Raw genomic sequence first — 72,089 nt, forward strand, 5'->3', positions numbered from 1 at the left:
TGTTGCGTAAATACACAAATGTGGCCCAAGTGGGACAGGCCCTTTAGTGTTTTTTAGAGATTAATTGGGGATGGGGAACACATCTTTAGCTAATGAAAAATCCATTCAAAAGTTGTTTTTAATCTGGTATTACATTTTTCAAGATTTTAAAAAATCTTTTTGCTTCTTAATTCTACATCTCTATTTCTAAATCCCAAGATGCCATTTTTATTCAGCTCTCTCTCAAATGACCTATCACCTTCCAGTTTTAGATAACAAATTTGAGTATCCCTGTCCCTGTGCCCACTTTGAATTGTCCCATTTAGTTTTATGTTGCCTCTCTTCATTCCTCTAGCATGCCAGTGCTGTCCTGCCACCTATCATTATATTGCTCGCTGTGTACCATACTTCTGATTTCTGTGCCCTCTGCAAATTCATGTTTAACCGTAAATTATTATAACAGTCTCAGAATAGTTGGAGAAAGAACGGCAGATGCTGGAACTGCAGATCCCATGGTTACTGGACTACACTTCTTCCCACCCTGCTTCCTGTAAGGAACTCTATCCCCTACTCCCAATTCCTCCGTATACGCCGCATTCTGCACACCCAGATGAGGTGTTCCACACCAGTGCCATCGGAGATGTTCCTCATTCTTTCTTTAGGGAACGGCGGGTTACCCTTTCTTCTTACTATAGATGAGGCTCTCACCCAGGGTCTCCTTCAATCCCGTAGCTCGTCACTCCCATCCCCCCCACCCCCCGCTCGTACCAAGGACAAGTCCCCCTTGTCCCTCACCTTCCACCCTACCAGCCGTCACACTACAACAGATTACATCCTCCCGAACATTTTCGCCACCCTCCAACGAGATTCCCATCCACTTGGCCACATCTTCCCGATCTCCTCCCCTCTTCCACTTTCCGCAGGAGACCGATTCCCTCCGTCACTCCCTGGTCAATTGTCCCCTTCCCACCAAACCACCCCCTCCCCTGGTACTTTCCCTTGCAACGCAGGAAATGCTACACTTGTCGCTTTACCTCCCCCTTGACTCCATCCAAGGAGCCCAAGCAGTCTTTCCAGGTGCGGCAGAGGTTCACCTGCACCTCCTCCAACCTCATCTATTGCATCCGCTGCTCCAGGTGTCCAACTGCTCTACATCGGTGGACAAGCGCAGGCTTGGGCGATCGCTTCGCCCAACACCTCCGCTCAGTTCGCAATAACCAACCTGATCTCCCGGATGGCCTCAGCACTTCAACTCCCCCTCCCATTCCGAATCCGACCTTTCTGTCTTGGGCCTCCGCCATTGCCAGAGTGAGGCCCAGCGCAAATTGAAGGAGCAGCAACTCATATTTCGCTTGGGTAGTTTACACCCCAGCGGTATGAACATAGACTTCTCCAATTGCAGGTAGTCTTGCTTTCTCCTTCCTTCCCCTCCACTTCACAGCTCTCTCACAGCCTACTGTCTCCGCCTCTTCCTTTCTTTTTCCACCCCCCCACTGACATCAGTCTGAAGAAGGGTCTCGACCCGAGACATCAGCTATTCCTTCGCTCCGTAGATGTTGCCTCACCTGCTGAGTTTCTCCAGCTTTTTTGTCTACGTTAGTACCTGCACTGATGTAAAGTACTTTGGTCAACAAGAGTTGTTTTTAAAATGTGCTATAGAAATAAAATTGACTTGACTTGACTACCAGGGATTGTTGGCGTTCAGTTTTATTTTAGAACATTTATTTTAAAAGATGACCATCTAGGTTCACAAACACTGGCTAGTTGTGAATGTTTTATACTTTAACATTTTTTTTCTCATGACATGGAGAGGCCAGTTGGCTCCTTGTGTCCATGCTAACTCCCAGCAGAGCAATCCCATTGGTTCCATACCGCCTCTCCTTTTTTCCCTCTTTTGTCACATGCTCACAGAGAAAGTGAAAGATGTTTGTTACAAATTGACAACTTAAATCCCAATTGTGCCACATAGCAGAAGTATAAATTACTAAAAATCTACATTTAAAGATCTTAACGTTGGGTGGTGTTTTCCAATGTTTTCAGTTCCCATATATGGTAGATATGTTACAAAACTTACCTTTAGCGGCGCTGCAGTTCTGCCACTGGCCGTGTGCGCACCTTTGAGAAGGGGCGGGATTAAAATGCCCGTTTTCTCCTGCCTGTCGGAGTTCGATCTTTCTCAGCCTGTTCAGCTTGCTGAAGAAAATCGATCCGACATCCGTTCTCTGAAGTTTTTTTTTAAACATCGTCTGGCAATTTAGTGGCTGGAGTAAAATAAAAATCGACTTCTAACGCCGTCAACGCCGACAACGGGACGGACTCCGTACGGGACAAATAAAGGTAAGCGTTTATTTACATATAAACTTGCTTCTTAGGATTACTTTAATCCAATTTTTACGTTGCCAAAAGGTGATTTAGGCCCATACGAACCGGCAGTGTTTTTCCTGCCTATATGGGGGTTTAAATTCACCAGCAAACCGGCAACGTTCCAAATCATCGCGTTTCCACAAAGCCCACTCTCCAAGATGATTTAAAGGCCATTAATTTTACGGGGAATTTAAACACCTAATCCATCATTTGGCCTCATAAATTGCATGACAAATGAGATTTTAAAAAAAATCATGTTAGATTGTGGAATTCTTTGTGTGAACATGTTATTTGGACACTTAGGCTATTTAAAAATGTTAATCTTTTCTCTAAGAAATGGATCGATGCTTAGATCTAGTAATTGAATTTTGGACTAGCTACAATAGGTAACTAACTATCATATGCTTTAATTTCAGGTGACCAAGTAAGATTGTTTCATATTTGTTTCAGAATGCTTCAATCTATAATAACTGAAAATGTCATTCAGTTCTTTAATTTTTAAGAAAGTTATGGGCTTTTCACAGTCCTTGATCACAGCTTTTGAGTTAAGTCAATGGAAAAGCAATAGGGAACAAGATGCTAATTTCCGAGTATGAAAATGACCATAACTTTTTTTAACTGAAGATATGAAAGTGAATTAGGTGTCAAATTAAACTTCTTTTTATGCTTTATCTGATGGGATAAATGCAGACTTGATTTTTAAAATCTAAACATTTTGTAACGTTGCTAGGATATGGAGTCGGGTGAAAAGATAGGAATTGGCTTTGATTTTATTGACAGGTATCGGCTGTGATAGAAATGGGCTCTGATTTTACTGAGATTAGAGCAGGTTTTTAAAATCTCAACATTTTGTAACATTGCTACATATGGTGCTAACAGGACTATTGGCCAGCAAAACTTATCCAATAGTCCTGTGGTGCCACCTGGTGGTGTAGATGAGTTCCTCAGCACTGGGTGAAGTGCACACATCAAGCTAACCCATTTCAAACATTCATCATCATTTCTAGTCTGCCTTAAGGATAAAAAGAGAGCGGGTTGCAGAATTTGTGTGTCAGTAGCACTTAGAATTGCTCCATAATTACTCTCTCCCCCTCAGCATTCTCCAGAGAAGATGGTGCAGTTCTCCAGGCAACCAAGCCAAATTTAGTGTCCCACATTAGTGCTCATAATGTGGTCGGTCTTCTTTGGGGAAACCAAACGAGAGTTGTGGAGTACCTGCATTCATTCACACGGCAGGTATCAACCTGAGCATTCTATTGCCTTCCACCTTAACTCTCTGGATGTTTCGCAGCTTGCTGGACTCCACTTCGAATTCTCTAAGTTCTGGAAATCTTTCCCTATCGGTCGGAATTGGCCATTTCTGCTCTAAATCATCCATCTGTGACATCGAGTCAAAGAGCTGTACAGTGGCCTTTTTCCCAGGGTGGAAATCTCAAAGACCTGAGTGCTTTCCCATCGTCATGGAATAACCCTTCCATTACTGAATCATCTGGTGATTCTCAGTCAATGTGTGAAAATCAATTGGAGACTGTAAACAGGTGCTCAAAAACTTATGGTTACCTCCTAACTCCTGGCAGCCCTTGGTTTGGTTTTCCTTCTCCATGAGCTGCCTCTGATCTACTATTTGCAGCACATCACACTTCTTTGTCATCTAATTGCCCCATTAACACCATTTCTGCGTAGCAACCTTGGCCTTACCTTGTAAGAGCTGTTCCTATCTAAACCTCCACCCGTTTTTTCCCTCTCATTTCCAATTCTGACAAAGTGTTTTCTACCTGAAACATTAATTGTTTTTCTCTCCTGAGAGACCTGACAATTCCCTGTGGTACTATTGGGATACAGTTTCAAGAGAAGGACACTTTCCCTTCTCCCTCCACCTCCCATTTCCTTTCCCTGACCCATATTCACCCCTCACTCATTTTATTTGGAGCAGATTATCTGATCATTGTGTTTCTTTGTGGGAACTTGCTGTATGTAAATTGGTCGTTGTGTTTCAAATATTAACTGAGGACTTCAATAGACATAAAAGTTCTCTACACTGGGAGTTTGCAGATGCTAGATCACCAGGGTTATTAGAAGATAGATAACGTATATAATAATAATATGGATGGGATTTATATAGCGCCCTTTCTAATACTCAAGGCGCTTTACATCGCATTATTCATTCACTCCTCAGTCACACTCGGTGGTGGTAAGCTACTTTCTGTAGCCACAGCTGCCCTGGGGCAGACTGACGGAAGCGTGGCTGCCAATCTGCGCCTACGGCCCCTCCGACCACCACCAATCACTCACACACATTCACACACAGGCAAAGGTGGGTGAAGTGTCTTGCCCAAGGACCAACAACAGTATGCACCCCAAGCGGGATTCGAAATATAGATTATTCAAGAGGAAGTTTTTTTTTAACAATTTAGGAATAAGGCTTAGGTGAGCCATAGTGGGTGGGGCTTGAGGGCCTACTCGTGCTCCCTTTTCTTGCGTTCTTGGGAGATCCTGAAAGATAGAAACATAGAAAATAGGTGCAGGAGGCCATTCGGCCCTTAGAGCCAGCACCGCCATTCATTGTGATCATGGCTGATCATCCCCAACCAATAACCTGTGCCTGCCTCCTTCTCCCCATATCCCTTGATTCCACTAGCCCATAGAGCTCTATCTGACTCTCTTAAATCCATCCAGTGACTGGCCTTCACTGCCCTCTGTGAACCTACGCTGCACTGCCTCAATCACAAGGATGCCCTTCCTCAAATTAGGAGACCAAACTGTACACAATACTCCAGATGTGGTCTCACCAAGCCCTATACAACTGCAGAAGAACCTCTTAATCCTATACTGAAATCCTCTTGTTATGAAGGCCAACTTCCAATGAGCGTTCCTTCACTGCCGCTGTAACCTGCACGCCAACTTTCAGTGACCGGTGGTAGCAAGGACGCCCAGGCTCGCGCAAGCACCTCCCGCCTTACCTAACCTAACCCCATGTGGAGATAAGTATCTGCCCCCTTTCTTTGCCTTGGGCCGCCATAAAGTGGATAACCTCACATTATCGATATATACTGGGGCATCTGCCACGCGTCTGCCCACGTCACCTCAACCTGTCAAGGGCACCCGGCAACCTCCGAACATCCTCTTCACAGTTCACACTGCCACCCAGCTTTGTGTCATCCGCAAACTTGCGGATAATTTGGAAATACAAATATTGCTCTTGTTGGGAATCCATTAGAGTGGTGGAGGGGGAATTTCTGGGGGAAAGGCGTTTGAAAACTAAGCTCAAATATCAGTTAGACAAAAATGCTGGAGAAACTCAGCGGGTGAAGCAGCATCTATGGAGCGAAGGAAATAGGCGACGTTTCGGGCCGAAACCCTTCTTCAGACCCGAAATATCAGTAAGAATGTATGCAAAAAAAAAAAATAATAAAGTGGTGGGGGAATTTAGTGGATTCTTTGCTCAAGATTACAGCATTTGCAATCTTTTGCATGGCGGTGAGATTGTAGCCGGATCCAATACAGTTCGATGCGCGGACATTGGCATCAAAGGTTCAATAAACTCCTCGCTTGCAGAATTGACACTCTCGCGGGAAGTGGATGGCATTTTTGCTTTGAATTGCAGGTGGGTTAGTTAGTTCAGCAGTGGGGGTGAGGACGGTCTGGGTCCCGCTTTCCCCGGGCGGTGGGTGTCCGGCTGCGGGCGATGCTACTGTGCGCTGCCGCCGGCTCCTCACTCACACGGGCCGCGCTGGCCTCACGGGCTCGATGCACTGCAGCCGGCAGCGGCCACGGGCAACAGCGAGCAGGTGGGTGAGTCTGCGGGGAAATACACAGAAACACCTCTTCTTGCACCGCCCGCCTCTGCTGGGCTTCATGCCTGGACCTACCGGCTTCCTTGCAGCCAGGTTCAGGCTGTCGGGCGGAAAAACGACAGCATCTGTGGTGGCGGAGAGATCGTCACTGGTATTGGAACTGTACCGAGAGGTGGAGAAACTTTGTTTTGAGGCCTAGCCAGTCAAATTATACTATACACATGTACAACGGGTAGTGCAAAAGAAAAGAAATACTAGCGGGCAAATACAGATTAGAAAATGTGCAGGAGTCGCAGTGGGGTGATCGGAAAACACCCTTAAAGTTTATGACTAGTCTGATGTTAGTTAGTCTGATGCTAGTGGGGACATGCTTGAGCTTTGGTATCTTCTGCCTGACAGGAGTGGGGAGTAGAGAGACGATATTTGATTATTTTGACAGATTGGAATCGATTGGGGGAGTGGGAGTATGGGGGAGACTGGGCTTGTGATGGACTAGGTGACATCCAAAACTCTCTGCAATTTCTTGTCAGCTTGAGCAGAGCAATTGCCATACCAAGTTGTGTCCGGGTGGGTTGCTCTTCCCATGCATCTGCTAAGTCATTGCAGACATGCCGAACTTCACCATCCTTGTCTTTCTTCCTCTCTGGAACATGCCAAACTGAATTCTGACCACCTGGTCTTAAATGGCTCCCAGATGTCAGATGTGGATTTACCCAATAACAGTTGCTCCCAATGTACTCTCATCAGCTCCTTCCAAATAATGTTGTTATTTGCCTCTGGCCTGTTGTCACTATACTGCAGTGTAAAATGTTACAGCGGCTTTAATTTGAAATACTTTCTTCCAACTTAGTCCAGTAGGATTTGTTTTCATTTAAAATATGTAAAAGTAATTTCTGGCCCTTGTTGAATATAACTTAAAGGTAGATAATGCATGTCGTAAATGCTTCTTTGTTTTCCAGATGGAAAGAGCAATGTAATCACTGGGAAGTCTGGGTCAATTTTGACTATTGGGATCAACAGGCCAGAGGCAAGGAATGCTATAAACAGGACCACGGCTCTACAATTATTGGAAGCATTCACCACTTTTGAGAGTGACAGGACTTTCACAGCAGCTGTATTATATGGGAGAGGTTTGTATATTATCCACAATGTCATTGCTCACAATTTGTCCAGGACTCAGGTTGTTTACTGGTACCAATCATGTATTTATTGCAACCCAATACAATAGCTTTTCATTCCCCTATGACACAAAATGCTGGGATAGGCAGGTGGCTATTTCTTCCCACTGGAAAGACAAAAACTAGATGACGCAATAAATGAAAGTTAAGAACATTGGAGACGTTGGAAATCTGGCACGGAAGCAGAAAACGCAGGAAAGAGCATCAGCAGATCAGGCACCATCTGTGAAAGAGAAACGGGATTAACCTTTTGAGACAAAGATTATTTTTTAACTAAACTGAACTGAGAATGTACGTGTTCAATTCCACGTTCCATCCCGCCCCAAACATCCCAGGAAACCATTGTCTATTGAAAAGCAAACCAAAGATAGAGATTTTATACATGCAGACTTGGCTGGTGCACACAGGTATGTGCTGTTGATGATGCCCAGTAAGCCTATTAGTTTAGAGATACAGCATGGAAACTGGCCTTAGACCCACCGTCCACTCTAACCATTGATCATCTGTTTACACACAGTTCTATGTTATCCCACTTTTGGAATTTACAGAAGCACGTTAATCTACAAACCTGCTTTGTCTTTGAGATGTTGGAGAAAACTGGAGCGCCCAGAGGAAAGCCCATACGGTCACAGAAGAACGCTCAAACACCACACAGACAGCACCCATGGTCTGGATCAAACCTGGGCCTCTGGCACTGTGAGGCAGCTGCTCTACCAGCTGAGCTACTGTGCCACCCTATTCTTGAGTATGGAGAGATTAAAGGCACTTCTGAAGCTTCATTGAAACAATGAACAGCCGTCTCACTCCAGAGCTGACCACTTTGGGTCTCTGGATAACTTTGCAATGGAGGTTTAGGAAACATGGCTAGAAACATAGAAAAATAGGTGCAGGAGGAGGCCATTCGGCCCTTCGAGCCAGCACCGCCATTCAATATGATCATGGCTGATCATCTAAAATCAATACCCCGTTCCTGCTTTTTCCCCATATCCCTTGACTCGAGGGTCTGAGCTATATCCCTTGACTCGAGGGTCTGAGCTATAGGGAGAGGTTGAGCACGCTGGAACACTATTCCCTGGAGAGCAGATGATCTTATAGAGGTGTATAAAATCATGAGAGGATAGATCGGGTAGATGCACAGAGTCTCTTGCCTTAGTAGGAGAATCAAAAACCAGAGGACATAGGTTTAAGGAGAAAGGGGGAAAGATTTTACAGGAATCTGGGGGTAACTTTTTCACACAAAGTGTGGTGGGTGTATGGAACGAGCTGCCTGAGCAGGTAGTTGAGGCAGGAGCTATCACAACGTTTAAGAAGCAATTATAGAGCCTTTTCTGTGCTGCTCCGGCACTCTGGAACACCTTGCCGCTGCACATCAGACAGGCCCCTCACTGCCCACCTTCAAATCCTCCCTAAAAACACATTTTTATTCTTTGGCTTTCGACACTGGCTGAGGCATTGCTCCTGTTTTTAGTGCTTTTAATGTCTTTTAATTTTAGTGTGTTTTTATAGTCCTCTTCGTTTTACGGTTTTTAATGGTTTTTAATTGTTTGTAATAGCTTTTTGTTCATGAGTTCTCATGTACAGCACTTTGTGGCAACTGTAGTTGTTTAAAGTGCTTTATAAATAAAGTTATATTATTATTATTATACATGTACATTAATAGGACGGGTTAAAGGAATATGGGTCAATGCACGCAAGTGGTCTAGTGTAGATGGGACATGTTGGTTGGTGGGGCAAGTTGGCTGAAGGGCCTGTTTCCACAGTGTACACTCCATGACTAAAGCACAATTAGAAATCAAATCCAAGGTAGTGCAAGAGCTGGTCCGTGGTGTCCGTATTGCCCAGATAGCATTAGGGTTGAGCTGGTTGGTTCGAGAACTATGTGTTGTAACTATGGCTGTTAGAGCTCAATGGCTTTCAAATTTCAGATGAGAACCAGAGGCAGCAATGTTGTTCAGGTTTGTTATTGGATAAGACTATTGGCCATTTAGTCTTTAGTAATCATGAAACCCTGGTAGAAAATTGCTTAATGGAGGGGTGAAAGGGCGTGAAACTAAGAGATGAGTAGCTGAATTTCTTGGAACTTACCAGTCATGTGGTATTGTCATTCAGAAGTGTAAATGGGATTGATGGTAGGTATGAACTCAATGGGCAAAAGGTACTGTTTCCAGGCTCCAAAACACCAGCACCACAGCTGGCAAATGTATCACGTTGTTGAACATGGAAACTTACTGGGAATAGTTTGGCTGTTTCATTCCGCCATCACAACTGCAACTGCCTTCAGAGCTTCTTCAATTTTTGCAAAGTGATCTGGGATATCGTGAATGGCTCCATAGAAATACAATACTTTTTTAACCCCCCTTTAGAATTCCCCTTTGATACAATGACGCGTGCCTTTCAGTGACCCAGTGCTGACATCCTCTCCCTGGATTTTTGCGGAGGCAACTTCTCTGCTGGGTATGACTTGAAGGAGTTGGCTCAAGATGCTGCTACTGCTAAGTATGAACAAGATGTCACCAAAGATCCAGGTCCTTTGGTATGTATCATCAAGCACCACGAGGAAGACGCTCATCCACTATATGTTGAAGACTAGCATGATGCACTGAAGTGCTTCGGCAACAACATGCATTTGTGTAAAATTTCTAACATTGGGAAATGTCCAGAATGCAAGGGGCGGAAAACCTTGGGGGGGGGCAGAGGGACACGTTCCCCCCCATGTTTTGAGAGGTGGGGGACATCCCCCCCAGTTTTGTGATCCCGATTTTAAAAATCTCCGCTTTCCGCAAAGCAGTGGGGGTGGGGACTGATGATCGAGGGCGCGATGATTGTGAGGAGGGAGGAGTGGGGGGACCTGAGGATAGAGTGCGGCGATTGTAGGATGGAGACGTAGCACAGACTGCGCCTCATCCGCAGGCAGGATCGATCCCGGCGTGTCCTCGGCGCTGTCCCGAGTGGCCCCCCCCCCCCCCCCACCCACGGGTGGCCAGAGAGGTCGGCAGTCAGACTCTGCCTGTCCCGCCAGGTTAACCTCCCTGAACCTGCGGGAAATATGGCCAGCGTGAGAAGCAGCGCTGGTTATCCCGTCAGCCCAGACAGGGCTGTAGTTAACCCGGTGGAGACAGGCACAGTTGCGCATGCGCGCGCGGCCATCAAAAATTGTGTCCCCCCTCCCCTCCATGTTTTGATAGCGAGTTCGCTTGCAGGAATGATATCAGGCTTAATTCCACAATTGTCCACAGAAAAAAGGATAACTGCTTAGGTAAGGAAGCCCTGGAGCCTCAGGTGAATTGACAATGGAAGGCTTGCCATGGATTACGATGGAGATCCAGGCTTTTACGGAGGGAGTTCCAGGAATTACAGAGGGAGCTACAATTGTTATGGGGAGGGAGTCCCAGAGGTTAGGGACGGAGATCCAGAGGTTAGGGAGGGAGTTCCATGGGGTTTTTTTTGCGGGGAGGGGGAGTTCCAGACACTAGGGAGGAGTTGGAGGGTTTGGGGCCTTGTCAATTGAAGGCACAGTCACCAATAATAAAGTGGTGGAAAACAGAATTGGAAGAACATTGAGATCTAGGGGGTTTAAAGTTGTGGAGGTTTACAGAGATAAGGCTGGGATTGGGGAAAGAAGCCAAGCATAGACTATTAGTTCTGTCTCTGGAACACCTGGGTGTTGGGAATGGGATGAAAAATAAGGAACTAGTCCTTGATTAATACTAAATTCTAGTGGTTACTTGGAAGAGAAAATATATCTTTGATGTTTTAGACTCTCACATTTATGATTTTATTCTTTAAACAATATGTTTGCTCTCATTCAGAAAAGATTAAGTAGGGAAGAGGATTTCAGTTCCAAAGGTTAGAGTGGAGAAGCCAGGTTTGTTCTGGGAATAAAGAACATTGAGAGGGAATTTACGGGAGCTGGCCAAGATTGAGTCTGGTTTTGGGAAATGGAAGGAACTTGTTCCAATTAACAGATGGTGCAAGAACAAGGGATACACATTTAAAACTTGAAACGGAAAGCATGAAATACAAAAGAGGATTGAAGCAAAATGTTTTTTTTACAGAAGTAATGGTTATGATCTGGAATTCTCTTCTGATTGAAACAGAAACAGTTGGTGCCATCAAAAGGAATTGGACAGGAAAGAGTAGGAGAATGGGAATGACAGGATTTCTCTGCAACGATCCCGTCTGGATTGACAGACTCTCTATTCAATGACAATTCCATGATTCCGTGGTTGAAAGGAAAATTGTGGTTGAACAGTAGGAAAGGCCAATGAAATGGAAAGTGTGTGCAGAGTTGGAGAAAATCATGGGACAGAAAGAGGTTCTTGGTTCACTGTGAATGCAGCCCTCTGTCAGTGTTTAGAATCCACAAATGCCTCTACCAACTCACTGTGCATTGTTCTGATCAATATTCTTGCACAAAGATGACTGTTCCTTTGCTATTCTTGTCAAAGAGACCTATATAGCACAGAACTAGGACCTTCATCCCACCAAGCCCAGGCTGACCACCACCAATCCATTTAAACACTAATACCATATTAATCCAATTTTTAACCTGTCCTTATTCTCATCAACCTTCCCCTCCCACTCAGATTCTACCCCTCATCCACGCGATGTATAGCAGCCTATTAACCGACCGACCCACATGTCTTTGCGATGTGAGACGAAACCCATGCAATCACTGGGATAAGGTACAAACCTCCATGTAGACAGTGCCTGAAGGCAGGTTTGAAACCGGGTCTTTGGCGATATACTGTCCTACCACCCGAGTAATTGATAAAACATGTACTGCACCCAGTAAATTGGTACAGAGAAAATTCAGGAAATAAAATCATAGACATAGCACACAGAACAATGCCCACACATCTACGCTGATCAAGAAACCCATTGGACCCATTTAATCGCATTTGTCCCATACCCCTCCAAATCTTTCCTATCCATGCACCTGTCCAAATGTATTTAAAATGTTGCCATCGAGCCATAAACCCACTACCCCCTGTGAAAAGGTTTCCCTTCAGGTTTCTGCTAAATCCATCTCCTCTCACCTGAAACATGGGCTCCCTAGTATTTGATTCCCCAACCCTGGGAAAAAGACTGCATGCATTCACCCTCGTTATTCCCCTCGTGATTTCTAAACCTCTTCAAGATCACCCCTCCGTCTCTCACTGAGTGGGAATGTAGAGAGAGAATAGAAAGTGTTGAACTCAGGGTGATCATCCACATCTGAAACATTTAGCTTGCTCTCTGGTCCACATGCTGATTAGTGATTAACTAATCTACTGTTTCTACCATTTTCTCGAGCTCGGGGAGGTTTACTTCCAATTCTATCACCTGTACTTTAGCAGTTAAAAATTATTTGTTTGCCCTTTTTAAATGATATTCAGGTGAATTGAACCAAGGCAAGTTAAATTTGGTTAGAGACAGGTAGATGAGCATCCTCGAGGTACGGATCAGCCAATATATTTCTACATTCACAAAGCAAACTACTGGGGGCAGCTTGGTGGCGCACCGGTAGAGTTGCTGTCTTACAGCGCCAGGGTCCCAGGTTCGATCTGACTACGGGTGTTGTCTGTATGGAGTTGTATGTTTTCCATGCGTCCACGTGGTTTCTCCAGGAGCACTGGTTTCCTCCCACACTCCAAAGACACACAGGTTTGTAGGTTAATTGGCTGCAATTAAAAATTATAAATTGTTCCTAATGTGTAGTTTAGTGCTAGAGTACAGGGGATCTTTGGTCGATGCGGGCTCGGTGGGGCCGAAGGGCCTGATCCAGCGCAGTATCTCTAAACTAAACCAACCAAAACTAAACTACTAGATCCTGTCATGGCTACAAAAGGAACTTACATAAAGTCATCAAGAGGTGTCCTCGATTTATTTGGACCTGTTGAATGGAGATGTGAAAATACATTGGGCGACAGATGGCACAATGGGCTAAGTGTTCGGCTGGCAACCTGAAGGTGGCCGGTTCGAATCCTGCTTGGAGTGTGTACTGTCGTTGTGTCCTTGGGCAAGACACTTCACCTACCTTTGCCTGGGACTAGAGACGGAAATTAGCTACTAATTGGCTACAATCTCGCATATTTACATGCAAATGTTCATTAATATGCACTGTCCCTATAAACAAACATTATTATTATTATAGTCATTGTTTATTGTCACGTGCACCGAGGTACAGTGAAAAGCTTTTTATTTCATGCTAAACTAGTCAGCGGAAAGACTATACATGATTACAATTGAGCTGTGTACAGGGCAAGGTGAAGTCTAAATAAAGATAGTCTGAGGTTCTCCAATGAGATAGATGGTAGCTCAGGACCGCTCTCTAGTGGTTGATAGGGTGATTCAGTTGCTTGATAACAGCTGGAGGTACGCGATTTCACACTTCTGTACCTCTTGCCTGATAGGAAAGGGGATGAGACTTGTCCATGATTATGCAGGTGGTCTTGCTGAGGCAGCGTGAGGTGTAGATTGAGTCAATGGAAGAGAGGTTGGTTGTGTGATGGTCTGGGCTGAGACCGTAATTCTCTGCAATTTCTTGTGGCCTTGGATGGGCGGATTTTGGTTTGGATGGGTTCTGATGTGGAAAATATAGGTTTCTGTGCCAGGCATTGTCTTTGTTGAAAGTTCCTGATTTAGTCTTTTCTCAGCTGCCAAAGGCCTGGTGTGCATTTACAGCACTTTTTGTTCTCTCTCCATGATTCTGACTGTTTGCAAGTTTCCCGTCTTGATCTGTAGAGGCGCATGTGAATATATTAGAAAGCTTGGAATGAAAACAAAAAAGCATGAAAACTGAACGTGAAGTTTTGCTATTTGGTGTGGTGTCTTTTTTTTAGTGTATCCACGGTATGTGGACATTACTGGCATGGCCAGTGTTGGTTGTTTAAATTCCTGCTGAATGTGCATGCCGGGCCACTTTAAAATACAGTAAGAGTCAACCATGTTGGTGAGTCTGGAGTTGTACATGGACCAAACTTGGAAGGATGGCAGAGTCCCTTCCCTGAAGTATATTTCTAAGCCGGGAGAGTGCTTAATTCAATCACTTTACAGAGACTTTTTGTTTTTTCCAGCTTTATGGCAGCTGCCTGGCACAGTGGCACAGCTAGTAGATCCGTCAGCTCACAGGTCCAAATCAACCCCGGACTCTGATGTGTAGCGTTGAAAGACTCCAGGGTGGTTATCTCCGGTTTGCTTCCAGTTCCTTGTGCTGGTGAGGCAGGACAGGGAGAAGGGGGATCTGAATGTGTGGCTGAGGAGCTGGTGCGGGAAGCAGGGATTTAAATTCTTAGACCACTGGGATCTGATTTGGGGTAAGGGTGAATAGTACAAAAGGACGGGTTGCACCTTACAAGCGGGGGACCAGCATTCTGGCAGGCAGGTTTGCCACTGCTACACGGGTTGGTTTAAATTAAATAGTAGGGGGGGGGGGGAGAGGAGACAAACTGGAAATAAAAGGATGGAGTTAAAGGGAAAGAGAGTATAGGAAAGTGAAGATAGACACCAGAATTAACGGGGCATAAAGCTCAGGAAATGATAGGAGAGTATGGCCAAGTGAAATAGGAATCGATGTGAACGGTGAGGCGAGTAATGGATTAAAAGTATGATATATGAATGCACGAAGTATAAGAAATAAAGTGGATGAGCTTGAGGCTCAGTTAGAGATTGGCAAGTATGATGTTGTGGGAATTACAGACATGGCGGCAAGATGACCAGGGCTGGGAACTAAAATTCAGGGGTATACCTCCCATCGAAAAGGCAGAGGTAGCTCTGTTGGTGAGGAATTAAATTCAGTCCCTTGGGAGGGGTGACATTGAATCAGGAGATGTAGAGTCAGTATGGATAGAACTGAGGAATTGTAAGGGAAAAAACCCCTAATGGGAGATATCCCCAGGCCCCCAAACAGTAGCCTGGATATAAGGTGCAAGTTGAATCAAGAGTTCAAAATTGGCATGTCGCAAAGGTAATGCTATAGTTGTTATGGGAGATTTCAACACGCAGGTAGACTGGGAAAATCAGGTTGATACTGGACCCCAAGAAAGAAAGTTTGTGGAGTGCCTCTGGGATGGATTCTTAGAGCAGCGTGTACTGGAGCCAACCAGGGAGAAGGCAATTTTGGATTTAGTGTTGTGTAATGAACCGGATCTGATAAGGGAACTCGAGGTAAAGGAGCCATTAGGAGGTAGTTACCATTATATGATAAGTTTTAATCTACAACTAGACTAAGTGCGACGGGTCCCAGGCACTCGGGAGGCCTGGTCCCCCCAACGCAACCCATTCCCCAACGCAATATCCCACCACTTACCTGTTCCCCTAACGCAACCCGTTCCCCCAAAGCAATATTCCACCACTCACTCATAGCCCCTAACTGCGCAGGCGCGGCTCACTTCCCCTCATTCCCTTAATAGGCTGTACAATAGCCTTAGCAACGATACCCGGCTCCTGAAATATACAAAGCAAAATTGTCTTGGAGTTAGGTCCTGGTGTGAAGTGTGGTCATCTCTAAGTGTAACGGTAGCTGTGCAAAGAGGGCAGAACTCACTGACCCAACTACTCACACTGAACTCCACAAAAAACAATCTAACCTGCCCCGAGGGACATTGGCCTCTGCAGATGAACAAAACCCCCAACCCTGGTACCATTCCAGTAAATGTTCTCTGCAGAGTTGTTCTATGTAGAGTTGTTCTGATTTTCTTCCACAGCTCCACAGTTGGTAACAGACCCTTCAACAACCAGGATGTGCAGTTCTTTTCAAAGATTTTCTGTCCGCCTTTCTCTCTTGGAAAAGTCCCTGTAAAAGTCCCTGTAAAGTCCCTGTAAGTCCATAGCTGAGTACACAGCCACTTGCTTTACCTAACTTACTTCCCATTTCCTGCTTTATGATGGACATTTTGTGATATGCACTACCTTAGATCATCAAGGCGAGGTGTTCTATATAAATGCAATGACACACTCAACAGTTCAATGGTTCTTTACTATCACATGTACCAAGGTGCAGTGATATATATTTTTTGCACTCAGATCTGTAAGATTATTGTATAATGCTCGATTTAATGCATAGAAATAGCCCACTGAGCCAATCAAAGGGCCGAATGGCCTACTCCTGCACCTATTTTCTATGTATTTTCTATGTTTCTATATACAAGTGTATATACGTGTCACCAGGTTTTGGCAACACTTTCAAAGTCCTGGCTGCAACTGGCCATAAAGGCCGATTTCAGCTATCACCTCCATCCGGATCACCAGGCAATGCCCAGTTGGGATCGGCCATGTCATAAATTCATAGGTTATAGGAACAGAATTATCCTATTCGGCCCATTAAGTCTACTCCGCCATTCAATCACGGCTGATCTATCATTCCCTCTCAACCCCATTCTCCTCCCTTCTCCCAATAACCCCCTGGCACCCGTTCTAATCAAGAATCTATCAATCTCTGCCTTAAAAATATCCATTGACTTGGCCTCCACAGCCTTTGTCAGGTTGGATGTGGATTAGCCTGTGGATAAAAAAAACCCACAAAGTGCTAGAGTGACTCAGCGGGTCAGGCAACACCCCTGGAGAACGTGGATAGGTGATGTTTCAACCTTTCTTCAGACATTGTTGGTGTTCACACACCTGTGTTCGTGCACTACAGGGATTTGTATGTGTTCGAACCAGCAGTGATTATCTTGAATTTATCTTTTTATTCCTTTCCTGCTGGACATATACAGGAAGAGATGTATCAGCAGAGCCATCTCCATCATCAAAGACCCCTACCACCCATCGCATCACATCTTCTCCATCCTGCCATCTGGGAAGAGGTACAGGAGCATTAGCTGCAAAACCAGCAGGATGCTCCTCAGCTTCTTCCCGCAGGCTATAAGACTGATAAATGGACTTTGCCCCCTGCCAAAGTATCGCGCACCAACCACCAACCTGGACACACTGCAGCAGAGCCACTGTCGTGCCGCTGCCGATCGGAACGCCTGTTGATGTTTAGTAGAGAGTAGAGTGTTTAATTTGTTCATGATATATGTATTTTTATTTCTATTTATTTTTTACTGCACACAGAATGGACACTGGTTGAGCAATGTTTTTTTGTTTCCTCTGGGTATGTGAGTACTCAGGAAAATGACAATAAAGATATACTACTATACTATACTATATTCCAGGTGTGATAGAAAAAATAGGTTCAAGAGTAGGCCATTTGGCCCTTCGAGCCAGCACCGTCATCCAATATGGTCATGGCTGATCATCTAAAATCAGTACCCAGTTCCTGCTTTTTCCCCTTATCCCTTGATTCCTTTAGCCCTAAGAGCTAAATCTAATTCCCTCTTGTAAACACAGTGAATTGGCCTCCACTGCCTTCTGTGAGAGAGAATTTCACAACTCTCTGGGTGAAAACGTTTTCCCTCATCTCAGTCCTAAATGGCCTACCACTTATTCTTAAACTGTGACCCCTGGTTCTGGACTCCCCCAACATCGGGAACATTTTTCCTGCATCTAGCCTGTCCAATTGTTTAAGAATTCTATATGTTTCTACAAGATATCCTCTCATCCTTCTAAATACCAGTGAATACCAGCCCAGTCGACCCATTCTTTCACCACAAGTCACCCGCCATCATGTCATTCACCTGTCTCTGACTCTAAGGGACATACATTTATCATCACTAATCTTTTTCTTTTTACATATCTAAAGAAGCTTTTCAGTCAGTTTTTATATTCCCCGCAAGCTTCCTTTCATGCTCTTTTCCCCCTTTTTTAATTAACCCCTTTGTCCTCCTCTGTTGAGTTCTAAATTTCTCCCAGTCCTCTGGTTTGCTGCCTCCTCTGGCCAATTTATATGCCTCGTCCTTGGATTTAACACTATCCTTGATTTCCCTCGTTAGCCACGGTTGAGCCGCCTTCCAGGTTTTATTTTTTCGCCAGACAGGGATGAACAATTTTTGGAGTTCATCAATGGGGTCGTTTTTTTCTTTCTGTAGGGCCCATCCCGGATGCAGTTTTCAAAACCAGTGGTTGCTGCGGTGAGTGGCTATGCAGTCGCTGGTGGATTAGAACTCTCCTTGTTAGCTGACCTGCGTGTAATGGAGGAAAACGCTGTCATGGGAGTCTTCTGCAGACGATTTGGTAATTATATATAATGAGCAGAAGCCTGTAACTTGTTGCATTTGCAAGAGTCCTGAAGCTGTACAAAACGGTGCCTGCATTTGTTTCCTAGGTGTTCCACTCATCGACGGAGGCACAGTAAGACTACCAAAGCTGATTGGCTTATCCAGGGCATTGGACCTAATACTGACTGGTCGTCCCATTAGTGCACAAGAAGCCCACGAGTTTGGCCTTGCCAATCGAGTCGTCCCAGACGGTCAAGGTTTGTGCAGCTCTTGATTTTCAGCTAATATTTTATGTTCCTGTATTTCATTTGGATTTAAAATATAAACCATGTCTCGTGCAAGTTAAATTATAACGGGAAGGTGGAAAGTAGAGGAACAACTTTGTCCGCAAAGTTTGAAAATCCAGGACCAACAGAAACACTGATGGTGCCGAATGGTCAGAGTTTTAGTGTAGATTCAATACTGCAGCAGTGGGCAGGACAAAAGATGTTGCATGGACATGGCCACAGGTCCTGGATGTTGTTGTGCAGCCCCACTTCACTATGTTAGCTCTTTGGGAAGGAAACAGTTTAAGGCCTTGCAGACAGTCCACTTCTATCCCGTCCCCACCCACACAGGAAGTCGGCCTTGTACCCACATTGACTATCTGGGGTCCATGAGACACACTTGCTGCAACTGCTCATGTAGGGGGTAGAATCATGGTGGATAATTTTGGCCGTCTGCAGCTCTCCAGAAACCTGAAGGGCCTGTTCCGATGGGAATGTTCCAGCAATTGATATTCAATAGCTTATGGCAGTCAGTGGCGGTTCTGCAGCTGTCGTTCAGTGGTTTGGACACAACAGCCACAGCAGTGGAAATGCACTTAGAGCTGTGACAGGGATAGATGGGGCAGAGTATGGGTGTGCTGGAATTGGAGGGCAAAGATGGAGGGTTTGTGCCCAGTCTGATAACCCCCCCCCCCCCTCCCAGGGTGGAGAATGCGGTGATTTACATGGTGAGTCCAAACAATCTCTCTCACTCTCACTCTCTCACACTCACTCATTCTCCCTGTCTCACTCACTTTCTCTCACTGTTCCACTCTCTTTGTCTCTGTTGCTCTCTCACACTGTCGCTCTCACTCTCTCTCTTTCTGTCTGCGTTTCTATCTCTGTTTCTGTCTGTGTCTCTCTCATTCTGTCTCGGTTTTACTTTTTCAGTCTGTCTGTTTCACTCGCACTCTCTAACTCACTTTCGTTCTCTCAGTTTTACTCTCACTCTGTCTTACTCTATGTCTCTGTTTCTTTCACTCTCTGTCTTGCTCTCACTCTGTCTGACTCTCTGTCTCACTCTCTAGCTCTCTCACTCTGTCTCACTCATTCTCTGTCTCACTCTATCTCTGTCACTCTCTGTCTCACTGTATCTCTGTCACTCTCTGTCTCACTATCTCTGTCGCTCTCTGTCTGTCTCACTCTCTCACTGTCCCTCTATGTTAGCATAAGCCTGTAACACTGGGTTATTTTCCCATGATGTAACACATCAGAAATGCTCCGTAATGATGGCATTGTTTATGTTATATGTACTTAAGTGATTCTCAAATTTGGCAAAGACGTTTCTGTGTATGTGAATAAAAATTGCTGATGCGTAACCGTTGCAGAAGTCATAGGTTCAAGATCCACTCCAGGGACTTGAGCAACAGAATTATCGTTGACACTCCAGTGGTCTTTTGGTTTAGATTTAAATCCTAAAGCTCCATCTGCTCTGCGTGGTAGATGTAAAACAATTCCATAACTCTTTTGAAGAATAGATGATTCTCCGTGATATCCTCGTCATTATTTATGCCTTGGGCAACATCACTAACCGACTATCAGGTCATTATCCTAGCCATGCTTTTTGATAGCTTGCTATGCACAAAGTGACGTTGTTATACCAGACACTGCAGTTTAATTGCTACCTTCAATAAGAGATGTTCTGTTTATACCTGTGCTTACGTATATTTGCTAATGCAATCGGCAAAGCCGGACTCCACTCTGGCGTGGAGTTTGGTATATTTCTATGTTAGCGTATAGCAGAACTGTGATTCAGTGTAAATGGAGTTCTCTAAGTAGGGCAGTGGTATTGCAGGCAAGGGGCATGTAGGAGTGTTCGGCAACATTGTCCCTGTGCAAGGAAAGTGTTGAAATGCTCTTGAGGGTGAACAATATCGTTACCATAAGGATAGGACACAGAGCAGAGAAACGCATCCTTATGCTAGAAGAAGATAAATGGTGGAGCCAGCGACACAGGATGCCACGAACAGCAAACAAGGTCTCACATTAAGTCATGGTGAAAATTCGGAAGGGACATTTTATTCTGGGAAATGTTGAGCTGCAGATTTGGCAGTACAACCTGTGACAAGAGAGAACAGTTACTGAAGATATAAGGCAATTGCAGTTACTGTATGGAAACTGTTACTCTGTATGCTTCAAGTGAACAAGGAATTTCATTGCACCCTGGTGTATATGACAGAGAAATATCTATATTTGAATCTGAATCTTGGGCTGTAAAGAAGTCCCAGCATGTAAATGAATGACCTTCTCCAGGGGAGGTATGATAGGAGATTGGCCAAAACATGGAAGAAAATCATTTCACAAGGATCCAAGAGCTACGTTGAAATCGATGGTAGTGAAAGGAATGGGATATATCTGAAGAAGGGTTTCGGCCCGAAACATTGCCTATTTCCTTCGCTCCATAGATGCTGCCGCACCCGCTGAGTTTCTCCAGCACTTTTGTCTACCTGGGATATTTCCAGGAATAGGTTTGCAATGAGAATGGATACCAGGGATGTATTCAGAAATGCATTCAGAAAAGTAAAGACCAACATGAACTCATTCTTTGAAAGTCGCGAATTTGCACTGACAACTGTTTGGTTGTCCACAATTAGAGGCTGGCCATGTGTTGACTGCGAGTGACCAAGTAAACCAGGTATTGTGTGGAAGATGGCAAAATATGAAGACAGAAGGTATCCATGGAAAAAAGGCAAAGAGTTTGGGAAACGGACTCTCAAAAGTCACAAGCAGGTCAGAGAATTAGTCCAGCTGAGGTGCCAGGGGCAAAATTTTCAAGTCCAGGGCAGGAAGATGATAGTCCATTATAAGTAGTCCTAGTCAATAGCATCAGCATCTTGGCTGTGTTAGAACAATGGGCCATTCTTGGACCACAAAGGCAGGTGGCTTAGAGGAAAAATCTATTCAAACACTACAGAAGGCTCAGGGTAAAACGGCAACAGCTGTGGCATTGCAAGAGTCCACAAGGCAGGGAACAAAGAGCACAGCATAAGGTGCTGCAGTGAGCTGATACTGATCTCATCCAGCAAAATAAAGCAATAAAATGGAGATGTTGAAAGTGCAAATTCTTGGGAAGAGTTCAGAGTCTATAAGACTCTTGATGTTTACAGACTTGTGAGTGGACCAAGTATAGGTTGAGGTGAGACACAAATAACTGCAGATGCTGGAATTTTGAGCAAAAAACAGTGCGAGAGGGACTCAGCAGGTCGGGCATCATCTGTATCTTTGGCCAGCTTTTTCAGTCTGCGGAAGGGTTCTGATCCAAAGCATCGTCCGTCCATTCCTTCCACAGATGTTTCCTTATCCACATAGTTCCTCCAGCACTTTGTTTTATGCTGTAGGTTGTTAGGGGCAGCATTGCAACGTGAATGCTTGGAAATTATCCATTAGGGATAAAGTCAATTGCCATGAATGCAAAGGGACAGCACAAGAGAGGAATGGTTTTTATTGGCAGGGAATCAAAAAAGGAGTCCGGATGCGATAGCAAATATGTACTGAAAGACTGGATAGACTCGGCTTGTACTCGCTAGAATTTAGGAGATTGAGGGGGGATCTTATAGAAACTTACAAAATTCTTAAGGGGTTGGACAGGCTAGATGCAGGAAGATTGTTCCCGATGTTGGGGAAGTCCAGGACAAGGGGTCACAGCTTAAGGATAGAGGGGAAATCCTTTAGGACCGAGATGAGAAAAACATTTTTCACACAGAGAGTGGTGAATCTCTGGAACTCTCTGCCACAGAAGGTAGTTGAGGCCAGTTCATTGGCTATATTTAAGAGGGAGTTAGATGTGGCCCTTGTGGCTAAAGGGATCAGGGGGTATGGAGAGAAGGCAGGTACGAGATACTGAGTTGGATGATCAGCCATGATCATATTGAATGGCAGTGCAGGCTCGAAGGGCCGAATGGCCTACTCCTGCACCTATTTTCTATGTTTCTATGTTACTATGTAAAGATGGAGAGTTTTGAAAAGCGATCAGCGTAGATTGTTCATGGCATCCAGTAAAGTACAGAATGCAATCTTTAACTGCAGGCAAGGTCATTTGCTAAACATGGTCATGGGAATCGTGCTTCTATTCACCCAGAGTTATTATTGTGCCATTTTTTTTACATTCCCACTGCAGTTTGTGGTCGCAGTCACATAGCGTTTGACCTGCTGACCTCTCCAGCATTTTGCTGCGACTTTTGCTTCTCCACAGAGGGACCTTCTTACACTGCCAATATTTGACTCGGCTGGGAAGGAATGTTTCAGCTTCACAATAGTTTGTAATAATAAAAAAAGCTTTAGTCCCTGCATTACAATCATTGACCTTGAAATTACTCGGTGAACATTATGAATGCTTAATAGATTCTGCAGAAATTGCATCTCCCTGGTATTCCCAGTGCCCTCCATAATGTTTGGGACAAAGACCCATCCCTTATTTATTTGCCTCTGTAATCCACAATTTGAGATTCGAAACAGAAAAAAAATCACATGAGGTTAAAGTGCACATTGTCAGATTTTATTAAAGGGTATTTTTATACATTTTGGTTTCATCATGTAGAAATTACAGCTGTGTTTATACATAGTCCCCCCCATTTCAAAGCACCATAATGTTTGGGACACGTGGCTTCACAGGTGTTTGTAATTGCTCGGGTGTGTTTAAATGCCTCCTTAATGCAGGTATAAGGGAGCTCTCAGCACCTAGTCTTTCCAACACCTTTTATTGCTGTTTATCAACACGAGGACCAAAGTTGTGACAATGAAAGTCAAAGAAGCCATTATGACACTGAGAACCAAGAATAAAACTGTTAGAGACATCATTAAGAAGAAATCTGATCAGTCTGAAGAAAGGTTTCGGCCTGAAACGTTGCCTATTTCCTTCGCTCCATAGATGCTGCCTCACCCGCTGAGTTTCTCCAGCACTTTTGTCTACTATTAAGAAGAAAGAGAGCACTGGTGAGCTTACTAATCGCAAAGGGACTAGCAGACCAAGGAAGACCTCCACAGCTGATGACAGAAGAATTCTCTTATAATAAAGAAAAATCCCCAAACACGTGTCCGACAGATCAGAAACACTTTCCAGAAGTCAGGTGTGGATTTGTCAATGACCACTGTCTGCAGAAGATTTCATGAAAAGAAATACAGAGCCTACACTGCGAGATGCAAACCACTGGTTAGCCGCAAAAATAGGATTGTCAGGTTACAGTTTGCTAAGAAGTACTTAAAAGAGCAACCACAGTTCTGGAAAAAGGTCTTGTGGACAGATGAGATGAAGATTAACTTATATCAGAGAGATGGCAAGAGCAAAGTATGGAGGAGAGAAGGAACTGCCCAAGATCCAAAGCTTACCACCATCTCTTTGGTGAAACACAGTGGTGGGGGTGTTATGGCCTGGGCATGTATGACTGCTTCTTCTTCTTGCGTATGGCGTGCACAGCCTAAAGTTGTGTCAACTTGTTCTGTTTGATCTTCTGTTTGTGCACGCCAGGTTGATTGCATTCGTCGAAACAGGGTGAAGGTTGCAATCTCCCACCCCATGTATAACTGCTGAAAGCAAAGACGGATACCGCTGTCAAAACATGGAGGGGACCGGGGGACAGGGGAGACACAATATCTTGGCGGCCGCGCGCGCATGCGCACACACACACACACACTCACACACACACACACTCACACACACACACACACACGTGAGGCATCGGAAGCTTCAGCCGTGCGCCCTGTGAACGGTAATTATCTCGGGATTCTTCCAGTTTCCAGCCCCGCCACGTGGACGCTTCTACTACAGGGCCGTTACCGTTAGAATGCGTCAATTACTGCAGATCTGTACCACAGATTTAAAAAACACTGGACAACATAATATAGGACTGGACACTTTCAAGCAGCTTGTCCTGTCCTGTATTATGCTGTCCACTGTCCAGCATGATGCCCAGTGTTTTTTAATTCTGTGGTAGCTGTAGTATGGAAACTGCGCAGATTAGGTCGCCCAAGTGGGACAGGGGCTTCAGCAACACTAGTCGGGAGAACAGAAGTCTCCAAGACAACGATTGAGGAATAGTGTGTCACCTAAAGATCAATATGAAACGGCTGAGAACCAGCAAAGTGGTTAAATGCTGACCACTGGAAAAGGCAGCGAGCCACCAGCTTTTCACTGCTATTAATTCTCAAGTCCATTTGTCCCAACGCGAGCTAAGAAAACCGGGGCCAAACTGCTTTGCACAACCCGATTGTTTCTGGTTCAGTTAGTTTTTGTCCAGTTTTGTTTAATTCTGTCACTTGTTGCGTGTTAACTACTCGATCCCCCATCGATTTAACCCGGTTTTGCTCCAAACTTTATTACGCAGCCCACCAAAGACAACCACACATCATTGCCCGAGTAATGGAGAGCGATCCAAAAATCAGCGACCCCCGCTCTACCATATGTTGCTGGCTCCACAATAATAGGGAGAGCCGATAGTTAACAAATCACCTCAGTACAATTTATATTTTAAGACGGAGAAGATGAATTGTGGGAACTGATATCCTCGAGTTGTTTCAAAACGGGCTGCACAAATAAGCCTTATTATAAAGATATTTAGTAAAACCATACTTAGACTTTCCTTTGTGTCACTTTGTTCACCATTGGAACTTTCCGCCCACGTTCTGTCCTCGCATTTACATCAATATTTACAAGTGTGAATCGTTAGTTTACGATTGTGTCTGTGTTTAAATTGTCATGTTAACTTTTTTTTCCCCCAAAATTATTACAGAGGCGAATAAAAATACATTGGAAGACCTGAACATAATAGTTGCGCTTTCACGCCAATTTTAAATTTAGTCAGCTATAGCTCGACTTCTTTAGAACATCGATATTGCAGTTAGAAGTTAAAACTGGAAAGTTTGTGTTTAAAAGCTGGTTACATTACAAAGTTCAAATTGTTAAATCATTGAAAATTTGCCAGAAGTTAAGTTTCAATTAGTAAATATGATTTCTGTTATTTTTATGACAAGTTTATCTAATGCACTTAAAACGCCGAAGGGAACTTTGACCCTAAAATGTACATTGGAATGAAGTTTGTTTCCTATCATTAATTGCAAACTGTAGAGCCGATGAACGTCGCAAGCCTCCCGAGCCCATCTGTAATGATATAAGTGCAAGTCCCGGGTAAAGTATATGATTAAGTAGCATTCTTTCATGGATGGTATCACTGAATAAGAACGGGCTGCTCGCACATAATATGGTAGATTTTCTGCAGTTTCTTCCATGCAATAATATTCATACAAAATATTAAAAAGTGAAATGAGAAAAGATAGGTAGTTGATCAGCACTTAAAATATACCTTTTGGAAAGTGGTACCCGCATGAAAAATGAACGCAGTGTTCTTTGTCTCTCCTTTTGAGATGAAGTATTGTCTGGATGCCTTCTCTTCAAACATCTCCGCATTGGACGGTCAGACATTTCGATGTTCACAAAGGGTCTGAAGAAGGGCCTCGACCCGAAACGTCGCCTATTCCTTCTCTACGTAAATCAGCCTCCAAAGTTCAAATGATAATTGTGCCCACGCCTCCCGTTAATTTTATTCAAAGGAACGCATCATACTTGGAGCAAGGTCAGTTCACACAATTATATTATGAGGATTAATTAATGGATTTCGATGCAGCAATTAACAGTGACAGTTAACGCATCGTTTTCGTGAACTGGCCTTGCTTCAAGTATTTGGCGTTCCTTTAAATAAAATTAACGGGAGATAGACAATAGACAATGTCATTAAAACTCAGATGCGTCGAGGCATTTAACACTCCATTCCATTCCTCTGACTCACAAAAACAATGTGTGACACAATTATAATAATTAAAGGATGCAGGAATGGGATATTGATAGCAGTTACAGTCACATAGACGGTTACCACATCGTTTTAGTGAGTCAGAGAATGCAGTGATGAACGAACGGCTCGAATCAAACGCCTCGACTCGAAACGAACGACTACATATTAAACCCGACATACCTTACAAAGCTTGTAATGTGAGGGGGACCGTCCCCCACCTCTGAAAACATGGAGGGGCCACATCCCCCCTGCCCCCCCGGGTTTTCCCGCCAATGGCTGAAAGTACTGGCTCACTTATCTTCATTGATGATACAACTGCTGATGGTAGCAGCATAATGAATTCTGAAGTGTATAGAAACATCGTATCTACTCAAGTTCAAACAAATGCCTCAAACCTCATTGGCCAGCGGTTCATTCTGCAGTGTCAATGTTCCCAAACATACTGCTAAAGCAACAAAGGAGTTTTTCAAAGCTAAATATGGTAAATTCTTGAGTGGCCAAGTCAATCACCCGATCTGAAGCCAACTGAGCATGCCTTTTATATGCTGAAGAGAAAACTGATGGGGACTAGCCCCCAAAACAAGCATAAGCTAAAGATGGCTGCAATATGGCCTGGCAGAGCATCACCAGAGAAGACACCCGGCAACTGGTGATGTCCATGAATCACAGACTTCAAACAGTCATTGCATACAAAGGATATGCGACAAAATACTAAATATGACATTGCTGTGTCCCAAACATTATGGTGCCCTGAAATGGTGGAACTATGTATAAACACTGCTGTAATTTCTACATGGTGAAACCAAAATGTATAAAAATGGCCTCTATTAAAATCTGACAATGTGCACTTTAACCACATATGACTTTTTCTATTACAAATCTCAAATTGTGGAGTACAGAGGCAAATAAATAAATGATGGGTCTTTGTCCCAAACGTTATGGAGAGGAACTGTAAATGCAGAGAGTAAGAAGCTTAAAATAATAGGTAAATATCACAACTAAAATGACAGACATGAATATTTGCAACAAATAGAGGAAGCGTCTTTATATCCATATTAATGAAGCATAGTGTGAAGCCAGTGCATCATTTTTATTTCCTCGGTCAATCTAAAACAAACAAACTAATTTCATCAAACATTCACAGAAGTGGGCATCACGCTAGGGACAATATTCATTCCCCTTGAACGGAGTGATTTTAGTGGGAAGTTATGTGCAATGGCTTTACTGTGGACTGGTGTTGCACAGACAAGACTGGATAAGATCAACAGGTTTCCATCGCTGAAGTGCAGCAGTGATCAAGATATCTTTTTAGCGCAATCCACCCGTCTCATAGTCACCCACAGGGCATTCATTCCTCTTTGGCTGTGACCTGGTATAAAGGGGAAAGAACAACTAGCTTACACGACTTAATTCTTTGTTAGTTTCCTGAATCCCCTTTGGAAATTCCAAGGACAAGGAAATAACAGACTCTGCACTGAGTAATCCCATTGTGATTATTGCATGGTGTCATTCATTGAATCACAATACTGATACCAGCTCCTTATTTCACAATCAATCCATGTTACTTTAGTTTCCTATGTACATTTATCAGCTGCTTTGTTGGGATATGAGCTCGGCTCTCTGAGTTACCAGTCCAAGACATCAACAGGTATGCCGGAAGCTCTTATGTTTCCTCTGAGCAGCCTGACCACTGCCATGGATCCTTTAGACTTTTAGAGCAACAGGCCCTTCAGGCCGCTGACCAACGATGACCCCATGCACAAGCACTATCCTACATACTAGGGACAATAACAAATTTGATTTGGCAGACTGCTGCCAACCATTGCCCATTTAAACAGCAGTGCTTTTGCTTTTTCTGCCTGCACATTGTTCGGTGTTGAAATAAATATGGACTCGAAGTTTGACATTGTCCAGCATTACACTGTGGGAGTCCACTCGTAGATTGGGCACCAGATCACACTGGGGGCAGGGTCCCAAACCCCATCAATTTCAAAGAGGCGATGCACAAATTAAGGGATAGGGTAATAACTTATTAGTTATTCTACTTTAGTGTAATGGCTTTAATTATTTATATATGCTTTTAATAGTTTATAGTTAAAATTTTCACATATGTTTGTCATAGTTTTCGGTGTTTTGGCATCACAGAGCACACAAGGATAATCCTCTGGCCCACCATTCTGAATACCAAGCACCAAAAGGATGAGGGGGTGATCTTTTTTAGTTTAATTTAGTTTATATAAAGCTTTTTATTGCATGTTATTCAGTCAGTGAAAAGACTATACATGATCACAATCAAGCCGTCAGCAGTGTACAGATAGATACAGGATCAAGGGTAGAACATTTAGTGTAAGATAAAGTCCAGAAGTCTCATTAAAGATAGTTCAAAAGGTGGGGTGGGGGGGGGGGGGGGGGGGGGGGGATGGGGGGTCAGGACCACTCTCTAGTTGGTGAGAGGATGGTTCAGTTACCTGATAGTGGCTGTGAAGAAACTACCCATAATCTGTAGGTATGCGTTCCCAAACTTCTGTACCTCTTGCCACATGGGAGAGGAGAGAAGAGGGAGTAACCGGAGTGAGACTGGCTCTTGATTATGCTGGTGGACTTGCTGAGGCAATGTGAAGTGTAGATTGAGTCAATGGAAGGGGGATTTGGTTTGTGTGATAGTCTGGGCTACGTCCAGAATTCTCCACAATTTCTTGGGGTCCTGGATGGAGCTGTACCATACCATGCTGTGAAGCATCCCAGGTAAAATGCTCTCTATAGAAGCATCTGTAGAACGTGATGAAGATTGCTGTGGACATGCCAAACCCCCTATGCCTTCTAAGGAGGTACAGGTAATGGTGTGCTTTCTTGGTCATTGCTTCGATGTGTTCTTTTGGTTAATTATAGGAAGGATGTCAACAAAATAGAGAGAGTACAGAGGAGATTTATTAGAATGTTGCCTGGGTTTCAGCAACTAAGTTACAGTGAAAGGTTGAACAAGTTAGGTCTTTATTCTTTGGAGCGCAGAAGGTTAAGGGGGGACGATAGAGGTCTTTAAAATGATGAGAGGGATAGACAGAGTTGACGTGGATAAGCTTTTCCCATTGAGAGTAGGGAAGATTCAAACAAGAGTACATGACTTGAGAATTAAGGGACAGAAGTTTAGGGGTAACATGAGGGGGATCTTCTTTACTCAGAGAGTGGTAGCTGTGTGGAATGAGCTTCCAGTAGAAGTGGTGGAGGCAGGTTCGATTTTATCATTTAAAAATAAATTGGATAGGTATATGGACGGGAAAGGAATGGAGGGTTATGGTCTGAGTGCAGGTATATGGGACTAGGGAAAAATAAGTATTCGGCACGGACTAGAAGGGCCGAGATGGCCTGTTTTCCATGCTGTATTTGTTATATGGTTATATATGATGTGGCTGGTCCAGGATAAATTGCTGGTATCATTTATTCCTAAGAACTGGAAGCTTTCATCCATCTCTACTTCAGTGCCATCATAGTATACTAGGGCATGTGTTCCGCTTCGTTTCCTGAAGTCGATCACAACCTCCTTCGTCTTGCTGACATTGAGGGAGAGGTTGTTGTCTTGGCACCAGGCCTCCTCCCCGTACTCCCTCTCGTCATTATTTGATATCCAGCCCATTTCGGTGGTGTCTTCTGCAAATTTGTGAATTGAGTTGGATTGGTATTTGGCTGCTCATTCATGAGTGAATATGAGTGAATGTCTACAGAGGGGGCTGAGGGGCATCCTTGTGAGGCACCAGTATTCAGGATTATCGTAGAGGATGATTTGTCCCCTATCCTCACTGATTGGCATCTGTTGGTCTGGAAGTCGAGGATCCAGTTGCAGAGGTGAGTGCTGAGTCTAAGTTTGGAGATGAGCTTGTGAGCTTGGCTGTAATAATGGTATTGAAATCAAAGCTGGAGTACATGTCCTTATGCAGTTGTCCCAGGGGTGAGTGTAGGTGCCAGGAAGATGGCATCATCTGTGGATCTGTTGTGGCAGTAGGCAATCTGTAGTGGATCATGGTTGCTTGGTAGGCTGGATTTGATATGTTCCATAACCAGCCTCTCAAAGCACTTATTGATGGTGAAGTCAAGGCCACTGGATGGTTGTCATTAAGGCATAAGATATAGAGGTATATAAGATCGTGATGGGACTAGATTGGGTAGATCCACAGAGTCTTTTACCCAGTAGGGGAATCTACTTAAGTTGAGAGGGGAATATTTTCTAGGAACCTGCGGGACAACTTTTTCACGCAGAAGGAGTGGGTAGATGGAAGGAGCTGCTAGAGGTGGTAATTAGGCAGGTAGTTAAGGTTAACAACATTTAAAATACATTTAAACTGGTTTGGAGGGATAGGGCTTATCACAGGCAGGTCCGACTAGTGTAGAGGGGCATTTGGGTTAGAATGGGAAAATTGGGCAGTAGGGCCTGTTTCCATGCTGTGTGACTATAACACCCATTGATACTAATCCTACACAAATCCCACAAAATGTCTTGAGGTATCTCTGAATATCAATCTCATAAATGGTATAAGCCTCAAGAGAAGTCAGGACTTTGAGAACATCTTTCCATTGTTTCCTCAGTCCTCCTGGGAGTCTTTAGCTGCGACAGAGCTTGGCGTAGCTTCCTTACTCATTGGTGTTAGGATTGTTAATTATATTGCATGCACATCAGAACTGACGGGTGTCACTAGTGCTTCAACGCCAAGTATATTGACCTGGGAGAGGATGCTGACAAAAATGTGATCGCAGATGCCGAAAATCTGAGCAAAAAACAAAGTACCTGTACTGTTTGAATTCAGCAGGTCAAACAGCATCTGTGAACAAATGGAACAATGATATTTCAGGAGGGAACCTTCTTCAGACTGATGGAGCAGTGCGGAGATAGTTGGTTAAAAAGCAGTGAGGGGAGGAGGTGGGGCAAGGACTGGCAAGTAATAAGTCAAATCAGGTGAGGGTGTTGGTTTGCTTATCCTACCAATGGATTTGAAGGATTTTTTGCAGAGAAAGTGTTCATGGCATCTCTCCATTGATAAAAAATGTGACAAGCGTGAGTAGTAGTACATGCCTCCAAAGTGTGCAGGAGGGATGGGACCACTGCTGCTTGATAGACCATGAGTTTAATGCTGGATTTGAGGCCATGATCTTTTTAGCTGAGACAAATGCTGTGTTGGTGCACTGGCATGTTGGCCTTCATAACAAGAGGAGTTGAGTATAGGAGCAAAGAGGTCCTTCTGCAGTTGTACAGGGCCCTAGTGTGACCACACCTGTACAGTATTGTGTACAGTTTTGATCCCCTAATTTGAGGAGGGACATTCTTGCTATTGAGGGAGTGTTGAGTAGGTTTACAAGGTTAATTCCCAGGATGGCGGGACTGTCAAATGTTGATAGAATGGAGCGGCTGGGCTTGTACACCCTAGGGTTTAGAAGGATGAGTGGAGATCTTATTGAAACATGTAAGATTATTAAGGGTTTTGACACGCAAGAGGCAGGAAACATGTTCCCGATGTTGGGGGAGTCCAGAACCAGTAAAGAATAAGGGATAAACCATTTAAAACGGAGATGAGGAAACACTTTTTTCACCCAGAGAGTCTGTGGAATTCTCTGCCTCAGAGGGCGGTGGAGTTCTCTGGATACATTCAAGAGAGAGCTAGATAGGGCTTTTAAAGATAGCGGAGTCAGGGGATATGGGGAGATGGGCACAGGAACGGGGTACTGATTGGGGATGATCAGCATTAAATCACATTGAATGGTGGTGCTGGCTTGAAGGGCCGAATGGCCTACTCCTGCACCTATTGTCTATTGCACTGGGGGTAATGGGGAATTTGGCTGGGACATGAACAAGATCCATCTCCTCAGCTCAACGAATTAGCAGTGATTTGGGTTCAACCTCCAAACATATACAGGTACAAGCTTAGGTTGTACATTTAGGTTGGAGTGACCATCATTCTGCAAATTGAATATTGCCCTCTAGATTATCTCCAATCCAGCCAAAGCTTATTTGAGGAAAGGTGTAGTAAGAGATATTGAGGAAAGTGTGGGGGTGATGACATCAATCTGCATATCAGTGGGTCTGCTGTGATCCAACTGGTGAGATTATCATGCATTTATGGTCTTGATGTATATTGATACCTTTAACTCTGGCCTTTTGTTTAAAACTCAACAAGGATATGGGTGGCACTGTTGGTGACAGACCCTTCAAACAACCATGATATGCAGTTCTTCTCAAAGGTTTTCTGTCGCCTTTCCCTCTATGAAAAGTCCATGTAAAACTTCCCTTGGAGAATACCCTTGGCGGTCCCATGGGCATTAGGGTGGCGCAGTGGTAGAGCTGCTCCAGAGACCTGGATTCAATCCGGAGGACTACAGGTGCTGTCTGTGCGTAGTTTGCACGTTCTCCCTGTGACCGCGTGGGTTTTCTCTGGGTGCACCGGTTTTCTCCCACATTCCAAAGACGTAAAGGTTTGTCGGTCAACAAACTTAAAGTTTAACGACATACTTAAAATAATAAAAACAGAGCAGGGACAAGACAGACTGCTGGCGAGGCGGCCATTGCGGGCACCACCCAATGGTGTTCTCTCAGCTCTTGGGTTATTACCCTTTGTCGAGCAATAATAGTGCAAAGACGCTCTGAAAAGCAACACTAGTATGTAACTAAATGTGTAGGAAGGAACTGCAGATGCTGGTTCATACCGAAGATAGATACAAAGTGCTGGAGTAACTCAGCAGGTCAGGCAGCATCTCTGGGGGGAAAGGATGGGTGACGTTTTGGATTGGAACCCTTTAAGAAGGTCCTGAAACATCACACATCCTTTTTCTCCAGAGATGCTGCCTGACCCGCTGAGTTACTCCAGCACTTTGTGTCTAACACAAGCATGCAACATCAGCTTGCCAAGTGGGCAGATTGTAGTGTATAGACTACAGAGTCACATCATTCTTCCGTCTTGGTGATCTGGTTTGTGTAGTTGCTGAGCTGAAAATGGGAAACCTTACAGTCTAAATGTGGCTGCATATCATTTCTTCTTCTTCTTTCGTGTGGCGTGCACAACCTAAAGTTGTTGGACAACTTGTTCTATTTGATCTTCCGTTTGTGCACGTCGAGTTGATTGCATTAGTCGAAACAGGGCGGACCACGTGCAGGTTGCAATCTTCCACCCCTGCATATCATTTCACGATGAGAGAATCGATGATGTGTTTCCCAGCTCATCTCCGACACATTGGAGGAATTCTCTGACAAAGTAGTCATCCACATGCAGGGAGGGGGGACAACCAATATTAATAAGATGTGGAATCGTATAATGACACCATCAAGAACAGAGGAAGTTGCCTTTGGATGCAAGAATGTTGTAACCCACGACATTTTGTGGTCACTGAGATCCACTGGTATCTTGTACTTATGGAGCCTCTCCCACGCAATCTGTTTGCTTACGATTTGGACTTGTAACATGAGTACACGTGAAGTTATGTAGACACAGCTCCACGCCAGTTCCCAGGCTTATTCACTCTCCAACCTGACTTACAATTTGTTGACAAACTTGGTGTCAGTTTTTATTTTTCGAAGTCTTTGGTTTATTTTAATGTCGCCAAGATCCTCTCACACCCTGTTTAGGAAAACAGGGTTCATGTAAATTAGTCAATATTGGCTTCCAGTGCCAGAGCTGGCAGCAATTCAAATTAGTCAACAGGAATGGTCATCGGGGTGATTTAAAGGTTGCTGTCTGGGGACCCGGAGTGTAAAAATAAAGCTTAAATGTCCTGAAGTGGAACACAACCACAAACATAGACCAAGTCTATGTACCATTTTCCCTACTTACTTCTGCAGGCCCTCGTGAATATTTGTTGATGGATTAACTATGGAGAAGTCTGGTTTAGAAACCCAGTGGTTAAAATGCCCAAATATTAATATCAGACCTTGAGATAAACACATCTCTTCATGGGAAATTGTGAGGCATTCTGACTTACAAATCAAATATTCCACAACTTAAATAAACCAAGTGTAGAGGTGGTGCCTCTGTCGTGCAAGTCCACCATGGTTTTTGTAGGCCAAGAAACCATTTCCCAGATGTACTAAGATAAAACTTGGTTTTGGTCTCTTCCTTCACGGGGGATGCGACCTTTTCTTGTCGTATCCCCCGTCTCCGTCTGCGCTGAGGCCTATCGCGGAGCTGGCGGCCTCCAACTGGGACCGACCCCGAGGCTCCGGAGGCAGAGCCAGGACTTACCAACATCACCTTGGGGCTGGCCGACTTCGGGGCTGTGGTGGTGTTGCGGCGGCGGCGACCCGACTTCGGAGGCTTGGCCGCGGGCCCAGTGGACGACATCGTCGGGAGCTCGCAGGTCCCAGGTCGGTGACCGGTTCTCCGGAGCTCCCGCAACAACAGCCTCGTCCGCTGGACTGGAGTGTGGCAGCTTCGTCCGCCCCGGGCCGCGGAGTTTGAACCGGCCTGTTCACGGAGCTCGGATTCGGCCGTGGGACTTACCATCGCCCGGCAGGATCACAACATCGGAAGACTGGATCGCCTCAACGCAGAGGGAGAACAAGGACTCTAAGACTTTTGCCTTCCATCGCAGTGAGGAGGTGCCTGGTGGATGTTAAATCTGTGTTTATTGTGTGTTTTGTTATTTTATTCTGTGTTATGGCTGCAGGGTTCGTAATTTTGTTCAGACTGAAGGGTCTGAATGACAATAAAGGATACTTTGACTTTGACTCCGTGAAATGGAAGGAGATCAGCATCGATCGACTGGGCTTATATTCACTTAAATTTAGAAGGATGAGAGGTCATCTTGTAGAAACATGTAAAATTCTTAACGGATTGGACAGGCTAGATGCAGGAAACACTTTCCCGATTTTGGGGGGAGTCCAGAACCAGGGGGTCACAGATTAAGAATAAGGGGTAGGCCATTTCGGACTGAGATGAGGAAATGCGTTTTCACCCAGAGAGTTATGAATCTGTGGAATTCTCTGCCACAGAAGGCAGTGGAGGCCAATTCACTGGATGTATTCAAGAGAGAGTTAGATATAGCTATTAGGGCTAACGGAATCAAGGGATAGGGGGGTGAAAGCAGGAACGGGGTACTGATTTTGGATGATCAAATATGATCATATTGAATGGCGGTGCTGCACCTACTCCTGCACCTATTTCCTATGTTTCTATCCCTGCGTGGCCTTGCATGTATGTGGCTCCAGGCTCACCAGTTGATTGATTGTGGCATTTCAGACGGCAACCTGAGATGTCCAACTAACATTGGTCTTGTCATCCACATCCACACCCCATAAATAAAAAATAAATCCTTGTAAGACAAACTAATTTGATATGGATCACGCAGCACTGCAGTCTTTCAGACTTCAGCAGGACTCTATTGTGAGGCAAACCTGTGCTGACTCAAGCAGCTGAAATGTGTTCTACATTCCAGAAATAGGTTGGTGTGTGTGTGTGGTTTGTGGCCAGTGAATGGAGCTCATGAGCTGGACCAGGAAAGTGTGCATGTGTCATCTGTCATTGCTTTAAAGGGCAGCTGTGACCTTTCGCGACTCTCCCTGAAGTGTTTCCCAGACCAAGGTGGGGTGGAATGAAGCCACGGGTGACGGCTGCCAGGAAAGCAACCATCAGTGTGCAGGATGTGGCGGCAGTGGCATGAAACGACCCACTCACCCAATGACTGGTATCTTTCCCTATTGGATGGGACCGACGAAGAGACGGGCAATGACTAAACCATTTTCCAGAAGGGAATGAGTTCCCTGTGTCCTGCCAAGCAGATGGAAAAGCCGTGTTATTGGTCTTGTTTGCTGTGGTCAACATCCTATTAAGCATTTAACAGGATTACAAGTCATGCTGGGTGGTGCGGCACCTAGCCCACAATTTGGCTAGTAGTAGAAACAAGGAACTGCCGATGCTGGTTTATACCATAGACACAAATTGCTGGAGTAACTCAGCGGGTCAGGCAGCATCTCTGGAGAAAAAAGATGGGTGACGTTTTGGGTCGGGTCCCTACTTCAGACTGGAAATGGGAGGGGGGGGGGGGGGACTGGTAAAACGACCAGGGTGGAAGAAGGGGGAAAGGGAGAATGGGGAAGTGGAGGGGAGTGCACGTACAAATTACTTAAAATTAGAGAATTCATTGTTCATACCGTTGGGGTGTAAGCTACCCAAGCAAAATATGAGGTGATGTTCCTCCAATTTGCGTGTGGCCTCACCCCGGCAATAGAGGAGGCCCAGGACAGAAAGGTTGGTATGAGGATGGGAAGAAGAGTAGAAATTATTGGGAACCGGGAGATCAAGTAGACCAAGCATAAGTGTTCATCAAAACAGTCGCCGAGTCTACGTTTGGTCTCGCTGATGTACAGGAGCCCACATCGAGAACATCAGATGCAGTAGGTGAGCTTAGTACACTTTGCCCACGGTGCCTCCTGCACCAGCACAATTCCGGATGTGGAGGGTCAAATAAACTGATCACACCTACTGCCCCCCCCCCCCCCCCCCCCCCCCCCCCCCCCCCCCCCCTCCCCCCCCACCAACATCCACTTACACTTAACAGGCCTCTGGTGAAGTGATGCAATGAGTAGGATCCACAATAAATATCATTGAGGCCCCATCCCAGAAACCCCGAATTGACAAAGTGTTTTGAATTGTTTTCATGTGTTTCTGATAGTGATGTATGAAAATATCTGTCCTTTTCTGCATTAAAAAGTGAAAATAACTTAATTTACAATATGTTAGTCAAACATATTAATCAAAATATTAAATGAAATAAATCTGCACACACCTTTTCCCACTGATAGACCAGATGTGAAGTGCGCTCAGCCAGTCTTCTCAACACGATAGTGCTTCACTGCTGGGCTCCATGGTGAATGCAGACAAATATCCAGAGATGAGATTCTCCGACATCTTATGTAAGAAACATGAGCGATAGAGACAGGAATTGGCCATTCAACCCTTCATTTCTGCTCTGCCACACAGTAAGAGGGAAGCCACTTTCTTGTACCAAACATGCCCGCAATTTGCTTCATATCTAAAAATGTAGCAATTTCTGTCTTGTATATACTCCCTGATTGAATCTTAAAAGCCTTCTTGGGTAGTGATTCGTTACCCTCTGGGTGAAGTCATTTCTTTGCACTTCAGTCCAGAATGATGACACCCAGGTTCTGGCCGTCTCAACCAGGGGAAATATCCTCCCTGTATCTACCTACCTGTATCTGGAGGATATTCATTGAGATCACCTCTCATTCCTCTAAACCTTAGAACATCTATACCCAGGCAGAACATAGAAAATAGAACAATACAGCACAAGTACATGCCCTTCAGCCCACAATGTCTTTAGACTTGACTACACCTTACACTTGGATAGGCTGGGTGAGTGGGCAAATGTTTGGCAGATGCAGTATAATGTGGATAAATGTGAGGTTATCCATTTTGGTGGCAAAACCAGGAAAGCAGACTATTATCTAAATGGTGGCCGACTAGGAAAAGGGGAGATGCAGCGAGACCTGGGTGTCATGGTACACCAGTCATTGAAAGTGGGCATGCAGGTGCAGCAGGCAGTGAAGAAAGCGAATGGTATGTTAGCTTTCATAGCAAAAGGATTTGAGTATAGGAGCAGGGAGGTTCTACTGCAGTTGTACAGGGTCTTGGTGGTAAGGCAAGAGGAGGGGGACTGGCTGTGTATGTGAACAGATCATGGTGCCAGGATGCTGTGGTGATTTCCACTTACTGCTCACCCCATGTAGAGCTAATGACTGTGAAATGCCGACCCTTCTACTTACCCAGGGAGCTAACGGCAGTCTTCATAACGGCCGTCTATGTACCACCGAGCGCGGACGTGAAGAATGCTATGACAGAGCTCTACAACAACATCAGTGAACAGCAGAGGGAACATCCAGATGCTTTCTTCATGGCAGCTGGGGATTTCAACCAGGCAAGTCTTACATCTGTTCTGCCTAAATTCTACCAGCATGTGAACATTGCAACCAGGGGAAAGAATAAACTAGATCTGGTGTACACCAACATTGAAGATGCATATAAAGCAGCCCCCCTCCCCCATATCGGCAACTCTGACCACCTAGCGGTTATGCTCACACCTGCATACAGACCCAGGGTGAAACAGGACAGGCCAACGGTCAAATAAGTCAGAACATGGCCACAGGGAGCTACCGCAACACTACAAGACTGTTTCGAAACCACACAGTGGGCCATTTTCAGAGAGGCAGCAACAGATGACAGTGGCATCAACCTCCAAGAATACACAGAATCCGTCATCGGATACATCAATAAATGCATTGATGATGTAACGGTGGTCAAAACCGTCAGGAGGCGTGCCAATCAGAAACCTTGGCTAACTGGGGAAGTGTGTTCCCTACTGAGAATCCGGAATGCTGCATTCAAACCTGGGGACAACGCAGCATACAAACTGGAAAGGAGTAACCTATCCCGGGGGATCAGGGAAGCGAAGAGGCTGTATGGGCAAAAACTTAATAGCCACTTCGAAAATGACAAAGACACACGTCACTTGTGGCAGGGATTTCATACCATCGCTGACTACAAGCCCCCCCCCGCTGCGGATATGCCAAAACGACCCCTCTCTACCAGATGAACTGAACGAGTTCTACGTACGGTTTGAGGTTAAAAACAGCACCCAGACACGTGCACTACTGCCATCTCCCAGTGACCAGTTGCTCAGGCTGTCCGTAGCCGGAGTTAAAAAGGCCTTTGCCAGCATCAATCCACGCAAAGCTGCAGGGCCGGACAACATTCCTGGATGCGTTTTAAGAGACTGCGCCGAGCAACTGAAAGATGTCTTCACAGACATTTTTAACATCTCACTCAGCCAGGCAGTAGTGCCCAACTGTCTTAAGAGTGCCACCATCGTCCCTGTCCCAAAGAAACCAAACCCAGCCTGCCATAATGACTTTCGACCAGTGGCTCTAACACCCATAGTAATGAAGTGTTTTGAGCGACTGGTTATGCAGCACATCAAAAAGAGTCTACCTGCCGACCTAGACCCACTGCAGTTCGCCTACAGAGCCAACCGATCCACAGAGGACGCAGTCTCAACAACACTGAACCTCGTACTGTCACACCTTGATCGGAAAAATACTTATGCCAGGATCCTCTTCATAGACTTCAGCTCTGCGTTTAACACAATCATTCCGCAGCAGCTGGTGGAGAAGTTGGAGCTATTGGGGGTTGATGCTGGCACATGTAACTGGGTCCTGAACTTTCTATCACAACGGCAGCAGACAGTCAGGGTGGGCAGTAGGACATCAAAAACCATAGCCGTGAGCACTGGCTCGCCCCAAGGCTGTGTCCTAAGCCCCCTGCTGTTTAGTCTGCTTACACACGACTGTACTGCTAGACTCAATAACAACTTCATCAACAAGTTCGCTGATGACACAACAGTGGTGGGTCTCATCAGTGACAATGATGAGTCGGCGTACAGGATGGAGGTGGAGCTGCTCACAGGATGGTGCAAATCCCACAACCTCATTCTCAGCGTGGGAAAAACTAAGGAGATGGTGGTTGACTTCAGGAGGGCGGGAAAACAACACCATACACCTCTGCACATCGATGGAGCTGATGTGGAAAGGGCCAGCAGCGTGAAGTTCCTAGGACTCCACCTGTCAGATGACCTGATGTCCACAACCAACACCACAGCACTGGTCAAGAGAGCCCAGCAGCGACTACACCCTCTCCGAAGACTACGTAAAGCAGGTCTCCCCACTACACATCTACGAACTTTTTATAGGGGGACAATCGAGAGCACATTAACCAACGGCATCACTTCCTGGTTCGGGAGCTGCAAGGCGTACGAACGGCACCAACTTGACAGGATTGTGAAGACCGCCAGCAGGATTATTGGTGCTCAACTCCCTTTCTTGCTGGACATATACAGGAAGAGATGTATCAACAGAGCCATCTCCATCATCAAAGACCCCTACCACCCATCGCATCACATATTCTCCATCCTGCCATCTGGGAAGAGGTACAGGAGCATTAGCTGCAAAACCAGCAGGATGCTCCTCAGCTTCTTCCCGCAGGCTATAAGACTGATAAACGGACTTAGCCCCCTGCCAAAGTATCGCGCACCAACCATCAACCTGGACACACTGCAGCAGCTGTCGATCGAAACGCCTGTTGATGTTTAGTAGAGAGTAGAGTGTTTAATTTAATTTGTTCATGATATATGTTTTTTATTTCTAGTTATTTGTTGTTATTTGTACTGCACACTGAATGGGCACTGGTTGAGCAACGTTATTTTGTTTCCTCTGGGTATGTGAGTACTCAGGAAAATGACAATAAAGATATACTGATACTGATACTGAGACCACACCTGGAGTATTGCGTACAGTTTTGGTCTCCAAATCTGAGGAAGGACATTATTGCCATAGAGGGAGTGCAGAGAAGGTTCGCCAGACTGATTCCTGGGATGTCAGGACTGTCTTATGAAGAAAGACTGGATAGACTTGGTTTATACTCTCTAGAATTTAGGAGATTGAGAGGGGATCTTATAGAAACTTATAAAATTCTTAAGGGGTTGGACAGGCTAGATGCAGGAAGATTGCTCCCGATGTTGGGGAAGTCCAGGACAAGGGGTCACAGCTTAAGGATAAGGGAGAAATCCTTTAAAACCGAGATGAGAAGAACTTTTTTCACACAGAAAGTGGTGAATCTCTGGAATTCTCTGCCACAGAAGGTAGTTGAGGCCAGTTCATTGGCTATATTTAAGAGGGAGTTAGATGTGGCCCTTGTGGCTAAGGGGATCAGGGGGTATGGAGAGAAGGCAGGTACGGGATACTGAGTTGGATGATCAGCCATGATCATATTGAATGGCGGTGCAGGCTCGAAGGGCTGAATGGCCTACTGCTGCACCTAATTTCTATGTTTCTATGTTTACTTTTAGACTTTAGAGATACAGCATGGAAAATTCCAGGCATGCACCACACTCTGTGTAGAAAGGTTGCCCCACACATCACCTTAAACCCATCTGATTTGAATGGATAACATGCAAAACAAAGCTTTTCACTGTACCTCGGTACACGTGACATAACAAAGCCCAATTAGATTTAGGTTTGAGGTGACCACCAGCTCATCTCAGATAATCTACTGGATGCCAATCTACCGTAAGATACTGGGAAAAGAACAAATAATTCAAGATAACAACAAGAGTACTTAACTAAGTAAAAATGCTCAATATCAGGATGTTTTCTTACTATGACTTCCACAGATTTTGCAAATTCCATACTAAACAGCATCCCTGAAAATGTTACACCTAGACCGACTGAGGCAGCCGATCTCGACCTTATCACGACTTCCGCAGCCAATCGGCTGGTCGGATTTACCCCCCTGCGGCCTGGGCTGTGGAACTCGGGAGACGGAAGATCCATTTTGGTAACCGGCTCCCGAGGTTGACCTTGCGGGCGGGTATCTCGGCGGCCAAGGCTGACTGTTCCGGTACCGTTCCACTCCTCTCAAAGGCCACGACCTCTGTAACTCTGGCAAAACGGATAATCTAAAAAAGGCTTTGTAGCCAAGAGTGCTGGAAAATCAGTTGTTCACCCTCTATCTGAAAGAATGGAAGTGGCATTTGAGTATAAGAGCAGGGAGGTTCTACTGCAGTTGTACAGGGTCTTGGTGAGACCACACCTGGAGTATTGCGTACAGTTTTGGTCTCCTAATCTGAGGAAAGACATTCTTGCCATAGAGGGAGTACAGAGAAGGTTCACCAGACTGATTCCAGGGATGTCAGGACTTTCATATGAAGAAAGACTGGATGGACTCGGCTTGTACTCGCTAGAATTTAGAAGATTGAGGGGGGATCTTATAGAAACTTACAAAATTCTTAAGGGGTTGGACAGGCTAGATGCAGGAAGATTATTCCCGATGTTGGGGAAGTCCAGAACAAGGGGTCACAGTTTAAGGATAAGAGGGAAGTATTTTAGGATCGAGATGAGAAAATCTTTTTTTACACAGAGAGTGGTGAATTCTCTGCCACAGAAGGTAGTTGAGGCCAGTCCATTGGCTATATTTAAGAGGGAGTTAGATGTGGCCCTTGTGGCTAAAGGGATCAGGGGTATGGAGAGAAGGCAGGTACGGGATACTGAGTTGGATGATCAGCCATGATCATATTGAATGACGGTGCAGGCTCGAAGGGCCGAATGGCCTACTCCTGCACCTATTTTTTATGTAATAGCCCTAATCCATATGACACATACCTTACACACTTGCCTTGTTATTTTCTTCCAGCTTTTCAATGCGCCCTGGAATTAGCGGAACAGATATCTGCTTTTCCCCAGAATTGTATGTGTGCGGACAGAGCCTCTGCTTACTACAGCATGTTTGATGCCTCATGTTTCACAGAAGCCCTGCAGTATGAATTTGACAACGCTAAAGATGTGATTTCGAAAGAATCTGTTTCTGGCGCAAGGAATTTTGTCTCAGGAACCGGAAGGCAAGGAAAATTCAGTTAAACGCTAAAATATCCGTATAAAACAATATAAAGGTTATTTTGAAAAAAAACGATGGGACAAGTTTGATTGTCTTGATTGCACCGCCTAATGTTAGTGTTCAGACTCACAGCTTCAATTCCCACTAATTACCAATCATTTATGTATTTTTTTAAATGGGAACATTTGTTTGACTCCAGTTTGAGGGGGTGTTGTTTAATCTCATAAACTGGATAAAAATTGTCTGAAAATGAAAAAAAAATTGAAAAATGTTTGTTTTAATGAAGTTGACAACAGTGGAAATGTGTCGTTATTTAACTTGATGTGGATTAATTTTAACATGAAATAGATGTGAGAAAGTGCTCATTAAGAACTGAAATGTTGATAGATCAATCATAAATAGTTTCATAAAAGAGGGAAAGATCTGACACACTCAATGGTTCAGGCAGCATCTATTCATAAAGTAAAACGGGATTAAACTCTCCATAGACTCGCTGAGAATGCCCAGCATTTTTCTGTTTTATTTCAGTTCTAACATCTGTAGAAGTTGTTTTTCATTCTTGAATATTAGTTGGTCTTTAGGAGACACAAGAGACTGCAGATGCTGGAGTCTTGAACAAAAGACAAACTGCTGGAGGAACTCAGCAGGTCAGGCAGCATATTTTAAGGGAAATGGGCAGATTACTTTATGGGGTGGAATCCTTCTTAAGCCTAATAGAGAAGAGAGGAGGTAGCTGGCAGAAAGACATGAGTGGGCCAAGAGCTGGTGGATCAAAGTAACGAGGGGTTAATTGGCCATTGAGTCAGAGGGGAGAGATAGGTGCGTATAGTAACCAAAGGCTGGAGGTGATAAAGTGGAGAAAACAAAGGGGTGCGAATGGTGAAATCTGAGAAGAAAGTAAGGTAGAGACTGAAATGTGGAACCAAAGGGTGGGATGGTAGATAAATGGGAGCTGGGTGGGTAAGTAAATGAGGGATTGCAAGCAGAGAGGGTGGATGATGAACAAATAGAGGAAAGGAAAGGAACTAGATGATCGGGGCAGGGGGAGTGGAACAAATGGTGTGTGCAGACAGTGGGAGGCTGGGTAGATGTTGGAGAGTGGAGTGATTGACCTGAAATTAAAGAATTCATTGCTCACGCCATTAGCTACCCATATGAAGTATTGGTTTTCTAATTTGCATGTGGCTGTGGAGAAAGCTGAGGACAGATAGATCAATATGAGAATGTCATCACTTTGCAGCTGTAAGAAGAGATATTTTTTGAGAATGGTTTAAACATTTATTTTATGTGAACCAAACCTTGTCTCTTTGGTGTTGTGCCTAAAATCTTCCAGTACTTCCCGTCATCAGCTTCCAGCAAATGTTCCATTGAAGGTCCATGAATTGAGCTTCTGTGTTTGGCTTCTACAGCGGGTATTGTACCATGCTGCACTATGTATCTGAACCAGATATAGACGTCTGGCAGTTTGTTAAATAAATGGGGAATCAAAGAATTAGAATCGTAGTTTCATAGAAACATAGAAAATAGGTGCAGGAGTAGGCCATTCGGCCCTTCGAGCCTGCACCGCCATTCAATATGATCATGGCTGATCATCCAACTCAGTATCCCGTACCTGCCTTCTCTCCTTACCCCCTGATCCCTTTAGCCACAAGTTCTACATCTAACTCCCTCTTAAATATAGCCAATGAACTGGCCTCAACTACCTTTTGTGGCAGAGAATTCCAGAGATTCACCACTCTCTGTGTGAAAAATGTTTTTCTCATCTCGGTCCTAAAAGATTCCCCCCTTATCCTTAAATGCTATATAGCATGGAAACAATCTTGACGACCAACTTGCCACCTTAAGCTAGTCCCACTTGTCTGCACCAGATCCAAATCCCTCCAAACGTTTCAAATCCATGTACTTGTTCCAGTGCCATTTAAAAACAATAAATGTTCCAACCTCTACCACGTCACCCTGGCAGCTCGTTTCATGTACCTTCAACACTCTGTGTGAAGAAAGTTGTCCCTCAGTTTCTCTCTCCGGTTTAAACTCCTCAGCCCTGGGGAATAGATTATGGTTATTCACCTCATCTATGAGCTCATTACTTTACATGCCTCTACAAGATCACCCCTTGGTCTCCTACACTCTAATGAAAAATGTCCTCGCCTATCTAGTCTCTTCTGATAACTCAAACCCTCCAGTCCCAGTAGCATATATATATTATTGCACCCTTTCCCGTTCAATAACATCTTACTGCAGGATCACCAGAATTGTACACAGTACTCTAAACGTGGCTTTATCAACATCTTGTACAACTTTAAAGTGACATCCCAACTTCTGCACTCAATAAAACATCGCTTGCTGGAGTAACTCATCGGGTTACTCATTGGGGGGGGGGGGGGCACAGTGACACAGCGGTAGAGTTGCTGCCTAACAGCCCTCCCTTCACCACCTCCAGTTTAAATTCCATTTGGAATATTTTGGAGGACCAAGAAACCAAGCACCAGAGACCCGGGTTCAATCCTGACTATGGGTGCGGTCTGTACAGAGTGTATACGTTCTCCCTGTGACCACATGGCTTTCTTCGGGCTCCCATGTGTTTTCTTTGGGTTTTCTTTGCTCCGGTTTCCTCCCACACTACGAAGACGTACAGGTTTGTAAGTTATTTGGCTTCCGTTAAAAAAAATTGTAAATTGTCCCTAGTGTGTAGAATAGGAGCACGACATGTCACCCACCAGAGGTGCCACCCCTCCCTGAGCACTCCCATACACTAGGGACAGGGACAGTTTGCAGACCCCAATTAACCTACAAACGTGCACGTCTTTGGAATGTAAGAAGAACACCGGGAGAAAATTAATACGGTCACAGTGAGAACGTACAAACTCCGTACAGACAGCACCCGTAGTCAGGATTGAACCTAGGTCAAACAGTAGCCTGGATATAAGTTGAATCAAGAGTTAAAATTGGCATGTCGTAAAGGTAATGCTACGGTTGTTTTGGGAGATTTCAACATGCAGGTAGACTGGGAAAATCAGGTTGGTACTGGACCCCAAGAAGGGGAGTTTGTGGAGTGCCTCCTTGATGGATTGTTAGAGCAGCTTGTACTGGAGCCTGCCAGGGGGAAGGCAATTCTGGATTTAGTGTTGTGTAATGAACCAGATTTGATTATGGAACTTGAGGTTAAGGAGCCATTAGGAGGTAGTGACCATAATATGGTAAGTTTTAATCGACAATTTGAGAGGGAGAAGGGTAAATCGGAGGTGTCCGTGTTACAATTGAACAAAGGGGACTATGGAGCCATGAGGGAGGAGCTGGCCAAAGTTGACTGGAAAGATTCCCTAGCAGGGATGACCAAAGATTCTATAGCAAGCAAAATAGTGTACTCGACGATAATGACGTAGTACGGTCATGGGCAGATTCATGGGTAATCTTCTGCCCCATTTCCGTAACCGGCTTCCGTCTCCGCCATCTTTGTCCGCCATACAGAGCCAAGTACAGAGACGGAAGCCGGTTACGGAAACATCCTCGTAAAAATCAAAGATCTTTGGTAAAAACCTTCTCCTCATTTTCTCTCTGCCCCGTTAAAGAGACTCACTGATGGGGGGGAAAGATGGCGGGCATGAGGTCCGAAGCTGAGAACAGACGGCCCTTCGATTTCTTTCCCCATCACACTCGATGCCCGGCTCCCAAACTCCGGACCGGTCTGCTCTTTTTGCGGAAAAAATAAACAACTAATTTAGAAAAGGCACAGCGGAGACAGAAAGTGGGAAGCGTGGGTTGGAAAGGTCTTCCCTTTTACACTGCCCTGTGGGCATAGTCTCTTTGCCCTCAGTGCCCCCTCCACCCTTGCACAGTCCGATCCCCATCCCGGGGCTTTCAATCCAAAACATTAAAAAAGAAAATTAACAGAATTATAATTTATTAACATATTAATCATTAACAAAAAATAACAGAAATATGAATTATGAATCTAACACTGTATCACACACACAAAGTGTTCCCCCGCAACGCTGATTACACTGCGAGAAGGATTTACAAAGTCAGGTCGGGTCCGGTCGGGTTTACTGAAATGGCCGACGTTCCGCCCCGTTGCGTACTACACGTCAGCCCATTGGTTTTCGCAGGAGTGCACTATCTTGCTTGCTATAGGATCTTTGGGGATGACAGTGGAACAACAATGGCAGGTATTTCTGGGAATAATACAGAAGGTGCAGGATCAGTTCATTCCAAAGAGGAAGAAAGATTCCAAGGGGAGTAAGGGGTGACCGTGTCTGACAAGGGAAGTCAGGGACAGTATAAAAATAAAACAAAAGAATTGCAACGTAGCAAAGATGAGCGGGAAACAATAGGCAATGCAGGGAGAAAAGATGAGGTACGAAAGTCAGCTAACCAAGAATATAAAGGAGGATAGTAAAAGCTTCTTTATGTATGTGAAGAAGAGAAAATTAGTTAAGGCCAAAGTTGGACCCTTGAAGACTGAAAAAGGTGAATTTATTATGGGGAACAAGGAAATGGCAGATGTTGAACAGGTACTTTGGTTCTGTCTTCACTAAGGAGGACACAAACAATCTTCCTGATGTACTAGTGGCCAGAGGATCTGGGGTGACGGAGGAACTGAAGGAAATCCACATTAGGCAGGAAATGGTCTTGGGTAGACTGATGGCAGAAGGCTGATAAATCCTCAGGGCCTGATGATCTGCATCCCAGGGTACTTAAGGAAGTGGCTCTAGAAATCGTGGACGCATTGGTGATAATTTTCCAATATTCAGGATCAGTTCCTGTGGATTGGAGGGTAGCTAATGTTATCCCACTTTATAAGAAAGGCAGGTGAGAGAAAACAGGGAATTATACTTTCAAGAGAGAGCTAGATAGGAGTCTTAAAGATAGCGGAGTCAGGGGATATGAGGAGAATGCAAGAACGGGGTACTGATTGGGGATGATCAGCCGTGATCACATTGAATGGCAGTGCTGGCTCAAAGGGACGAATGGCCTGCTCCTGCACCTATTCTCTCTGGTGCTGTAAGGCAACAACTGATCTACCATTCGATAGGTTCAGACCTTGTCTACTTTCCTATCCATTTCCCACATCACTCTCATAGAAACATAGACATAGAAAATAGGTGCAGGAGTAGGCCATTCGGCCCTTTGAGCCTGTACCGCAATTCAATATGATCATGGCTGATCATCCAACTCGGTATCCTGTACCTGCCTTCTCTCCATACCCCCTGATCCCTTTAGCCACAAGGGCCACATCTAACTCCCTCTTAAATATAGCCAATGCACTGGCCTCAACTACCTTCTGTGGCAGAGAATTCCAGAGATTCACCACTCTCTGTGTGAAAAATGTTTTTCACCCTGTACAACTGCAGTAGAACCTCCCTGCTCCTATACTCTCAGTTGTAACTGAACAACCATTTTCCCCCCAAGAAGAAGTGTTACAAAAATATTTCTTCAGAGCACTCCTTGTTTCAGACTAAACACTTCAGAATCTTTATATAACCTCTCATTCTTTAAACACCACTGTGTATAAACTAGTGTTTATAGAACTACTAAAACTCTGTAATTCCAGCATGCTGGGTTGTGGTTGTGCCGGGCCAGTAGATTTTCCAGACCATTGGATGTTATTAAATATACAAATTATTTTAATTCACTTTTTTTAGATACTACATAGCAGAATAATACATTTTCTTGTCGTTCCATCATAATCATACTGTGTGGAAACAGGTCCTTCGGCCCACTTGCCCACACCGGCCAACATGTGCCATCTACACTGGTTCCAACTGCCTGCATTTGGCCCATATCCCTCTAAATCTGTCCTATACATGTACCTGTCTAAATGTTTCTTAAAAGTTGCGATAACTTAGTAAATTTCAAGGAAGCACGAGAATTGTGAGTCGGGTAAACATCACTGGGTGAGCCACATGCCAAACGTACAGAATTTCCAATGAGTCAGCTAGCGGATTATTAAAGATTTTTGGTTTTGTTTATTTTATTAGAAGTTAATACAGTACAAAACAGTACAGTGGAACCTAATTTCAGGTGCCAACTATGTCATACCGTAATCCATTCTATGTACAACCTCGAGGTTTATGTTTTGAGAAAGAAGTAAGCAAGACAAGAAAAAGAAAACAATAGAAAGGGGAAAAAGAGGAAAAATAGATGGTAGATTATTAAAGTTTTATGAGAAGGAAAACTGATCAACGTATATTCACGGGTCACTCTAGAAATCAATAAACTCAAAACAAAACAAGTTATGACATGGCATTAGCCAGCATGTGGTGTAGGGCCGTGCATCGGTGTGCATTAACCAGCTTGATGCAGGTCCATCTCAGTTAGGAACACCCGACTTGTGTACTGCCTGTACATAGGAATGAGCAGTTGGGAAAAAAGCTGGAAAAGAGGAGGTGGATGGGCAAAGCCTGGCAAGTGGTGGATGGTTACGGGTGTCCACCCACCCTCGCCCTGACATCAGTCATCATAAAGTGCTTCGAGCGGCTAGTCAAAACTGACATCTGCTCCTCTCTCTCTGACACCTTGGACCCTCTTCAGTTTGCTTATAGACCAAACAGGGCCACAGACAATGCCATTGCCATGGCAATTCACACTGTGCTCATCCACCTGGACAAAGGCAATACATATGTGAGAATGCTCTTCATTGACTACAGCTCAGCATTCAACACTATCATTCCCTCAAAACTGGTCCCCAAGCTCCTTGATCTTGGACTGGAGATCTCCATCTGCGGCTGGGTATTCAACTTCCTGACGGGCAGCCACACCTCTTCCTCACTGATCCTCAACACAGGCACACCACAGGACTGTGTGCTCAGTCCTCTCCTGTACTCCTTGTTCACGCACGACTGTACTGCTAAGCACAGCTCTAACATCATCCTAACGTTTGCTGACAACACGACCATCCTGGGCCTCATCACAGACAATAATGAGACAGCCTATAGAGAGGAGGTAAAGGCACTAAACAGCTGGTGCCAGGAAAATAACCTCTCTCTCAATGTCAGCAAAACTAAAGAGATGATCGTGGACTACAGGAGACAGCAGGGGAGTGGTCACCTCCCCATCCACATCGGTGATGCTGAGGTTGAAAGGGTCAGCAGCTTCAAGTTCCTCGGTGTGCTCATCACTGAGGACCTCTCTTGGACACTTGCACACAAACACAATAACTAAGAAAGCCCGCCAGCGGCTCTTTTTCCTGAGAAGACTGAGGAAGTTTGGCATGAACGCCAGCATCCTCACAAACTTCTACAGTTGCACCATCGAGAGTCTGCTGACGGGTGGCATCACAGACTGGTACAGGAACTGTTCTGCCCACTGCCGCAAATCACTACAGAGAGTGGTGAAGGCGACACAGCACATAATTGGCAACTGTCTCCAGGCCATTCAGGCCATTTTCCTGCGGAAGGCACAAAGCATCATCAAGGACATAGTTGCAGAATAAGGGGGGGCTCTTTTAAAACTGAGATGAGGAAGAACTTCTTCACCCAGAGGGTGGTTAATTTATGGAATTCACTGCCCCAGGGAGCAGTGGAAGCAGAAACTTTAAATATATTTAAGACTAAAATAGATGTTTTTTTAGCTGCCAAGGGGATAAGGGGCTACGGGGAGAGGGCAGGGATATGGACCTAGGTATGGTTAGTATAGTAAGACCTGAGTGATCTCCTGGACAAGTGTCGATCGCCTGGATTGGGGTCGGAGAGGAATTTCCCGGATTTTTTTCCCGAATTGGACCTGGGTTTTTATCCGGTTTTTTGCCTCCCCCAGGAGATCACGAGGTTCTTGGGGTGGAGAGGGGTGATAGCGGTATAAAGGGGAGGGTAGTGTCTTGTGTTCTGTGTCTTCTGTTTGTGGGTAAGTGTGTCTGTTTAGTGTTCAGCCATGAGCGAATGGCGGTGCGGGCTCGACGGACCTGGTGGTCTACTCTCGCACCTACTTTCTATGTTTCTATGTTTCTAAGGACCACAGCCACCCAGCACACAGACTGTTCTCCTTGTTGCCCTCAGGCAGACTATATAGGAGCATAGCTGCACGCACCACCTGGACTCGCATTCATCCCCACCCCCTCCCAGTATTCCACCTATATATATATTCCTTACGGGAACGTATCTCGAGGATGATCCGAAGAAGTGCCTTCTGTCGGCAGTGCGCACTGATTTATTCGGTATCTGCTTTTCCTAGCCCTAACACCAGATGGCGCCTGTGAAATAATATTATCATCTGAAAATACCACCACAAAACAAGGTGTGAAACTCACAAGTAATCGCAACCACCCGGTGTTACATTGCAGATATGGTTGCTCCTTCGCTCCCACCCGGCTTGTTAAAAAACAAGTTATTGTCGGCATGGTTTACAAAAAAACTGTGGTTTCCATCCCGATTTATTCCCTTATAGTCGGTTTATTTGAAAGCATAAATCAGTCTTTTGGTTTCAGTCAGAATAATTTAATCGTTTGATAAATGACTCGTGCAAAGCGTTGATGGAAGTGACATTAATTGAACAGATTATAAACGACTAATAACTAAATAGTAGAGGAAATCCCCTCTACGTAAAACATCTAATTTTGCAGAGGCCAACTCGCTGGCCACTGTACGAGAAAACAAACGCCCTTACTTCATCCCCGCAGATAAATAAAGTGGTGCGAAACTGAATGTTTCCGGCGAAACACCCTGTCCTATTATCACGAAGCAAGGAATGCAGCAGATAACGACTAAAATAACATTTAGTTAATGGCCAACTTGGAAAACAGTGCCCTGATTGTGAATGCTACACTTGAAACGGATGCAGTGACTCGCAATGACAATATAAACTTTCTGAATTGAACAGATTACAGATTATAACTCCTAATCTAAACGCACTCATACCGAATCTTGGAATAAGAAGGTCGCGAGACTATTTAGTTAAATAAAAATAATGTTTTTAACCTCCCTCTGCTGATGGAAAGAAACAGACCGTTAGCAAAAAAAAATCCAAACAATGGGTGATTTTACAAGGATGGCATTGGAACAGTTGGAAAAAAAAGTCATCTCATTTTCTGTAAAACTGAGATCCCAAGTCTTGGGGCAACAAGACGTTATATTCCACATGCAGCAATAGACAGCCGGGTTATGGGAGAGAGGGGGTTATGAATGGGAGGAGCCCGATGCAAAAGCCCGCCTTCCCTGGGCGCAATTGTAGCGCGCGGAAAGGATGGAACGTTGTGTCGCCTGCCGGGCCGTCAATCAGGTGACGTAACAGAGGGGGTTTGGAGTGTTACCTGCTGCGAAGTTCGAATCGTTCATTGATAACATGTGAAGAGCAGAGAAAGTGTGGGATACACACAGCACACTGGGGCCGGCTCGGTGCAAGCACACAGTGTATTTATTTAAATGTGTATATATACTTTTTAAAATATATAGGGGAAAAAAAAGTTTTCTCTTTTGCTTCACGTTGTAAGTTTTGCATCTGTCTGTTCCGGACAATGGGAGCATTTGCAGTCGAGCGGGGAGTCGCGCTCGGGCTGCTGTGGAGCTGTTGCCTGGTGGTCGAGTGGTTGTCCGTGGCGGGCAGCTTGCTGCTGGACACGGGCAGCCACAGCGAGCTCCACTCCAGCTTTGTGCACCGCCGCCTCAAACACCACGAGAAGAAGAACATGCAGCGGGAGATTCTCTCCATCCTGGGGCTACCCCACCGGCCCAGACCTCACTCGCACGGGAAGCATAACTCGGCGCCCCTCTTCATGCTTGACTTGTACAATGCCATGTCCACCGGGGGCGAGGAGGAGGAAGGCTTCTCGCACCAGTACAGACCGGTGTTCACCACGCAGAGCCCGCCGCTGGCCAGCTTGCAGGACAGCTCTTTCCTTAACCAGGCAGATATGGTCATGAGTTTCGTGAACTTAGGTAAGCCGAAACGTTATAAATCAGGCTCAACAGCCAGTGTTCGCATGCACGTTGCACAAATGCACACCAATTACTCACGCATACATCAACTTACTAAACGCACATGCACACACACAGAGATGTATACCGCTCTCCGGAACACACACTGGTTTAAACCCATAGGTCAACAGCAAAGAGCTCGTTTAAAAAAACCGATTACAATGTTTGTTGCTTTTCTTTTTGAACTGATAAGAATCGACATGAAGGCAAAAGAAGCGTTCATTTTTACTAAAAACGATGTTATCAGGTCAGAGGAGTTCGCAGCACCGGTCCCTAAAACAGCATGAATGAATGTTTTCTGCTCTAAATCCATAAAACAAAATATTAAGTACACCCGCATTTATACCAACGCTAAGAATTACTTTTTAGTGCCTGTTGATCTCGGCGTGGTGTGGTCAGGACATGTGCTTTCGGGAGTTCAGTTAGAGATCTCCCACCCTGCTGCTGGGGGCTTCCTTTGAATAAACTGTGGAATGCAACGTAATTTAAAAAAAAAAACATCAGAAACATATAATTTTGGTGGAATTCACCATCGTGAAACGGTATACTCTGTGATAACGCGGGAAAGGAAATTATTTAAACTAAATTTTAAAGTCATCATCCTAAGTTGTGCCTCGTGTGATGTATGAGGTGCAATGCACCTGCTGCCCGTGTTTCCCTGGATGGAAACGAGCCGATTTCACTTTACTGGAGACTAGATTTCCATTCGTAAATGTTACTGCATTACTTTTGGTATTCGTCAATGAAACAGCGTGAAACCTCCCCTTCAATGTTGCAATGTTGCAGCTGTAATATTTCGTTAATTGGCACGCATTTTGAAGGGTCATTAGTTGTAAACATGCATTTTAAATGAAGGATCTCGACCCGAAACGTCATCCATTCCTTCTCTCCAGAGATGCTGCCTGTCCCGCTGAGTTACTCCAGCTTTTTGTGTTTATCTTACATTTTAAAGTGTCGGATCCCTGTGTATTTGAGGAGGTGGTTCTCCCCTGTAACGCGGGCCACCATTCTGCACCTCTGGACGCCTTCGGTTTGTGTGGTAACTGACTTGGGGTCTTCCTGACATAATATTGACATCAGATTCATTGACTCATCTGTTTATTTGCCATAAATCTTGGCTGATGTCTGGAGACTTTACCGAGGCAGCTACTGTGTTCCAAAGCGGAAGAAGTTTAAAAAAATATTCTGGCAAATGATGCCTGTTAAAGTGGGTTCTCATTGGGTAAATAGTAATCAAAACATCCTTGCTTAATGGTGGTGTGTTTGGAAAGAACAGGGAAAGGAAATAGTTTTGTTTTTTTCTGGCAAAATCCAAATTATGTTTTTGCAGAATACGTGTCCACTTGGTGAACATCAGCTTATCTACACAATTTAATGCAGTTTGCCACTTAATTTTAAAGATTTGATTTCCTGCGAGTTAAATTGACGTGATGGGTGTCTGCAAGTATTCATCCACTTGTATTTTACTTACACTTGCATAATTAAACCCTTGAAGAGTTTCCACATCTTTTGAGGCCAATCTGGGCTTTGTTATGTAGGGTTGGAAGTTAATTTCAAGCTTTCTATGCCCAGGCAGTTCAAGTACTAATTAGAATGCTTCGTAAATGTTATGAGAGTCTCTGCCTTCACCACCCACTCAATCAAACAACACCCTGTGCGAAGAAGTTCTTCCTTCGATTCTCTCGAAATCTAGTACTCCTTACTCCAACTTTACGTTAGATACCTCGTCTATGGGGAAAAGTTTCCAACTACCCATCGTCTCCATGATGTACATTTTTACCGTCCCCCATTTGCCTCTTACACTCCAAGGAAATTAAACCCACCTAACCAGTCTCTGTCCATAATGGGAAATTTACCATTCCAGGCACCATCCTTGCTGGTGAATCTCCTCTGCAACTCCACAGTGCAGTCGCCTGCTTCTTGTGTTGCCTTCAGATCTAGATCTAGATCAACTGAAGGTGCCCCAATGGCAACCAATTCCACTTTATTTAATAGCCACAATGGAACAAATTCCAAACAATTCTATCCCCAGGAAATGTATATTTTGTTTCATCAGACCTTGACAAAGGAGATGGTGAAGAATTTCTTTATTCAGAGGGTGGTGAATCAGTGGAATTCATTGCCACAGAAGGCTGTGGAGGCCGTAGGTAGATATTTCTAAGGTGGAAATTGACAGATTCTTGATTAGTACAGGTGTCGGGTTATTGGGAGAAGGCAAGAGAATGGGGTTGAGAAGGAAGGATAGATCTGGCATGGTAAAATGCAGGGTAGACTAGATGGGCCGAATGGCCTAATTTTTTCTCCTATAACCTGTGAGCTTATCTTGTGCCTCTGGGTGTCCTAGTCCGATGGGCAGTTATTCTTTGTGCAGAGAAGATTCTTGCATTTTCTTTTGACTGGCTGAAATAGGCTTGGTGTGAGTCTGTATCCTATTACTTTGGTACAAAGCCTTGAGTAAATGTGATGGGCTACTGGGATGCTTGCTGAGTAGTTCTTGTTTAAAAAAAATAAATCCGCAGTAAACATAAGCATCTGGGAATACTGATGTAGTGAACAAGATGTCTGGAACTATTATAAGGTAATAATACACTCCGGGGTTTTAGAAGCCTCTTAAACCAAAGGCAGGATTTGTGAGCACGTATTTCAGAACATCTGTTTTGCCTTGGAGCGTGCAAAAGCAAGATACATTTATTGTGCAGAATTGGCTGTTAAGAGAACAGGTAGTTAACAGTTCTGACTGGTGGAGGTGGTATCGGGATGGCGTTTTCTTTTGGCATTGACTTTGACAGAAAGCTTATATCAGTGGGAACATGGTAAATTAAATGCAGCTTGATATTTAATAATTTGTACCCATTTTCCTGTGTTTGACCCATATCCCTCTTCATCTTTCCTATCCATGTACCTGTCCAAGTGTCTAAATGTTGTTATTGTACCTGCCTCAACTACCTCCCCTCGTGTGTACACGTGCGTATTCCTCGCACCTTAAACCCACGCCCTCCAGTTGTTCATTCCTTCATCCTGGGAGATAAAAACGGCCTGCATTTAGCTTAACTATGCCCCCCATGGTTCTATACCCCTCTATGAGACCATCTCGGCCTCCTGCTCTCCTAGCTTGACAAGCCTCTCCCTTTAACTCTGTCCCTTGAGTCATTCAAGCATCCTAGTTGATCTTTCTTGCTCTTAATGCCATTCTTCCTGTAACAGCCTGACCAAATCCGAGCACACTACACCAAGTATAACCCCGTCACCATCTTGTGCCACTGCAGCATAATATCCCAATTTCTATACTCAATGCCTTTACTGGTGAAGGCCAGTGGGCCAAAAGCCTTTATCACCAATCTGTATTCCAGCAACACCACGTTCAGAGAACTATGTACTTGTGTTCCTATGTGTCTGTTCTACAACACTCCCCAGGCCCTTGCCATTCACTGCAAAAGGCCGACCTCGGTTTGATTTCCCAATAATGCAATACCCTGTACTTAAACATAATTTGCCATTCCTTGGCCCACTTATCCCAGCTGATCAAGATACCGTACAGTACAGTAATCAGTTGGAGAAATGGACCACATCCATTCATTGGATGACATGGCCACGATGAGTTACTGGGAGGAAGCATCATTGGAATAGAGTTCTATTGACAGATCTGCAAAGTGACTCAACGAGTGCTTCTGCCTCGCTGTGCAAATGACCTAGGTACAATCCTAACCTCCAACATTATTGGCGTGATGTTTTTATGTTCTTTGACCATGTGTGTGTCCTGAATACTCCAGTTTCATCCCTCGCCCCAAAGACTTGCAGGTTGGCAGGCTAATTGGCTGTTAAGTTGTCCATAGTGTAGGTGAATGGTAAAATGGTGGAGGAGCTGGTGAGTCTGTGGTCTCGCTGCTTGATGGTCAGTGCGCTGAAACTGGGATGTCAAGCCAGCAGCAAACCAGACGACTGGGAGAAATTTAGAACTCAACGGAGGAGGACAAAGGGGTTAATTAAGGGGGAGAAAAAAGAGCATGAAAGGAAGCTTGTGAGGAATATAAAAACTGACTCTAAAAGCTTCTTTAGATATGTTGAAAGGAAAAGATTAGCCCTTACAATCAGAAACAGGTGAATGTATAATGGGAAACAAGGAACTGGCAGAACAGTGAAACGAGTATTTTTTTGTGCCTTCCTTAGTGAAGACAGAACCAATCTCTTAGAAATACCAGGGGACCGAGGATTTAGTGGGAGGGAGGAACTGAAGAGAATCCACATTAGTCAGGAAATGGTGTTATGTAAACTGTTGGCACTGAAAGCAGAAAAATCCCTAGGACCTGATGGTCTGCATCCCAGAGCACTCGAGGAGGTGGCCCTAGAAATTGTGGAAGCATGGTGTTCATTTTCCAATGTTCTCTTGACTGGATCAGTTCCTGTCAACTGGAGTGTAGCTAATGTAACTCCACTTTTTAAGACAGGAGGGAGAGAGAAAATGGGGAATTATAGACCAGTTAGCCGTACATCGGTAGTGGGGAAGCTGCTTGAGTCACTTATTAAAGATGTTATAGCAGTGCATTTGGAAAGCATTGACAGGATCGCCCGAAGTCAGCATGGATTTATGAAGGGGAAATCATGCTTGACTAATCTTCTGGAAATTTTTGAGGGTGTAACAAGTAGAATGGATAAGGGAGAGCCAGTGGATGTGGTGTATCTGGGCTTTAAAAAAGCCTTTGACAAGGTTCCACATGAGATTAGTGTGCAAAATTAGAGCACATGGTATTGGGGGTAGGGTTTTGACATAGACAGAGAACTGGTTTGCAGACAGGAAGCAAAAAGTAGGAATTAACAGGTCCTTTTCAGAATGGCATGCAGTGACTAGTGGGGTGCCGCAAGGCTCGGTGCTGGGACCCCAGTTATTTACAATATATATTAACGATTTAGCCGAGGGAATTAAATGTGACATCTGCAAGTTTGCGGAAGACACAAAGCTGGTTGGCGGTATAAGCTGCAATGAGGATGCTGTGAAGCTGCAGGGTGACTTGGATAGGTTGTGTGAGTTGGCAGATGCATGGCACATGCTTTATAATGTGGATAAATGTGAGGTTATCCACTTTGGTGGCAAGAACAGGAAGGCAGGTTATTATCTGAATGCTGTCAGACTAGGAGAAGAGGAGGTGCAATGAGACCTGGGTGTGCTTGTATATCAGTCACTGAAAGTAAGCATGCAGGCACAGCAGGCAGTGAAGAAGGTTAATGGCATGTTGGCCTTTGTTGTGAGAGGATTTGAGTTTAGGAGCAAGAAGGTTGTGCTGGGCGCTGGTGAGACTGCACCTGGGTATTGTGTGCAATTTTGGTCTGATTTGAGGAAGGACATTATTGCTATTGAGGGAGTGCAGCGTAGGTTCACCAGGTTAATTCTCAGGATGGCGGAATTGACATATGTTGAAAGAATGGGTCGACTGGGCTTGTATTCACTGGAATTTAGAAGGATGAGAAGGGATCTTATAGAAACAAATAACATTCTTTAAGGATTGGACAGGCTAGATGCAGGAAAAATGTTCATGATGTTTTAAGTTGGAGTCCAGAATCGGGGGCCACAGTTTAAGAATAAGGGGTAGGCCATTTAGGACTGAGCTGAGGAAAACTTCTTCAGCCAGTGAGTTGTGAATCTGTGGAATTCTCCACCACGGAAGGCAGTGGAGGCCAATTCACTGGATAGAAACATAGAAATTAGGTGCAGGAGTAGGCCATTCGGCCCTTCGAGCCTGCACCGCCATTCAATATGATCATGGCTGATCATCCAACTCAGTATCCCGTACCTGCCTTCTCTCCATACCCTCTGATCCCCTTAGCCACAAGGGCCACATCTAACTCCCTCTTAAATATAGCCAATGAACTGGCCTCGACTACCCACTGTGGCAGGGAGTTCCAGAGGTTCACCACTGTGTGAAAAAAGTTCTTCTCATCTCGGTTTTAAAGGATTTCCCCCTTATCCTTAAGCTGTGACCCCTTGTCCTGGACTTCCCCAACATCGGGAGCAATCTTCCTGCATCTAGCCTGTCCAACCCCTTAAGAATTTTGTAAGTTTCTATAAGATCCCCTCTCAATCTCCTAAATTCTAGAGAGTATAAACCAAGTCTATCCAGTCTTTCTTCATAAGACAGTCCTGACATCCCAGGAATCAGTCTGGTGAACCTTCTCTGCACTCCCTCTATGGCAATAATGTCCTTCCTCAGATTTGGAGACCAAAACTGTACGCAATACTCCAGGTGTGGTCTCACCAAGACCCTGTACAACTGCAGTAGAACCTCCCTGCTCCTATACTCAAATCCTTTTGCTATGAAAGCTAACATACCATTCGCTTTCTTTACTGCCTGCTGCACTTGCATGCCCACTTTCAATGACTGGTGTACCATGACACCCAGGTCTCGCTGCATCTCCCCTTTTCCTAGTCGGCCACCATTTAGATAATAGTCTGCTTTCCTGTTTTTGCCACCAAAATGGATAACCTCACATTTATCCACATTATACTGCATCTGCCAAACATTTGCCCACTCACCCAGCCTATCCAAGTCACTTTGCAGTCTCCTAGCATCCTCCTCACAGCTAACACTGCCCCCCAGCTTCGTGTCATCCGCAAACTTGGAGATATTGCCTTCAATTCCCTCATCCAGATCATTAATATATATTGTAAATAGCTGGGGTCCCAGCACTGAGCCTTGCGGTACCCCACTAGTCACTGCCTGCCATTGTGAAAAGGACCCGTTTACTCCTACTCTTTGCTTCCTGTTTGCCAGCCAGTTCTCTATCCACATCAATACTGAACCCCCAATGCCGTGTGCTTTAAGTTTGTAAACTAATCTCTTATGTGGGACCTTGTCGAAAGCCTTCTGGAAGTCCAGATACACCACATCCACTGGTTCTCCCCTATCCACGCTACTAGTTACATCCTCAAAAAATTCTATAAGATTCGTCAGACATGATTTACCTTTTGTAAATCCATGCTGACTTTGTCCAATGATTTCACCACTTTCCAAATGTGCTGCTATCCCATCTTTAATAACTGACTCTAGTAGTTTCCCCACTACCGATGTTAGACTAACTGGTCTGTAATTCCCCGTTTTCTCTCTCCCTCCCTTCTTAAAAAGTGGGGTTACGTTTGCTACCCGCCAATCCTCAGGAACTACTCCAGAATCTAAAGAGTTTTGAAAGATTATTACTAATGCATCCACTATTTCTGGAGCTACTTCCTTAAGTACTCTGGGATGCAGCCTATCTGGCCCTGGGGATTTATCGGCCTTTAATCCATTTAATTTACCCAACACCACTTCCCGGCTAACCTGGATTTCACTCAATTCCTCCAACTCCTTTGACCCGCGGTCCCCTGCTATCTCCGGCATATTATTTATGTCTTCCTTAGTGAAGACGGAACCAAAGTAGTTATTCAATTGGTCCGCCATATCCTTGTTCCCCATGATCAACTCACCCGTTTCTGACTGCAAGGGACCTACATTTGTTTTAACTAATCTCTTTCTTTTCACATATCTATAAAAACTTTTGCAGTCAGTTTTTATGTTCCCTGCCAGTTTTCTTTCATAATCTATTTTTCCTTTCCTAATTAAGCCCTTTGTCCTCCTCTGCTGGTCTCTGAATTTCTCCCAGTCCTCCGGTATGCTGCTTTTTCTGGCTAATTTGTACGCATCATCCTTCGCTTTGATACTATCCCTGATTTCCCTTGTTATCCACGGATGCACTACCTTCCCTGATTTATTCTTTTGCCAAACTGGGATGAACAATTTTTGTAGTTCATCCATGCAGTCTTTAAATGTCTTCCATTGCATATCCACCGTCAACCCTTTTAGAATGAATTGCCAGTCAATCTTGGCCAATTCACGTCTCATACCCTCAAAGTTACCTTTCTTTAAGTTCAGAACCATTGTTTCTGAATTAACAATGTCACTCTCCATCCTAATGAAGAACTCAACCATATTATGGTCACTCTTGCCCAAGGGGGCACGTACAACAAGACTGCTAACTAACCCTTCCTCATTACTCAATACCCAGTCTAAAATAGCCTGCTCTCTCGTTGGTTCCTCTACATGTTGATTTAAATAACTATCCCGCATACATTCCAAAAAATCCTCTTCCTCAGCACCCCTGCCAATTTGATTCACCCAATCTATATGTAGATTGAAGTCACCCATTATAACGGTTTTGCCTTTGTCGCACGCATTTCTAATTTCCTGTTTGATACCATCTCCAACTTCACTACTACTGTTAGGTGGCCTGTACACAACACCCACCAGCGTTTTCTGCCCCTTAGTGTTTCGCAGCTCTACCCATACCGATTCCACATCCTGCAAACTAATGTCCTTCCTTTCCATTGCGTTAATCTCCTCTCTAATCAGCAACGCTACCCCACCTCCTTTTCCTTTCTCTCTATCCCTCCTGAATATTGAATATCCCTGGATGTTCAGCTCCCAGCCTTGGTCACCCTGGAGCCATGTCTCCGTGATCCCAACTATATCATAGTCATTAATAGCTATCTGCACATTCAACTCATCCACCTTATTACGAATGCTCCTTGCATTGAGACACAAAGCCTTCAGGCTTGTTTTTACAGCACTCTTACCCCTTATACAATTTTGTTGAAAAGTGGCCCTTTTTGATTTTTGCCCTGGATTTTCCGGCCTGCCACTTTTACTTTTCACCTTGCTACCTATTGCTTCTACCCTCATTTTACACCCCTTTGTCTCTACGCTCACACATTTAAGAAACCCTTTCCCTTTAACTCCATCCTCCACTAGCCCATTCGACACCCCACCCCCCTTATTCAGTTTAAAACCACCCGTGTAGCAGTGGCAAACCTGCCTGCCAGAATGCTGGTCCCACACCTGTTAAGATGCAACCCGTCCCTTTTGTACAGTTCCCCCTTACCCCAATGTTTTCAAGAGAGCGTTAGAGTTAGCTCTTGGGGCTAAAGGAATCGAGGGATATGGGGAAAAAGCAGGAACGGGGTACTGATTTTAGATGATTAGCCATGATCATATTGAATGGCAGTGCTGGCTCAAAGGGCCAAATGGCCTACTCTTGCACATATATTTTTTTATGTTTCATGGAACAAGCAACCTTATCTGAACAATATGACTATGCTGACTACAGCAGATATTGAATGGCTGCATCTAGAAAGTAGTTAGTTGTATTGCAAGAGAAGAGGTGACAAGATTGGCTTTGTCAAATGTTATCTCAATAGTCAGCAGTCTGAAAGTGAAGTAGGGGTCTACTGAGAACTTTTGCCAGGTGATCTCTGTGGTAGGGATTAGGTAGGAAAAGTGAATCCCTGCTTGGAAGCTGTGGGAGATGTTGGAAGACCATGGATCTGTTCGTTACAATTCTCCTCAACAATTGAGCCGGGAAGTGAGCAGTGGTTACTCGAGGCACCCGTTTGCAAGATGGACAGTGTTAGCAGTTTATTATTGAAAGGAAAGCTTGGAGAGTGAATGCTATAAAAACATTTCAAACACAGCACTGTTTGGAGGGTCAGTGGGTTCTGAAATTAGTCTCATGGGAAAGGTGAGCATGGAGAGCAGTTCGTAGCAGGAGCAGTGAGAAAGCACAAAGCGATGGAGGTCTTGAGTTAAGACCAGTCGCCAGTGGTAGCTGGTGAGAGGAGAGGGGGTAATTGCAGGGCTGGTTAATCTTTGAGCTGAAGGAATCCATGCATTTGTGTATGAAGTGACGACCAATTGATCATAGAAACATAGAAAATACGTGCAGGAGGAGGCCATTCGGCCCTTCGAGCCAGCACCGCCATTCATTGTGATCATGCCTGATCGTCCCCAATCAATAACCCGTGTCCTTTTCACAATGGCAGGCAGTGACTAGTGGGGTACCGCAAGGCTCAGTGCTGGGACCCCAGCTATTTACAATGTATATTAATGATCTGGATGAGGGAATTGAAGGCAATATCTCCAAGTTTGCGGATGACACTAAGCTGGGGGGCAGTGTTAGCTGTGAGGAGGATGCTAGGAGACTGCAAGGTGACTTGGATAGGCTGGGTGAGTGGGCAAATGTTTGGCAGATGCAGTATAATGTGGATAAATGTGAGGTTATCCATTTTAGTGGCAAAAACATGAAAGCAGACTATTATCTAAATGGTGGCCGACTAGGAAAAGGGGAGATGCAGCGAGACCTGGGTGTCATGGTACACCAGTCATTGAAAGTGGGCATGCAGGTGCAGCAGGCAGTGAAGAAAGCGAATGATATGTTAGCTTTCATAGCAAAAGGATTTGAGTATAGGAGCAGGGAGGTTCTACTGCAGTTGTACAGGGTCTTGGTGAGACCACACCTGGAGTATTGCGTACAGTTTTGGTCTCCAAATCTGAGGAAGGACATTATTGCCATAGAGGGAGTGCAGAGAAGGTTCACCAGACTGATTCCTGGGATGTCAGGACTGTCTTATGAAGAAAGACTGGATAGACTTGGTTTATACTCTCTAGAATTTAGGAGATTGAGAGGGGATCTTATAGAAACTTACAAAATTCTTAAGGGGTTGGACAGGCTAGATGCAGGAAGATTGCTCCCGATGTTGGGGAAGTCCAGGACAAGGGGTCACAGCTTAAGGATAAGGGGGAAATCCTTTAAAGCCGAGATGAGAAGAACTTTTTTCACACAGAGAGTGGTGAATCTCTGGAACTCCCTGCCACAGAGGGTAGTCGAGGCCAGTTCATTGGCTATATTTAAGAGGGAGTTAGATGTGGCCCTTGTGGCTAAGGGGATCAGAGGGTATGGAGAGAAGGCAGGTACGGGATACTGAGTTGGATGATCAGCCATGATCATATTGAATGGCGGTGCAGGCTCGAAGGGCCGAATGGCCTACTCCTGCACCTAATTTCTATGTTTCTATGTTTCTATGTCTGCCTTCTCCCCATATCCCTTGACTCCACTAGCCCCTAGAGCTCTATCTAACTCTCTCTTAAATCCCTCCAGTGATTTGGCCTCCACTGCCCTCTGTGGCAGGGAATTCCATAAATTCACAACTCTGGGTGAAAAAGTTTTTTCTCACCTCAGCCTAAATGACCTTCCCTTTATTCTAAGATTGGACCCCTGGTTCTGGACTCACCCAAAATTGGGAACTTTTTTCCTGCATCTAGCTTGTCCAGTCCTTTTATGATTTTATATGTTTCTATAAGATCCCCCTCGTCCTTCTAAACTCCAGTGAATAGAAACCGAGTCTTTTCAATCTTTCCTCATATGACAGTCCCGCCATCCCAGGGATCAATCTCGTGAACCTACTGCCTCAATCACAAGGATGTCCTTCCACAAATTAGATTGGAAAAATACACAGTTGAAAGGACCCTTCAACCCACCAAGTCCATTTCGACCATTGATCACGTGTCCACACTAGTTCTAAATTATCCAACTTTCTCATCCAATCCCTACACTCTAGGGGAAACTTAGAGGTCAATAAACCTACAAGCCTTTCGAATATGGGGGGGGAACCAGAGCACCCAGTGGAAATCTACACATCACAGGAAGAATGTGCAAACTCCACAGGAATGGACCAGGTTCTCAGACATTATGTGACAGCAGCTGAATCTTGACAATGTATTGAGAAGGCATTATGCTGTGTTAAATGCAGTGGTTCATCTTCATATCTAAGGAAAGTACAAGGGTCATAGTCGTAGAGTGAGTCATAGAGTGGTAGTGTGGAAACAGGCCCTTCGGCCCAACTCGCCCACAACGGCCAATATGTCCCGGATACACTAGTCCCACCTGACCACATTTGGTCCATATCCTTCCAAACCTATTCTGTCCATGTACCTGTCTAATTGTTTCTTAAATGTTGGGATAGTCCCTGCCTCAACCATCTCTGGCAGCTTGTTCCATGCATCCACCACCCTTTGTGTGAAAAAGATACCCCTCAGATTCTTATTGACGACAGATGGCACAATAGGCTAAGTGTTCGGCTGGCAACCGGAAGGTAGCTGGTTCGAATCCCGCTTGGAGTGCATACTGTCGTTGTGTCCTTGGGCAAGACACTTCACCCACCTTTGCCTGTGTGTGTCCTTGGGCAAGACACTTCACCCACCTTTGCCTGTCTGTATGGAAGTAATTGTGTGAAGCACTTTGGGGTCAATGCAAGTTGACTAAAAATGTGCTATATAAATAAAGACATTATTAAATCTTTTCTGCTTCAACGAAAATCTCTGTACCCTTTCCAGCTTGAGAACATCTTTCCTCTAGCAAGGTGCCCAGAACTGATCACAATACTCTAAATGCGGCCTCACCAATGTCTTGTACAACTGCCACATGACCTCCCAATTCCTCTCATGATCTTATACACCTCTATAAGATCACTCCTCATCCTCCCACGCTCTAAGGAATAGAGTCCCAGCCTTCTCAACCACTCCTTATAGACAACATCCTCGCACATCTCTGTACCCTTTCCAGCTTGACAACATCTTTCCTATCACAAGGTGCCCAGAACCGAACACAATACTCTAAATGCGGCCTCACCAACGTCTGTTACTACTGCAACATGACCTCCCAACTTCTACACTCAATACCCTGACTCGGTCTACCCCACGACTGAAGGGAGAGGAGTTGTACAGTTTGATAGCCACAGAGAAGAAGGATCTCCTGTGGCGTTCTGTCCTGCATCTTGGTGGAACCAGTCTGTTGCTGAAGGTTGACATGGAGGGGGTGAGCTGTATTGTCCAGGATGCTCTGTAGTTTGTGGAGCTGGAGGAGAACGTTGGGCTGGCCACCCGATACCAGGCACTTCATTCACTAGACAATTGCAAAATTTGATGTGATCATCTTGAATCAAACTGTGGATGTATGTTACCATCTGAACCAGTCCCACCAACCACTGGCAAGATCAATGACCATAATAAGCTGTGCCAGTGACTCCATAACTTTGAACCTTAAACTTAATTCTTCTTTATGTGGGCCATTTATGTCTCTTTAATGCTCTTGGTGTAGTAGTGGTGATACAGAGGTTAATCAGTGCCTCTTAATTACTAGTACATTAACTGTCCATTTACAGGACTAGTAACCAAGATGCACTGGTTAAAAATCCCAAGAATCTCCCACTTCAAAATCCCAACCATGGAAGCTAAATTAATAATCGACAATTTTAAAACCAAATTAGTCAGCAGTACCAATGGCTGAAGTAATGAATATTAAGAAGTCCTACAAAGCTTAGTGTGACCTCTTGGCTATTTCTGTTTTTTAAGCCTTAATGTACTCTATTCTTAATCTGGAATCTTCCTCCTCTCTCCCCACACTGGAATCATTTTCTCTCCCAATTCAGACCATTCTTGGATTACTTGAAGATACAGCAATTGCAGATGTTGGCAACTTGAGCAAACACAAAGTGCGGGAGGAGCTCAACAAAGCCAGGCAACATCTGTGGAGGGAATGGAACATTGCCTGTATATCCCTTCCCCAGATGCTGCCTGACCTGCCGAGTTCCTGCAGCACTTTGTGATTTAGTTTGAAATCCAGGAAGCCTTTTTTGTTGAGGAAAGACATGAAATGCTGGAGTAACTCAGCGGGTCAGGCAGTAACCCTGGAGAAAATGGACAGGTGACCTTTTGGGTCGTGACTCTTTTCCTGACCCAAAATGTCACCTATCCTTGTTACCCAGGGATGCTGCCAAACCTGCTATGCAAGGGTGGAATTCGTTATAAAAACATCCCTCCTCCAATCATCGCACTGAATCATCGTGTGTCCCCCCACCCCACTGCCTGCTGACCGATGTTTTTCTCGTCCAACAGGCACCCCACGATCATCAGTCCCACCCCCACTGTCTCGTGGAGAGCGGAGATTTTTAATAGATTTTTAAAACCGAATTTCAAAATCTGGATTACAAAACATGGGGGAATTGTCCCTCACCTCTCAAAACATGAGGGGGGCTCGGCCCCACCCCCCTCCCCCCAGGATTTCCGCCTATGCTGCTAAGCTACTCCACAATTTTGGTCCCCTTTCTTTGTTAAACCAACATCTGCAGTTTCATGGTTCTAGCTATTCTTGTTGGATTGTTTGAGGGCTGTAAGGTTTCAGAGGGGAGTACATTCAAGTGTGCCCTCCGAAATGCAGATTAAAAAAACAATCAAGAATCGAGATTGCAAAGAAATGAGCAGTTTTGGTTTCAGCACCATATACTGTGTTTTATAATATTATATTGGTGTACGACTTAGTTCATGCAGTTGATGAATTACTATTGTTGAAATGTGGTAAAATCTGTGTGATGATTCAAATTTGCTCATGCTGACTGATGTGGGATTATTGCACCAATCCACAATCCCAGCAGGGAGTTGCATTGACGGAGAGTTGGGGATTTGTCATGATCTTGGAGCATGTATGTCTGACCATAAATGTCTGAGTTGTGGGTGGGTGGAATCGGTGATGATGGAGGAGGAAGTGCAGAAAGTGTTCTTTATGATGCATTCTTTGCAGGTGCGTCAGTGTCACGTTTCTCAAGGCCACGTGAACGTACGCTACTGGATCTATCCTGCCGGACATTCCTGAACTGTGAAAGCTGGTTGCTTTTTCTCCCCCAGAGGCAATTTCCATTTGCTTTATCAGGACTAAACACTTGATAATTGCTTCGGCCATTATCTTGTTCCTGTGGAATTCCCATCTGTGTGGCAAAAACCCTGAAACCCAAAACAGCACCTACCCCTGTCCTCCAGAGATGCTGCTTGACCTGCTGAGTTACTCCAGCACTTTCATAAGATCATGAGTGATAGGAGCAGAATTAGGCCATTCGCCCCCATCATGCCATTCAATCATGGCTGATCAATCTCTCCCTCCTAACCCCACTCTCCTGCCTTCTCCCCTTAACCCATGAAACCCACGTCTTTGTGCCTTTTTCTGGCAAGGATCCTTGATGGTCCTGTGTTTGGGTCTGTATACCTCTATGACAGTGTACGGGTGTGTGTGTGTGAGATTTTGTATGTGTGCGCATATATAAAAAAGAGAACCTTGGAGTACCTGAGATTCTTACAGGTACTTTAAAATGCGAGCCCCTGTGCTTTTCCCCATGCAGCAGGCTTATTCTGACACCATGAGGGTTCTCTGTTCATGAATGACCTTTGATGTAGTGCAGATGGTTTGTTGGGTCTCCAGAACTTGCTTTGACTCATTGAATGTGGAAACTTGCACAGGCAAGTTAGAAGACTAATATTTCATAGGCAGAGAACGCTGAAAATAGGAGCAGATTAGGCCCACTCCATCATTCAGTACGATCATTATCTCTGTAACATTTTTTTCTCTCTTTCTCCCCCTACCCTTTGATGCCTTTTGTATTTTGAATATTTAACTGAGGGAGATTGTTGCAAACAAGAATTATTACTGAACAAGGACACTCTAAATAAAAAAAGACACAGTGCTGGAGTAACATAGCAATTAGGTGCAGGAGTAGGCCATTCGGCCCTTCGAGCCTGCACCGCCATTCAATATGATCATGGCTGATCATCCAACTCAGTATCCTGTACCTGCCTTCTCTCCATATCCCCTGTTCCCTTTAGCCACAAGGGCCACATCTAACTCCCTCTTAAATATAGCGGGTCAGGTGGCGTTTCGGGTCAGGACCCTTCTTCAGACGTCCCGACCCGAAATGTCATGTCCAGAGATGCTGCCTGACCCATTGAGTTACTCCAGCACTTGTCCTTTTTCTTTGTAAACCAGCATCTGCAGTTTATTTTTTCTCTACTTTAAATCAGTATGGTACAAAATGGCATGATGTGGTTTAGGAGCAGTGTTCCAGTGGTTGGAGGATTGCATGGAAGAGGCAGCAGAATGGGGTACAGTGTGATGTGGGTACTGTGGAAAGCTGAAATTTAAATAACATTCTATGTTCAAGTTAGCATTGATCATTGTTTCTCCCTGCATAGATGCTGCCTGACCTGCTGAGTGCCGCATTTACTATTTTATTTTGTAAGAAACAATGCTGGCCAGCTGCTTCTCATAATAAACATATCGCAGTCAGAGGTGAAATATATAACCTGACAATAAGATTAGTTGATTTTGAGATTGGAGGAACATGTTTTCCACTGTTATCTGGTGGAACCCAGTGATATAATTTGACACCATAGGATAGATGGAAATCAGCCTTGGTTTGCAAAGCATGTGGATAATTCTGCTACAGCCATGAAATCTGCAGGGGGAATTGTGTGTTGTGCATGACAAGAGCTACCTTATTTTTATTATACTGTGGGAAAACAGTGAGAATGATTGAATGGATGGCGGGAGGTGATTTGCAAACATTAGCTGCTTGATTTCTGATTGTCATCCAGCAGTAATTATACCTTTTTTCCACTCTGTAAATGTTTAAATTGGACTGGGTTAAATATTTTGCTCCTGGGGGTTTTTAAATGTTTTGTTTCAAACTGCATCATTGGTGTCCTGGGCCTTATCTGGACAGTCCACAAGTGTTTGTGGTGTTTAGTTGTTATCTTTAATGTCCTTTTCTGTTGCCTTTCATACTTCCCATTGTGTACCCAGGATCGTGTTTCCTTGTGACGCATTGTTTAACTCTTTTCCATTGGCTGCTCCACTGGTTTCTGAGGCAAGGAGTCTTTGCATACCAAGTAAACCCATGACTGCAATTAATTACACTATTATCTACATAGTAATCATTCTTGTTCTCTATGGGAGGATCAGTGGTCTAGGCATTTAGAGGAAGTATTCCAGTAGTTTGCCACCAAGGGATTTTTAAATCTTGTATAATATTTAGAAAACTGATTTATGACAAGTCATTTATTTATGCAGACCACACAGGATGTGGAATGTTACAAAGTGCTGTTAGTTTTCCTGACTGTGAATCTTATTGTAGAGTTATACAGCACAGAAACAGGCCCTTCAGCCCAACCCATAGATACATAGAAAATAGGTGCAGGAGTAGGCCATTCGGCCCTTCGAGCCTGCACCACCATTCAATATGATCATGGCTGATCATCCAACTCAGTATCCTGTACCTGCCTTCTCTCCATACCCCCTGATCCCTATAGCCACAAGGGCCACATCTAACTCCCTCTTAAATACAGCCAATGAACTGGCCTCAACTACCCTCTGTGGCAGAGAGTTCCAGAGATTCACCACTCTCTGTGTGAAAAATGTTTTTCTCATCTCGGTCTTAAAGGATTTCCCCTCTATCCTTAAACTGTGACCCCTTGTCCTGGACTTCCCCAACATCGGGAACAATCTTCCTGCATCTAGCCTGTCCAACCCCTTAAGAATTTTGTGATTTTCTATAAGATCCCCCCTCAATCTCCTAAATTCTAGCGAGTACAAGCCGATCTAGCGAGTACAACCCGTCCATGCCGACCATCTATGCTGGTCCCATTTACCCATGTTTGACCCATTTCTCTCCAAACCTCTCCTATCCATTTCTTATCTTTGCCAGGCAGGAGTTTTTAACGACACAAGTGCTGTCAGGCCGCCTTTGAAAACTACAACTAGTTCCGTGATATGGTCAACATGTGGCAACCTTTGTGTTTTCAGCTGCCTCGTACAGATGTAGCCTGGGGCTGCTCTGCATTTAAGAATTACACAGCCCTCGGGCACATAAAGAGTGTCTAAGAAGGAACTGCAGATGCGGGAAAATCGAAGGTACACAAAAATGCTGGAGAAACTCAACGGGTGCAGCAGCATCTATGATCATAGAGGGGGAGGGGAAACCCGGAAAGGTTTCGACCCGAAACGTTGCCTATTTCCTTCGCTGAAGGGTTTCGGCCCGAAACGTTGCCTATTTCCTTCGCTCAAAGGGTTTCGGCCGGAAACGTTGCCTATTTCCTTTGCTCGAAGGATTTTGGGCCCGAAACGTTGCCTATTTCCTTCGCTGAAGGGTTTCGGCCCGAAACGTTGCCTATTTCCTTCGCTCGAAGGGTTTCGGCCCGAAACGTCGCCTATTTCCTTCGCTCCATAGATGCTGCTGCACCCGCTGAGTTTCTCCAGCATTTTTGTGTACATAAAGAATGTCATTCTGTGGCACTCGTGTCCCAGATTCAGTACCTGACCATGCTCCAATACCTCACTTGGAACATGATCCAGCTGACCTCCTGCCACCATTATCCAACGCTCCTTGATGATCTGCCTTGGCTGTGATGCCAGTTTTGGCCCAGTACTTAAGATAGACACAAAATGCTGGAGTAACCCAAACGGGTCAGGCAGAGAAGGAATAGGTAACTTTTCAGTTCGAGTCTGAAGAAGGATTCTGACCCAAAACATCACCTATTCCTTCTCGCCAGAGATGTTGCCTGACCTGCTGAATTACTCCAGCATTCTGTGTCTATCTTTGGTATAAACTAGCATCTGCAGTTCCTTCCTCCATATTTTGGCCCAATACTTGGCAGCTTGTACACGGCACTTTAGCACCTTATCCATAAAAACAGGGGTGGTGATGTGAAGGGGCGTAAAAGAGTCTGATCTCACCTCCTTAAACATCATTCATGAATTGAATTGCCAACATCTTTTTTTAATATGTAAAAAATATTGATGTAGAATGTTCTCATGAGGGAGGTGGCCATGTGGCAAGGACTACAGCACACAAAGGAAGAGCAAAACTAACAGCTGGGGATTGTGGATCTGTCTGTGTTTTTTGGTGGTAATTGTTAATTTGGCTCCATTACATTACATGTCTTGTGCATTAGCTCAGTAAATCCAGGCCTCCCATAACTCTCAGTGCAAACTTCAAATTCTTCTTTCCAGACGGGAAAATTATTTAATGATTGGATTTTTCTAAAAAATATATAAAGAGAAAGGAATTTATTTTTAAAGCTGCAGGACTGGTAAACAAACACATTGTGTTTAGTTTGGATTATATTCTGATTTTTCTGTTTTGTTCTTCTGGATATGGGACATTTTAAAGGCTGATGCGAACATTGGAATTCTCTAGCAGTCTAAAGTATGCTAATCTGCTTTTTAAAAGGTTGGCAAAATGTCTGGATTTACTATTCACCATGGGGCCAAATGTGGACTGACACCATCTTGTGCCGTGGGGGGGGGGGGGGTTTCTGCTTTTATGGAGGAGAGGGTGCTAAAGGTGAAATGCCTGTGGGGGAAAATTAAATCCCCTCAGCCAGCTGGTGAAGGATACATACAACAAGCACAAGGGCCTAATCATTAGTTCCCTTAAAGACCTTTATTCAAGGTCCATTTTGTGCAACTGCTTTTCAGGCTCCATCCAGCCCCAGGTCCTCCTCTCTTTCCAAGGCTGGTCCCATGTGTGTGGGTTGAAGGGAATCGCCAGCTGCAGTAAACAGCCTATAGTTGCAATTAATGCTTTAATTG

The 72,089-nt window shown here is 44.7% G+C and overlaps 2 protein-coding genes across 2 annotated transcripts in view; both read left to right on the forward strand.

Annotated features, from left to right (window-relative positions):
- The first annotated feature begins 5,953 nt into the window (after positions 1-5,953).
- LOC116971864 (2,3-dehydroadipyl-CoA hydratase-like) lies at positions 5,954-44,415 on the forward strand. Its single transcript, XM_033019030.1, has 6 exons — positions 5,954-6,131; positions 7,097-7,266; positions 9,750-9,848; positions 18,265-18,409; positions 18,501-18,650; positions 42,712-44,415. Exons 1-6 carry the CDS (start codon positions 6,029-6,031, stop codon positions 42,933-42,935), a joined length of 891 nt encoding a protein of 296 aa, XP_032874921.1. The 5' UTR covers positions 5,954-6,028; the 3' UTR covers positions 42,936-44,415.
- A 7,717-nt stretch (positions 44,416-52,132) lies between these two features.
- bmp6 (bone morphogenetic protein 6) overlaps positions 52,133-72,089 on the forward strand; it is a 140,024-nt gene continuing 120,067 nt past the window's right edge. The window contains exon 1 of the mRNA XM_033019025.1: positions 52,133-52,781. Coding sequence (XP_032874916.1) covers positions 52,361-52,781 — 421 coding nt within the window. The 5' untranslated portion in view covers positions 52,133-52,360. The remainder of the gene's footprint in view (positions 52,782-72,089) is intronic.

This window comes from Amblyraja radiata, chromosome 4 (genome assembly GCF_010909765.2).
Source record: "Amblyraja radiata isolate CabotCenter1 chromosome 4, sAmbRad1.1.pri, whole genome shotgun sequence".
Lineage (NCBI taxonomy): Eukaryota > Metazoa > Chordata > Chondrichthyes > Rajiformes > Rajidae > Amblyraja > Amblyraja radiata.

What these genes read in the sequence shown, in the direction of transcription:
- LOC116971864 (XM_033019030.1), top strand. Translation starts at nt 6,029, where the DNA reads ATGCTACTGTGCGCTGCCGCCGGCTCCTCACTCACACGGGCCGCGCTG. An exon ending in CCACGGGCAACAGCGAGCAG is followed by an intron (nt 6,132 to 7,096) that starts GTGGGTGAGTCT and finishes TTTGTTTTCCAG; the next exon opens with ATGGAAAGAGCAATGTAATC. An exon ending in CCAAAGATCCAGGTCCTTTG is followed by an intron (nt 9,849 to 18,264) that starts GTATGTATCATC and finishes TTCTTTCTGTAG; the next exon opens with GGCCCATCCCGGATGCAGTT.